The sequence below is a fragment of the Lolium rigidum genome, chromosome 3, assembly GCF_022539505.1.
Source record: "Lolium rigidum isolate FL_2022 chromosome 3, APGP_CSIRO_Lrig_0.1, whole genome shotgun sequence".
NCBI classification, from domain to species: domain Eukaryota; kingdom Viridiplantae; phylum Streptophyta; class Magnoliopsida; order Poales; family Poaceae; genus Lolium; species Lolium rigidum.
Genome location: NC_061510.1, coordinates 390,877,098 through 390,949,186, shown reverse-complemented (window position 1 = coordinate 390,949,186; position 72,089 = coordinate 390,877,098). Strand labels below are relative to the sequence as shown.

Sequence of the window (72,089 nt, the reverse complement as noted above, 5' to 3'; positions counted from 1 at the left end):
AACTATGCGGCCAGCCGAGAGCGTTCTGAGATTAAGCATACTCAGGCGGTTATTCTGCACAAGCTCGGTGGTGAGCAAGGACCCCCTCCTCAGCCTCCAGTTCACCCAGGTTACAGTGGGTGGCATTCTGCACAGATTCCGTGGAGTGATCTCGATGATTGCATTCAAAGGTCCAGCCTCACTCGCCGCTCTCCGGATGCCCCTGACACTGATGAAGAAGAAGAAGAAGCGGCGTACGAGTCCGATGATGAAGATGCCTCCGAGTGATTCCCATGGGGCGAGTAGCATCGCGCTTGTCCCCTTTTTGGCGTCTCGATGCCAAAGGGGGAGAAGTGTTCTATTAGGAACTCTCTCGGGGATTTGCATGGTTTGGGCACAAGCATATGCGTTTATCATTCCTTTATTGCTTGTGTTCCCTCTTATTTGAACTATTTGCTTTGGTTGTGTTCCGTTTAATGTGGTGTGAGACATTGTTATGGTTTTCGGATTTCTATATGTTGAGATCAAGGCCGGCTATTATATTATGTGTGATGCTATATCTCCGTATCATATATCTACACGTGGGTATGATTTCTAGCATCCTATCTCAACTTCATATATGTATATGTCTCTTGTTAGAGCTCATGATGGATACCTCTTGTGTTGAGGCACCTTGCTCCTATGTGTTGTGTATTTGTATTCAAATGCAAATTACTTATATGCACACATGTAGGGGGAGTGCCTCTATATTTTGCCATCATGCTTGTCTCTATAGTGATTCTCTTGCAAATCTGTATATTGTCATCAAACACCAAAAAGGGGGAGATTGAAAGAACATCTCTCATATTATGTTTTGAGTGTTTGATGTCAATGTATGTGATACACTAATGTTTGTTTAAGTGGTACAGGAATTATATAGATACATTTGTATGTGTGTTGGCTGTGATCAGTTCTGTCAAAAAGAAACAGCAAAAAGATCATCAGGCCGGATAATCCGAGCCGGATATTTCCAAAATATCCGGGCCCCAGATTTTCGGCTAAGGACTTGAGGAATTGCAGCTCAGTATGCTTCTGGATAGGGGCCGGACATTTGCCCGGATATTGTCCCGGTTTTGTCCCAGGGCCGGATTATCCGGGCCGGACATTTCGGAAATATCCGGCCCCCTCGAAAATGGCTAAGGACCTGAAGAAAAGCAAGTCTGGATAGTGGCCGGATATTTGCCCGGACATTGTCCCGGTTTTGTACCTGCGGCCGGATTATCCGGGGGGGGGGGCGGATTATCCGGCCCCTCGAAAGGCCCAACGGCTGGATTTTGGGGAGGGGTATTTATACCCCTCTTCTTCTTCCTTCCCCCTTTGCTCAATCATTGCAAGAAAAATCTGCCAAGCTTCACCACCATTAGAGCCACCTCAAGAACACAAGATTTGCAAGATCTCCTTCCTCCCCCAACCAAAGCTCTTGATCTTTGGAGATTCGAAGGAGAAGACACCGATCTACATCCTCACCGAAGCGTTTTTCATTTCCCCCTCATTTGTTTGAGGGATCTCATGCTAGTGTTCCTATTTGGTTCCCTAGTTGATTTGTGTTGATGTGTTGTTGTTGATTATTGTATTGTCACATATTTGGGAGCCTCCAATTCGGTTGTGGATGTGTGCCCCAAGAACCTTGTAAAGGCCCGGTTTCCGCCTCGAGGAAATCCCTTAGTGGAAGTGGGCTAGGCCTTTGTGGCGTTGCTCACAGGAGATCTGAGTGAAGCCTTCGTGGCTGTTGGTTTGGCTTTCGTAGCAACCACACTCCTCCAAACGTAGACGTACCTTCTTGCAAAGGAAGGGAACTACGGGAATCATCTCCGTGTCATCGCGTGCTCCACTCTCGGTTACCTCTATCCTATTCTATCTCTTATATTGTGTAGCTATATCTTGCTTAGTCGCTTATCTTGTCATATAGGTAAATTCACTTAGTTGCATATCTAGAGAATTTACCTTTGTATCAAGCCTAAATTGAAAAAGAACTAAAAATTGGTTAGCACCTATTTACCCCCCCCCCCTCTAGGTGCGGCATACGATCCTTTCACCCATTAAGTAGAGGCTTGGAAGGGTTCCTTGACTTGCAGCACTTGCTCCAGAGGTAATTTCAATCATTAATTTCCGCGCTATATCTTTCGTGAGATATCAATTAATTATACACTCATTCAATCATTCTTTTGCCTGAGTTTTCAAGAAGCACAATACGGGTGACTTCGCATAGAAGCTAACATTTACTCCTGTACCGTGCGCCCAACAGCCACGGGAGACCAATCTATGTGGATACTACGTTTGCGAGTACATTCGCATGTTAACCATTGAGAAGAACGATAATAGATTCAACATAAGCAATAACATTCACAAATTTAATTTATTATCGTCAATATTTCGTTGTCAAGATTGATATAGTCATATTCATCTCATTTTCCTATATAGGTCGAGTTCATGCGGGAGAAGCTCCAACCACACGAACACCTACTGGGAATTGCGGAGGAAGTGGCGGGACTTATGATGAGAGAAATGATAGATGACAAAGGCTTGTTTAGTCAATGTAGGAAATGGTCACGATCCCCGTGTAATAGTTCGAATAGACGACAGGCTATAGTCCCGGTAGTCGTGAACTCCATGTATATGTAAGGAGAATCTACGAATAGACTTTTGCTTCGAATATTTGTTTGCTCAATCTATATATAATGAATGAACGTGTACAACTTTTAGTAGCGTACAAATGTATGAAATTTTATTTTGAAATGAAAAAATGAAATAAAAGGGGACGGTGGCGGGGGTAGCTGCACCCCTCAAACCCTAAAAGAGCAGCGTCCTGCGCGCGACACATAGAGGGCCTTTTGTCGCGGACTGTGTTACCACCCGCGACAAAAGGGAGTGTCCCCTGCGCGCCCCGCGGCTGCCACGTGGTGTACCTTAAGTCGCGGGTGGTAAGCGGACCGGGACAATAGGTTTGGCCTTTTGTCGCGCCCCCGTTGTCCCGGCTGGCCGCTCGCAACAAAAGGCCCTTACGGCCCGCGACATTAGACGTGTTTTCTACTAGTGGATAGTTTACCCGCTGAATTTTATCAAACTTTTTGGGATACAATCAAAGGAAACCTTATAGAAATGTTCAATGTTTTACACGCTGGACAGCTAGAATTATTCCGTCTAAATTTCGTGAGGTTATCTTGTTACCCAAAGTTAAAGAGGCAGAAAGGATCCAACAATATAGACCCATTTCAAGATATTCACGAAAGTGGTCACCGTTAGACTGAATACAGTGGCTGATCATGAGGTAAGACCGTCGCAAACCGCTTTCATGCAAGGACACAATATCCTAGATGGGGTTGTGGTTCTACATGAGGCGGTTCATGAACTGCATACCAAAAAAATGAATGGGGTAATCTTTAAACTTGATTTCGAGAAAGCTTATGATAAAGTCAATTGGTCTTTTCTCCATCAGACACTCAAGATGAAAGGTTTTTCACCGGAGTGGAGAGCGTTGATCGATAATTTTGTGTATGGAGGAAGTGTAGAGATTCATGTCAATGATGATACGGGATGCTTCTTCCAGACACGAAAAGGTTTACGCCAAGACGACTGACATAGGCATGCCGAAAGGGCCTGGCGAATAAAGTACCCGAGGTTATCTGGAGGCCCACGTCCCAAAGAATCGAAGGCCCAGAAGCCCATAGATCCTCGATACGAAAAATAGAGTTGTATTAGAAATCGTACAGCAAGATAGGAAAAGCTCAACGTGCCTATCGACAGTTTGTAACTTGTACGACACGGAAAGCCTCGGCTCCACCTCCTATATAAAGGGGAGCCGAGGGTGAAAGAAAGGATCGAATCTATTGCCAACACACACCATATTTTCTGAGTCGAGGACCTTTTCGGGTGAACCTTCGAGATCTACTTGCCCTCTACTTTCTATGAAACCCTAAGTCTACAATCCGTAGGCATTGACAAGTTAATCCCTTGTCAATTGGCGCCGTTTGTGGGGATTGGAGGCCACAAGGAGGTGATCTCGATGGTATCATCAACATCATCAACAGCAAGCAACGCGATGGAAGGAGGTAAACAGGTCCAACTTGATCTCGTCGATTTTGTTCCTCACCCTCCCATCCGTTTGCATGCATATACCGATCTGGAGGAGTCGACGGAGATGACGTTCGGAAGCTTCCACTTCCTCGTCGGGAAAGAAGGATCACATCGTCTTGCGGCACTGATTTTTTCGGGACCGTTAGCGGCCGATTCCGATTTCTCGGGATCATCAGCATCATCCATCGAGCCAGGCGACGAGGATTTTTCATCGCCAAGCTTCACCAAGCCCGCTGCCGACGGAGAACTAGCCGATCGATTCAGCGACATGACTTTCGGGTCGTTCATAGATTCCGATCTGGGTAGTAACTCGGAAAGCATCGACTACATCGGCTTCACCAACTTTAACTTCATCGACAGATCCACGTCTATTAGGGAGGTCTTCGCCGATCCATACAACGGTGTCACCGACCCTGCAGATGATTAAAACACAACTACAATATCTGCGCAATCGGGGAAGCAAGCCGCCAAGAAGATGAAGCGTCGGAAGTTTTCGATGATTTGGGCAACCCATACATCGATCTCACGCGTGGAACAGGAAATAAATACATCGTGTCTACGGCGCGAGAAAAAGTACGGCTGCCGCAAGAAGCTTGGGATAGAGCTCAGAGAGCTATGAATGGCACATAGCCGATGACTACCGCGGCTACGCCGGAAGCGCTGCAAGAATATCAATATAAATTCGCTCGTGTTGGACGAAAGTTAGAAAAACAAAGGGCGATACTGAACGAAAGAAGAGCTGCAGATAGTCATAGAGAAATTCGGGAGATAGTCACAGAGACACCCGCGCAAGAGCAAGATCTCGACTGGCAAATGTGCCTGAGCATGAACGAGAAAACTTGATCCAAAACCTCGACATGTCCTTTATGTGGATAGACACGAGAGGGCACATAATCCCAAAAACTCCAGAGCCAGGGTATATGGCGACACATTCCTTCATAATGGCATCCAAACCACCTCAGGGAGATCCTAGGGAAGCACTATACCAGATGGCTATGGCAGGAGTTGGTGTTATGGGGGCAGCAATTGCAGGCTCGAGCGCACCACAACCCGAAGGTGCTCCACGAAGATACAATCCAAGACAAAATAGTCCCCGACCCACTACGGTGGCGGCGCGAGATCCTTCACGAGAAGGTGATGTAAGAAACACGGTGACACAAGTTTGAGTCGACAGAGCACGTGAAGAGAAAAGTCGAGAAAATAGAACAAGAGAACGGCGACACTCGCCAGAAGTTAACGATGAAGACATGTGCGGACTCCCTTGCTTTACCCGACGGGTTCGCAAAACTCGGGTTCCCTCTAGCTTTAAGTTACCTGATAACTATAAAAAGTTCGATGGATTGCAAGATCCAGAGGATTGGTTAGTCGACTAACTGGAAACAATGAAGCTGATGGGCGGAACTAGGGCAACGGCCATGCAAAGCATTCATTTTCACCTTAGCGGAGCCGATCTTGGCTGAAGAAGTTGTTCATCGATAGCTGGGAGAATTTCGAGAACTTCTTCGTGAGGAACTTCCGTTCCACGTGCAAGAAATCTGCATCAATAGAGCAGCTAAGGACTTGCAAGCAGAAGTCGGATGAATCAATGAGGATGTACATCTAGCGATGGAGCATCATAAAAAAACTCGGCAGGGAATGTGTCCGATGAAAGAGCAATTGACACATTTGTTGCAGGGATCCGAAGAAGAGATCTAATCGAAGAATTGGGTAGATCCAACCCAAGAAAAACAACGGACCTAATGGAAATAGCGAATCGCTAGGCTGATGGGGAAGATGTTGTTCAAAACAAACGACAGAGGTCACCCGAGGAGGTTCGCAATAGAAAAAACAATCAAAATAGGCGACGATTTCGCCACTTTTCAGATTACGACGGTCACAGCTAAGTGGCGGCTGGCTTCTGAGGAAATATTGGAGGAAATCATCGGGATGATTACCAGAGGAGCAACGACCAGCGCAACGATCATAGAGATGCGCCAAGCTCTAGCAGACAAAATAATCGGCCTAGGTTTCCAAGGCCATACAACATGTCACCCAAAGATCTTTTGAACGGGCCATGTCAGATGCACTTTTACCTCGACAGTGAAGGAAAAAGACAGTCGGGTCATCTTCAGAATGACTGCCGAACTTTCCAAGCTTTGCGAAAGTATGCGGAGAACACCAACACGCAAGCGGAAAACAGGGGGTATTTGCAGGGGCCAAGGAGTGAACTCCACCTGCCACTACCCGCAATTACCAACGCAAATCAACATCAGCTGCAACTTGCGGCACCTCCGGGAAATAACGGCGAATTCATAGACACAACGGGAGCAGTGTCGATGATACAGAAAGGTAGACCCTCGAATAGGGCTCAGAAGATAATCTCGCAATAGGTGTACATGGCAGAAAAGTTGCCTCCACCAACCATTGCGTATCTCAATTGGTTGGGACAAGCAATAGGCCGGGTTCACCCAGGAGAATCATCCACCTCAAGTTCCTCGACCAAGGCAGTCAGCTATGATCTTACCAGCGGTGTTCGCGGGATTTGAGGTCTCCCGCATATTCATAGATGGAGGAAGCAGTTTAAACTTCATATATGCGGATACGCTGCGGAAAATGCATATCTCTTTGGCAAACCTGACACCAACAGACACGCGTTTTCATGGCATCACACCTGAGAAGCCAAGTTATCCTCTGGGATAGATTCTACTTGACGTACAATTCGGGACAAGGGAGAACTTCAGGAAAGAGAGGCTGGAATTCGAAGTTATTGATTGGCCATCACAGTATCACGCATTATTGGGATGACCCGCATATGCCAGATTTATGGTTGTGCTGCACTACACATATTTACTATGGAGAATCCCCGAACCCAATGGCCCAATAACAGTCAAAGGAAGTTTCGCCATGGCGGATAAGTGCAACAAGGATTTCCACAACCTGTCTGAAACCTTCGGGATGCAAGCAGAATATGATGCGTCTAGGCTAACAACTAACTATGATGTTTTACCTGACGGAGGAAGGCCTCTGCGGGAGCAAGCTTTTGACACCTCAAAGAACTCCAAGGAAGTGCAGATCCACCCGACAGATCCAAAAAAGACGACATCCATCGCAACAAACTTGGATAGCGCACATATAGGAAAGCGCGCTCGTCGAGTTCCTCCATGAGCGCTGGGAAATCTTCGCATGGTGTCCAACAGACATGTCAGGAGTACCCAGGGAACTTGCCGAGCACCCCCTAAATCTAGATCCAAGAGCTAGACCGATTCGACAACCTTTGCGGCGCTTTTCCGAGCCAAACCGCAAAGCTATGCTATCTGAGATCCGTCGACTCAAAGAAGCGGGTTTCATCAAGGAACTACACACCAAGTCCACGTGGGTCACCAATCCAGTGCTGGTCCCGAAGAAAAACACTCAAGTCCTTCGCATGTGCGTCGATTTCACGTGTCTCAGTAAACATTGTCCAAAGGATCACTTTCCCCTCCCGAGGATCGATCAAATTATCGACTCCGCCACAGTGGGTTGTGAACGTCTTTCCTTCCTGGATGCGTATTCTGGTTACAATCAGATCCGCTTAAAAGAAGAAGATGAAGTCAAAACAGCTTTCATAACCCCTTATGGTGTGTTCTGCTACAGGACAATGCCCTTCGGGTTGAAAAACGCGGGAGCCACTTACCAGAGGATGATGCAGAAGTGTCTCGTCACGCAGATTGGCAAGAACATTCAAGTATATATCGATGATGTTGTCATCATAACAAAGACAGGGTCATCCCTCATCGATGACCTGCGTGAATCCTTCGACAACCTCGAAAAGTTTCGCCTCAAGTTGAACCCGACGAAATGTTCCTTTGGAATTCCTGCGGGAGAACTCCTCGGATACTTGGTGTCAGCTAGAGGGATCGAGGCCAACCCAGACAAGATACAAGCCATCTTGACGATAAGGAAACCAACCAAACTTAAGGAAATACAACAACTAACTGTGCGAGTCGCAACATTAAGTAGATTCGTCGCAATGTTGGGAGAAAAAGCGATGCCTTTCTACGCGCTCATCAAGCAAGGATAAAAGTTCGAGTGGAACGAGGAAGCAGAGAAAGCTTTTGAGCATCCGAAGCGCACAATTTTGACACCACCAGTATTGGTGGCTCCAAAAGAAAAAGAACCTCTCCTGTTATATATCGCGGCCACACCTCAGGTGGTCAGCACAGTCCTCGTGGTAGAGCGAGAAGAAGAAGGAAAGATCCATGGGGTTCAGCGACCAATATACTTCATCAGCGAGGTGCTGTCACCATCTAAGCAGCGTTACCCGCATTATCAGAAGCTAGCATATGGAGTATTCATGTCAGCAAGAAAGCTACGACACTATTTTTCGGCACACTTGATAATAGTGGTCAACGAGGCGCCTCTCTCAAATATCTTAAACAATCCAGAAGCCCCAGGACGTGTCTCCCTTTGAGGAATCGAGCTTTCCCCTCGAGACATCACATATGATAATATAAAAGCAATCAAGCCGCAAATCTTGCCAGACTTTGTCGCAGAATGGATGGAACTCCAAAACACGAGACCCCACATTTATCGAGTACCTGGCATATGAATGTTGACGGGTCTAAGAGGCTAGAAGGAGCTAGAGTAGGCGTGGTACTTATCTCACCACATGGCGAAAAAAGTACATATTGCGGATGACTTTCCCCAATGCATCAAACAACGAAGCAAAATATGAAGCACTCATCCATGGGGTGATGATGGCAAAAGCGTGCGGTGCTACCCGCTTAAAAATCGGTGACTCACAGTTGGTGGCTCAACAGGTAATGAACAAGTGCGATGCAGTCAATGACAGCATGATGGCATACAAGGATGTGTACAACGAACTCGAGAAAACTTTCGATGGCTGTGAAGTAAACCATATTAGCAGGCTAAGCAATCATGAAGCCGACATTTTAGCAAACATCGGCTCGCAATGCCTGCCAATCCCACCTGGTGTTTTTTGGGAGGAAATCAGTGAAAGGTCAACCAAGGCAAAGAAACACCGAAGCAGCCGAAGAAAATGGAAAAGGCCAAGAAAGACTCAGGGGCTCCAGCAGCTCAAGAAACACATATATCAGATGATGAGGAAGAACTAGAGGAAGTCATGATGATTGAAGTTCCATGGATGCAGGTGTACGTAGCATACATCACAAGAAAAGAAATACCCCAAGATCCAGTGGAGGCACGAAGAGTTATCAGACGATCCAAGGTGTTTACTATGGTTAAAGGAGAGCTATATAAACGAAGTATATCAGGAGTGCTGCAGACGTGTGTTACACCCGAAGAAGGGCAAGTCATACTAAAGGATATACACGACGGAATATGTGGCCACCACGCAAGCAGTCGAGAAATAGCAGCCAAAGCCTTTCGGGTAGGATTTTATTGGTTATCAGCAATAGAGGATGCAAAGGAAATCATGCGCACCTGTGAAGCTTGCCAGATGTTCGCATCCAAACCTCACTCTCCAGAAGCAGAGTTAATGCCCATACCATTGGCATGGCCTTTTGCACAATGGGGCCTAGACATGGTGGGAAAATTTCACAAGTCTTTGCCTGGAGGACACGTATATCTGCTGGTAGCTGTCGACAAATTTACAAAGTGGATTGAAGCAATACCAGTAACTTCGGCAGACGCATCATCAGCGGTAAACTTCATCAAGGGAATAGTTTTTCGATTTGGCGTCCCTAACAACATAGTTATGGACAATGGTAGCAAGTTCACTTCCCGAGAATTCAAGGATTATTGCGAAGGTGTAGGCATCAAATTATAGTTTGCATCGGTGGCGCACTCGCAAACCAATGGATAAGTCGAAAAAGCAAATGGCATCATCTGCAATGGCATCAAGAAGCGTATACTGACACCGCTGGAAAAAGCGTGACATACTTGGGTCGACAAGTTTCCCAACGTATTGTGGAGCATACGAACAACACCCAAAACAGCAACCCAAGAAACTTCGTTCTTCCTAGTTGATGGAGCTGAGGCGGTACTCCCGATAGAAATAGAGCATAATTCTCCCAGAGTCGTAGAATACGATGAAGAAACCTCGTGAAAGGCGCTCGAAGATGATGGCGACGCACTCGACGAAGCCAGAAATGAGGTACTATCGACAGTAACCACGTATCAGCAAAATCTCAAAAACTATCACAGACGACATCTGCGGCCCCAGGTCATTCGAAGTTGGCGATCTAGTACTTCGACTCAACAAAGATAGCCATGAAAAATTCGATTCCCCATGGGTGGGGCCATACATAGTTACTGAAGTGATTCCAGGAGGAGCTTACCGACTGAAGGACAAGAAGTCAGGCAAACACGAGCCAAACCTGTGGAACCTTGCGTAGCTGCGGCGTTTTTACGCCTAGAAGGAAGTAAATAGAGTACAATCCATGTAAACACACATTGTATCTGAAGAGCTCGCAAGTTTTCAAACGCACTCTTTTTCTTTCAGGGTACCGAGTGGAACTGGAAGGTTTTTAATGAGGCGGGCTTGCAATGCTGCAGTATAGCATGGTTGAAATAAAAAATAGTGATGAAAAATACTTCTCTTTTTCTCCGAGCAACGCTCGGGGGCTCGAACCCAATAAACTTACAATATATTCGAATCCAGTGCACTTGTCAATATACACGCCTTGGTTATATAGAAACCTCGCGAAAAATAAACATACTATGCCAAACAAAATACTCGGGGCTGAAGGAGAGATCGTTACACACTCACACTCAGAAGAACTTGCCTTGACTTTATACAGGTCTCGCAAGAAATTTACAATATACACAACAGATAAACATATACAACTTTGTGTTCTGGTCCAATCCAACACATTGTGAAAAAAAGAAACAAAAGAGTACTATATCAAGATGTCTATGTTTACGTTTTCTCCTGTAGCAGGGCCACTTTGAGTGGAAACATCGTATCGAACCTCCTTGAAGAAACCAGTATCTACCCGAAGAAGCTCATCAACCATTACTTCGGCGACAGGATACACATCCGCGTCATGTTTGTCGAATTTTATTTTCTTCTTCGACGCCTTGAGGTAAAAAGTTTTGATGACCGTGTTAAAGTCCAACTTCGAGTGACAAATATTCAACGAGATCAAAGCCAGTTTGGCACCAGCAATCATCCGAGCCTTCACGAAGCCATGGATACTGCGCACATCCCTGAATTTACCCATAAGTTCAGGAAGATTATCGGGCCGAGGATTCCGAGGAAACATGGCATTGTACACCATGGCCAAAGTGCTATTGCAGAAGTCGAGAAATCCCCGAGTTTGGGTAGCCCGATCTTGAAACTGAACAATACGGCGAGTGCGACCCTCATCTGCCCAAAAATTAACGCCATGGATCTTAGCAAGGAGAAGAATGGTCTCAACCCGCGCATTTACCCGATGTTCTTCAGCGGCAGCATCTACAAAGGCACCTATGAAAAGAAGAATAAAGAATTGAAGCACAAAGAAGGGTGCAGAAAAGATATCAAGGAAGCAATAAAACAACAACAACATACCAGCCATGTCGTGGCTCGCATCAGTCATCAAGTCAAGCATATAATTTTCGCATTGAGCAGATCGTGCAGCATCAGCAATCGCAATTTCTTTCAACTCAAGGGCTTTCTGTGCTTGCTGAAGGGCAGCTCGCTCCCGATCTGAAGATTTACGGGATTGTTCCATGACAATTACAGTTTGTCTTTTCATCGACTGCAATTGCTGTCGCAACTCAGCTATCTCATGACTCACCAAGTCAGAACCCGGCGAAACCTCCAAGGAAACGTCGACAGGCACTCTCGCAGAATGAGACGTAGCGGGAGAAGTATTGGAAGGACCAACCGCAGTAAAGTTGTCAAAAATCAACTGGAAAATAAAAAAATATTGACATCAATCATTTGGCAAGGGACACCTTTTCATTCATAGTCAAAATATATTACATCGATGTCTTTACAAAATGAGGCTTATAAGAAGCCCATACTAATGATCGGGAGGGGAAAAAGGTAGCACTAGCTATAAAAAAAGATAAACAAGGGAGGAGCAAGTTGGTCTACTTGACCTCCGTTTGAGCAGCGATAGCAGAAGCCGAAGATTTCGGGTCGAGGAAGGATATGAGCTTCTTCGAATAAATCTTGGCACCCGTGACAAACGTTCTCCACTTTTCAGCAGTCAAACCCTTAGAGCATGTCTAACGGACCCCTTATTTTTCTGCCCCTTAAAACGCGAGTAGAGGGCCCTGTATTCACTTTTCGCCGGCCGAAAACTCGTCTGAGCTAGCAGACCCTGTATCCCCACCCCGCAAAATAGAATCCTATGGAATATTCTGTTTTCAGCGGCGGCGCGCGGGTGGCTTTGGCGGCGGCGCGGGGAAAACGGTTAGGAATTCTGAAATGTCCGCGCGCCCTAGTGAAATGGGATGAAGGGTTGACCCTGTATTCAGCCTCCCGCCCCGTACAAGTAAGGGGCGAAGAGCCGCCCCGTAGCCAAAACTGTAAAAAATCGACGCGGGAGTCTATTTTACGGGGTCTGCTAGACGGCCGGATAGCGCCCAACCTCTTATTTCAGCGGTTATTATACGAGTTTGGCCCTTTTAAGGGGTTTGTTAGACATGCTCTTAGGAGTCGCAGCTTGTACCCAGGTGACCTTCTGGCCGCTAGCCGCCACTAGAGCAATGGTCCCTTCAACTCCTATCTTCAAGCTGGCTTGACGATAAGCCAAAGCTAGATCATCCCCCTCGAGGAAGCGATGGGCGAGCTGGGCGAAAACTTCGGGTTGAACATCCTTTGGGAAGAAGTGAGGGAAGACGTGCTTCAAAGCATTCCGCGCAGAAGCTATGCACTTTTGCGCCAAGTCACGCATTAGCTCAAGAATATCGAGAGTGTCTGTAAGACGATCCTCCGATTCTTGGCTCAAAGTGTATTACTCACCCATCTTCCCTGCTGGGGAAAATCAGGACTTCGTCAATAACAAAAGATAAGGTTTGCACAAGAAAAAGCGAAAGGACAAGGGAAAGATAGTTGTACTTGAAAATCTTCGAGACTGCGTCTCGAGGCGTTTGATTATAGCGCTCTCGCGCTCAACTTGCTTGGCCTCTTAATCTCTCAAGGCGTCTTCAGCAGCTTGAATTCTTCAGCGCAAGTCTTCGACACCGGAAGCATCTTTTTCAACCTTCTTGCGAGCTGTTTTGCTAGTTTTAAGTCTGGCTTCCAAATCGTCGACTTTGAGCTTGGCCTCCTTGATAGCTTTAAGCTTGGCCTCCTCACTGACCTTGAGTTTGGCCTCCAGGGCATCAGCGCGCTCTTCAGCGTGACGCAGCGCTTCTGCAATAAAAAAGGAAGAGAAGGTGTAAATGCAAAAAACAAGACAACATATAGGAGACAAAGTGATTCAAAGTTTTACCTTTTAAAGTTGCAGCCTCGTCACGGAACCCGATGAAGTGGGAGCCTATGTCGATCAACCTCTTCATCATGGGCTGTGTAAAAGCCGATAAGAAAAAAACATAAGTTACAAATACAAATATTTCGAGAGTAAAAAAACAAAGGGTGACAAGCAGGAAAAAGAAACTTACATCGTCAAGGGGAGGACCCGACATACTCCCAGTGGCAAGCTCATGTGTGCTACCAGCCCCGATTTTAGCTTTCTTTGGCTTCGACGCTCGGGGGCAGGGCACTGGAGTTGGCCTTTCTGAGTTATGTTGCGGGGAGGCGAGGCTCCTGACGCAACACGATGTTCCTCAGAAAGAACCAACGTGTTGGAGATGCTCGTAGGAGCTGGCACGTAAGCTTCGGGATCTTCTTCCTCTTCCTCGTCAGCTCTGTCAACATAGCAGTAAAATAAGTAATAAGGCAACCGAAAGAAAGAGAGATAGGAAAAGGCAAAAGAACGTCGCCGGTCATGGCAAAGGGATCGAAGGCCTCTTGGTCGTCAGGAGAAGATTCTTCGGCAGCTGGTTTGGCGAGTTTGGACGCGCCAGAAACTTTGTCATCGTTCCTCTTCCTCTTGCGACCATATCTGGAGACGCAGCAGGAGGAGGAGAAACGGAGTGAGTAGAGTCAGAGTATTGCTCCGATTCCGCCTCTTCATCAGAGGAACCCACAGTTTTTTGAGATTCTACGGGTTCGCTCTCCAGCATGGAGGATTCTTGCGATTCATCACGGACAACAGCTCGCTGATCCACTTCACCACTTTCAGGTAGTGGAGGAAGAGAGAAAAGGATTTGATGGTTCTAAGGACAGAAAGCACGAGAAGGAAAAATAAAATTATCAAACAATGAAAGCAAAAAAGAGTCAACAAAATAGTTACATAACTCGAAGACAAGTTACTTACTTCGGGAAGGGCGTGGCTGCCACTGAAGGGCTCCACGCGACAGGAAGAAGGAACTTCGTTACTCTTGCTCAACGAAGTAAAGTGGCGGACAAGTTTCTCCAAGTCCTTCAAAGGAAGCTCGGCACAGACTCTGTCGGAATCTTCGGCACCTGAATACATCCACATAGGATTTCTTCGGGCCTGAAGAGGTTGGATGCGGATGCGCATGAAGTGTGCAATAATTTGCACACCTAAAAGTTCTGCCCCATTGGTGTTTTGAAGCTCGTGGATACGGGCAATCAGAGCATCAGTAGCTGCCTTTTCTTCGGCTATTACCTCGGCATCCCAGGATCTGCGTCTCTGAATTTCTTCGGCAGCGTCAAAGGGCACAATGCCGTATTCTTGGGTGTCAGATGACTCATCCTTGATTTAAAGCCACTTCCTGCGGCATCCTTGGACGGAGTCGGCGAATTTGACATCAAAATAATCGACATCCGGACGAACGCAAATAACAACGCCACCTACATTGTAGGTGACGCTCTTCGAGTTATTGCGCCGAAGATAGAAGATGTGTTTCCAAAGGCCCTAGTGAGGGTGGATGCCCATGAAGCACTCGCAAAGTGTGATAAATATAGAAATGTGAAGAAGAGAGTTAGGGGTCAGCCGGTGTAGCTGAATCCCATAGACAAAAGCAAGCCACGAAGAAATTCATGGACAGGGACAGAGAGGCCGCGAATGAGGAAATCAATGAATGTTACCCAAAAATTGATCGGAGGATGAGGGGAAATCTCATCTCCAGTCATCTGCATGGTCTCCTTGTTGAACAAGCCCATCTTCTTCATCATCTTATGATCCTGGGCGGATAGCTTCGACCTCTCCCACCTAGAGATCCTGGCCTGCTCCATAGGCTCGTCGGCGCCTGAGGCACGGGACATGCAGCGCTTGGTGCGTGGCGGCATGGTGCAAAGCGTGGAGAAGGACGGCGAGAATGAGAGAGTGTGCGCAAGATGCTCAAGGAAGAAGATGAACATGGGAGAAGATGTGCGGTGCAATGAAAGGGGAAAAGGAGGAGTAGGTTTGGTTTTATAGAGGAAGACGATGACGCTACGCCGTTGGATGGAGAAAGGAGGAGATCCTGAGCTTCCACGTCGTCGAGGGGTAAAAGGTCTTTTCACACTAAATTTACTGGAGGGAAGTTACTGCGCGCGTGCCGGGAACTCCGGAGGATGTGTGCGGCCCACTTGCACGACGTGTCGAAGGTGCAGAGTTTTGGACCCACGCAACAGTGGATTGCCAGGAGTCGTGGCTTACCAAGGTGGGTGTTCGTGCCTGTCGTCAGCAACGACGTCATTTGAGAAAAATTCAAATGGTGAAACAAAATATAGCGACAACAAAACTTCGGGATCTAAAGAAGTGCACCGTTAGAAAGAAACTTCGAGAGCCTATGCTCAGATGCAAGCATATGTTCATATGCTCGGGGGCTACTCTTATCAGAAGTGTTGTTTATACTTCTGATAAGATGATGTGGCGAAAGAAAAACACAGAGTCGATCAAAATAACAAAATATGAGCCTACAACCAAGCGCAAACACACGGCGGTTGCCTCGGGGGCTACTCCCATCGGGAGCACTGGTCGCGCACCCGATGAAATATGAGGAAGAAGAAAGGTGAGAATATCAGGACAATATATAGCTATAGACGAAGAATTTTCATCGTACATCTTCGAGTTATACATAACTCGTCATGTACTTCCATCGGGAGATCAAGACATTATGTCACGATACGACTCGAGTAAATACACAATTCCAGCAGCCGATAAATGCACTCGACAATATATTCTCAGTGCGCGTCCGCCGCGATAAAAACTCTAAATGCCGTAACTTGAAATAGATTATGAAGGTAAGACCCCAGGATCTATCCTCTGTGGCGTGGTACCGCACCCGAACGCGTTCTTCCACTTTTATCCGTGTCAACAGACGCGAAGAAAAATCCTAGCGGACGCGTTAGGTACTCGATAAAATATAACTAGAATTCGGTTCACGATAAGTCCTTAAGCGGCGCGTGTCGAATTACGCCAGTATCTCGAGTTCGAGTCAAGGGACTCGAGCTTGAAGTAGGTTTTTGCGGGTTTGCCACGAGAGCAGTTAACTGGTACATGATCCATCAGATGAACCAGCCCCATCTACCATTATCCCTTTACAATATATATACATTGAGCAAAATATTATGGTAATCTGAAAGATCTATAAACCTGCGGTTTGGTTCTACGATGGAGATTTTAGTCGACTCTATGACTCAATCAATATCTCGGGGGCTACTGACATAGGCATGCCGAAAGGGCCTACCGAATAAAGTACCCGAGGTTATCTGGAGGCCCACGTCCCGAAGAATCGAAGGCCTAGAAGCCCATAGATCCTCGATAAGGAAAATAGAGTTGTATTAGGAATTGTGTAGCAAGATAGGAAAGGCCCAACATGCCTACGACAGTTTGTAACTTGTACGACACGGAAAGCCTCGGCTCCACCTCCTATATAAAGGGGAACCGAGGGTGAAAGAAATGATCGAATCTATTGTCAACACACACCATATTTTCTGAGTCGAGCACCTTTTAGGCTGAACCTTCGAGATCTACTTTCCCTATACTTTCTTCGAAACCCTAAGTTTACAACCCGTAGGCATTGACAAGTTAATCCCTTGTCAGTGACCCTCTATCACCACTTTTATTTAACATTGTGGCGGATATGCTCGCTATATTGATCGAACGAGCTAAATCTGATGTTCAAATTGAAGGAGTGACCCCACATCTTGTAGATGGTTGTTTATCAATCCTTCAATACGCCAACGATACAGTTTTATTTATGGAAGATGATCTCGACAAAGCTCGAAATTTAAAGCTGATTTTGGCTGCTTTTGAGCATTTATCGGGACTCAAAATAAACTTCCGTAAAAGTGAATTGTTCTATTTTGGCGACGCTCAGGGCTCACTCGCCGAATATTTGGAACTGTTTGGCTATTAGCAAGGCCAGTTCCCTATCAACTATCTGGGCATCCCGATTCATTATCGGAGATTAACGCTGGCTAAGTGGAAACTAGTCGAGGAAAGACTTCAGAAGAGACTTAGTAGTCGGAAAGGTAAAATGCTATCCCTTGGAGGAAGATTGGTTCTCATTAATTCAATACACACCAATATGGTGTTGTATATGATATCCTTCTTCATTTTGCCAAAAGGTGTATTACACAAGCTCGATTATTATAGATCGAGATTTTTTTGGCAAGGGGATAGTGAAAAAAAGAAATATTGACTGGTCAAGTGGTCTGTTGTATGCCGACCTAAAAATATGGGTGGGCTAGGAGTTCATGACCTTGAGGTCAAGAACTCAGCATTATTAGGTAAGTGGCTTCTTAAGCTACTAACCAAAGAAGGCGTATGGCAGACCATGGTTAGAAGAAAGTACATCGGTGACAAAGCGTTATCCTAGATCCTTTGGAAACCGGGAGACTCGTATTTTCGGGATGGTCTAATGGCAACGAAGAAATTTTTCTTCAGATATGGTACTTTCATTATAAAAGATGGATTGTAGATACGGTTCTGAGAGGATACATGGCTAAGGAATAGGCCTCTCTCTGAACAATATCCAGCGTTATACAACATTGTTCATTGCAAAAGTGATACGATTACATTAGTAATGGCAACCTCATCTCCGACAGCGACATTTAGACGAGATTTAATCGGTCCGAGACTTGTTGCATAGAATGCCTTACTGTTGCGTTTGGAATCCATCCAGTTGTCTGAAGGGCAAGATGAATTTCGTTAGAACTTACAATCCAATGAAAAAAACTCTAAGTTCATTGTACCATTATCCAACCGGAAATACCAGTTGACAAAAACAAGAAGATTTGGAAAATGAAGATACCACTCAAAATTAAGATTTTTGGCTGGTATTTGCGTCGAGGAGTAATCCTAACCAAAGATAATCTTGTGGAACGCAATTGGCATGGGAGTACGCAGCACAATGAGACAATTAAACACTTGTTCTTCCAATATCGCTTTGCCAGATCTACATGATCATGCATCCAAATAGCTTTTGATCTGTATCCTCCGACTAGTGTGGCCAACATCTTCGGTAATTGGCTTCATAGGATCGATCACAGATTTAGAACGTTTATTAGGGTGGAGGCGCTTGCCATTATATGGTCGCTATGGCTGTGTAGAAATGACAAAGTTTTTATTGACAAGAATTGTTCTCTCTTGCAGGTTATCTACAGATGTACCGCTACTCTCCGTTTGTGGACTGCGCTGCAGAAGGTGGAGAACCGCGACCTGTTTACGGAGGTCTGTACACGGTTGGAGGACACGGCGAGGGTTACTTTTTTCGTACATGGGTAGCAGCATAATCTACGGATTGGGCCTCCGTCTTCACCTTAGGCGTTTTACATTTGCTCATGTCTGATATGTAATTCGTCTTTTTAGCACTCCAGACTTTTAAGACTTTTTGAACGGCTGTGTGCATCTTAGCTATGCAAAGGTCAGGTGTAATTACTTTTTACGAGTAATAAAGCGTCCATTATAAAAAAAAATGCATTCTCACACAACCATCAGTCCTTTGTTGTTTGTATAAGCTCAAGATTTCAGAGTAGAAATTTCAGAAAGGTGTGTGCGGTGCCTCTTCCGTTCCATACCAGGAATGGAGGGGCATTCTTTGATTTCCTGCTCCCCTTGGCTTTAACCAAAGCAGAGAGGAAACTGAACGGTCCCTAGCGCAAGTAGAAGTACCTAAAGGAGAGAACCAACGAATCCAAGAAAAAGAAAGGAAAAGCAAAACAAGAAAAAGAAGTGAGTGGCGCCATGTTCATCATGCTGGGTAACAGTAGCATAGTAGGTGTTGAAAGGGGGTTCGTATGGATGAGGTACTCGGATCACTTTTGAAAAGGTTCATTTGGAGGGTAATAGCATCATCTTTCCGACACTGTTAAGGACGTTTACCGTGCAATAATGGCGCCATGTCCTAACAACAACGGCTACTTGTGCCGTGCTCCTCCTCCTGCTAGGGCTTGCTTATTAGCCAAAGTTAGCAGAGGAAAAGTTTATGAGTGGATTCATTAACAATTCCAAGCATGCGTGGAGAATTAGCGGCACCATTATCAAAATAAAAGCCTGCCACACCCATTTCTTATTTCCTCTTAAGCAGCAAAGCTCCATGAAAACAACAGTTGGGACATAAAGCAACACAGTATTTTATCTAGGTATACCTGTGTGGAACAGGCACAGACCAAAATCTAATCCCAAGAAAGCAGACAAGTATCATACCTGATTACTACAGTAGTATTTCTTAGTAGTATTTCTTTTGGCAGTGCTACTATAAAGAGAGTGTAGAGTGTGAGTGAGAGGAAAAAGAGAGCACCGCTGCACCGGGCCGGAGTGATGCTTGCTGTCGTCCTTTGCCTGCTCCGGCCACCACCAGGCATCCAGCTCAGCCTCCGGAGACACCACCCGTCCGTTGCTCCGCGCTCTCGGTTCAGTTCCCTCGGACCTCTGCCACAACCCCCGTGATCATACTAACCTACAACTACAACTTGCACCAGTACCAGGACTCTCACACAGTCACACTAGGCACCAAAGTGCGCCGTGAGTGTGTGACAACCATAAAACTTAGCAAGACACAGGGAGTTCATCGTCCTGTTCATCACTGACCTGCAGGAAAAGGCTTTCTTCTCCACTTCCATGGCTGCTGCTTGAGTGACTCCAAGGTGAGGTTCAGTTTATCCTTTTTCTTGACTGGTAGTTTCGGCGCCAAGTGGTAGCTTAATAACATGCTAGTTCACGGTGTTGTTCTTGCCAGTTGCTGAAGAAAGTGAGCAAGTATTGTAAGGTTCTTTGTTTGTTAGGGATGGGAGGAATTAGTAGTCTATGGCCGCTAAGATCTTTGGAAGGGATTTTAATTTCTGCATCTGCACATTGCTGTCTGGTCACCCGTGCCTGTCCTTCCGGCTGCTTTGCACCTTTACATCCAGGCCTCTGAATTTTGAGTACCCGTAAACCCACAATCAAAAGCTTGATTCTGCAGCTGCTGGTACTGGTACTGCTGTCCTTGATCACAAAAAGGGAGAAAGAATCATCAAAGAATAGCTTGTGCAGTACACCTCGATTCTTAACTGATCATCTTTTTGCTCTGATAGTTCTTGCTGATCAAGCCGTAACAGTGAAGAGATCGTCTTCCCCAACAATGGCGGCCAGTGTGCACCATTTGCTCGTGTTCATCTTCTTCTTCTTGGCGTTGCTCCCGGGAACCACGCCGCTGCAGGCCTCCCAGACGTGGACTCTCCTCAAGGTCCAGCAGCTGCTCAACCGCCCCCCGGTGCTCAGCCACTGGCGCCGCACCACAGACTTCTGCGGCGGCGCCGGCAGCGTTGCCCCGTCTGCCTCCGTCGTCTGCTATGGCGACACCGTCACGCAGCTCCACATCGCCGGCGCCGCCCAGGGCGCCCCGCCGCTCCCGCTCAACTTCTCCATCGGCGCCCTGGTCACCACGCTGTCCAGGCTCCCGGACCTCAAGGTGCTCACGCTCTCCGGCCTCGGCCTCTGGGGACCCCTGCCGGGGAAGCTCGAGCGGCTCGCCGGGCTGGAGATCGTCAACATGAGCGGCAACTACCTCTACGGCCCCATCCCGAGGGGCCTCTCGCGGCTCCGGAGCCTGCAGACGCTCATCCTCGACGACAACATGATCGGCGGCAAGGTGCCGGGCTGGATCGGCACCGCGCTGCCGTCGCTGGCCGTGCTCAGCCTGCGGAACAACTCGCTGGGCGGCACCGTTCCGGGCTCCCTCGGGAGCGCGCCGTCGCTGCGCTCGCTCGTGCTCGCCTCCAACAACATCTCCGGGAACCTCCCCGACCTGCGCGGCCTGGCGAACCTCCAGGTGCTCGACGTCGGTGGCAACGCGCTCGGCCCGGCGTTCCCGCGCCTCGGGAGGAAGGTGGCGTCGGTGGTGCTCAGCCGAAACAGGTTCGGCGGCGGCCTCCCCGCCGCAGAGCTCAGCTCATTCTACCTGCTCGAGCGGCTGGACGTGTCGCGGAACAGCTTCGTCGGGCCGTTCCCGCCGGCGCTGCTGTCCCTGCCGAACCTCCGGTACCTGAGCATCGCCGGGAACAGGTTCACCGGGACGCTGTCCGACAAGGTGCCCTGCGGTGACAGCCTGCAGCTCGTCGACCTGTCGTCGAACCTCTTGTCAGGGAGCGCGCCGGGCTGCTTAAAACCGGACGGCAAAACAGAGACGGTGGTGCTCTCGTCGGAGAACTGTCTGGACAAGGGCGACGGCTCGCAGCACCCGTCGCCGTTCTGTCAGAACCAAGCGTTGGCCGTGGGGATAGCAGTTCCTCACAAGGAGAGGAAGGAAATTGGCCGGCATGTAGGCTTCATCGCTGGCATTGTAATGGCGGTTCTCGTTGCTGTCTCGCTCGTCGGCGCCATGGCATTCCTTGCCGTCAGGAAGATGACCATGGAAGGCGCAAAGACGAGGCCATCGGCGCCATTGGTGGACGAACAATCTTCTTCTAGTGCCTACCCTTCCAAGTTGTTCGCCGATGCACGTATGATTGATCTCTGAACTTCGTCATATGCATTTAGTATAAGAGATTCTGAATTTCATTTCTTGAAATCAAACTTGATGAAAAGATCACTGACATTTGTTTTCCTTTTGGCATTTGGAACGACGAACAAAAAAGGTTACATATCACAGAGAGTGAAGCTAGGAGCATTGGGGGTCCCACCATATAGATCATTTTCTTTGGTCGAGCTCGAGGCAGCAACGAACAATTTCGCAAACTCATGCCTGCTAGGGCAAGATTCTTATGGAGAGGTATGGCATCATCAATCTTCTCCACTGATAAGTTTACAGTTTGTTCAGCACTTGGAAATTTGATGCCTGCAAATTTACAGTAACTTGTTATAACCATGCCGATGACCATGAGTTTATCAGTGATTTGCAACGTCTCTCACCTTTTCTTCTTGCCAGATGTATCTGGGGAAGCTAGGCAATGGTGCCCCTGTGACAATCAGGAGCCTCAAGGTTAAGAGGAACCAGAGTTCCCAAAGTTTCAACCGCCACATCGAAACAATATCTAGGCTCAGGCATCGGCACTTGGTCAGCGCTCTAGGACACTGCTTTGAGTATGATCTTGACGACTCCACCGTAACCCAATTGTACCTCGTGTTCGAGTACGTGAATAACGGGAACTTGAGAAGCAGGATTTCGCGTAAGTTGCCAGTTCATCTCTCCTTCATTTTTCATTTGCTCTGACAGTCCAATGACTGAAACTTATGTTGCTTGTTTGAACTGTTCTTGACCAGAAGGAACTGAAGGACGAAAGCTTAGCTGGGGGCAGAGAATATCGGCGGCCATCGGTGTCGCAAAGGGCATTCAGTTCTTGCATGGAGGGATTATACCCGGTCTATTCGGGAATAATCTCAGGATCAACAACATTCTTCTAGATCAGAATCATGTCGCGAAAATCGGCAGCTACAATATCCCAATCCTAGGAGAGGCCACGAAATCTGAGGTAGGTCAGAAGAAAGTGAAGATACGAAAGTTTAAACATCTAGCTACAATATCCCATTCCTTATTTTTCAAAAAAATAAAATATAGCTACTCTTAGCAAAGCTCTTATGGCCGTTGCTGACTAACAAACTCTGTTGTTTGCCAATCCAAGCAGGGAGGTGCCGGAAGCAAAAACCAAACTGATAGGTACCAACAAGGTTCAACCGTTTCATGCTACCAGTTTCAGTCGGTATGACTAATTTTTTTTTTCTGTATTAAGATATTTTCTGCAATGTTACTTTGCAGCACAAAGCTGGGCGACAAGGTCGATTTATTTGACTTTGGGGTGATCCTGCTTGAGCTTGTATCTGGGAAGCCAATCACATCCATATATGAAGTGGAGATAATGAAAGAACTGGTATGTATGATCACCTGTAGTTATGTATCTGACAATGTCAACTTTTGAACAATGCAACACAAACACCTGAACCTCACTTTGCTGCAGCTGCTATGGGCAATGGCCGAAGAGGACCGGGCCAGGAGGAGGAGCTTTGTAGACCCAGCGGTGAATAAGACCTGTTCGGAGGAATCACTGAGAACCGTCATGGAGATCTGCCTGAGGTGCCTTGCCAAGGAGGCGGTACACCGGCCATCAGTGGAGGACGTGCTCTGGAACCTCCAGTTCGCCACCCAGGTGCAGGACGATTGGGAGGGGGAGATCCGGAGCGGCGATGGGTCCCCGGTGTCGTCCCGGGCTACCAGGTCATCCAGATTTAGCAGATAGATAAACGAGTTGTTTCTCCCATCCAAATCATCCATCGTCTGATGCTGAAAGATGGAGCAGCCTAAGCCTTAGAGCAGCCAGTTATGAGTTATCCTCCAGGATGTGCAGAAAAAGGAGGTGTTGTTTTTGTTCCGTCAGTGTAGAGCTTTTTTTTCCCCATTTCCTCTGTTGTTTTGCTATCTGAAGCCTTGATCTCAGGAGCAGATTTTTCCCCTAAGCGTGTAATAATGTCGTGCACTTGTGCTGTGCAAGCACCCTTCTGTCAAGAAAAGCAAAGCTTTGTTTCTACCGACGGCTCAAAAGTTATGTGGGTAGCATAGAAACTATTAACCTCCAGCTTTATAAAAAGCTTATATTTCGGAAGGGAGGTAGTACAACCTCCGTTCGGAAATCTACACACTAACATGCGTCTAATACATTCGTATCTAGACCGAGTCACTTTAACATTTGTATCTAGACCGAGTGACTTATTTTCAAGACCAAGTCGCTTAACATTCCTATCTAGACCAAATCACTTAACATTCGTATCTAGACCGAATCACTTATTTTCAAACGGAGAGAGTGGCACTAGTACTGTTTACCTCAGATCACAGGTTTCTACAAACATGCTCATGGTCATTTCATGACCGAGCTTTCGTAGACAGCAAAGCACCGATGGTTCAAGGCTGAGATGTCTGCAATCTAGCAAGCAGCAACCACTTCTTGGCTATGTATAGGATCTTTACATTAGCGTCACATGCCTTAATTCACCAAATAGGTGTCACACACTACAATAGGAAAACCAGCAGGAGAAGCAGGGGATCAAGCACAGGATCACAACAGCCACTGAGGATCTCAATGTTTCAGCGGGTAGTACAGACCAGCAAAGCCAGAAATAGAGATGTTTCGGCGTTGCTTATATTGCAGAACATAGCACCGCTAGTCCGCTGTCCAGCTCTGCTCCACGATCTCACGAACTTTGCGGTTGTACTCGCGCTTGTTCTCGCTGTACATCCTGGCTGCTTCAGAGTTCGCAGGAGAATTTGGATTCGGGTCGCACAGCAGGGACTGCAGAGCCAACCACAACAGGAATAAGTAACTCAGTTTAGTGTGCATTGGCCATCATACTTGAAGTAAATGGAGCCAAATAATCTTCACATCCATAACAAAACCGAAGAAAGACTGCAGTTGTTAACTAGGTATGCACGATCAGTTTAGACAGCTGTGTCACTGGTAACTATTTATTGGTGGCATGTTACCTTTGACAGGTGGCTTGTTGAACAATAGAAGTTGTCAATAAAATCTGAATCTGACGTCAGTTACAGTACTGTGCAACTGAGGTCAATTTATAGGTGAGCACTGAGCAACGTTCTTTTTTCCTCCGTGATATTGTGAAAATGGGACAGGATTTACTTCTAATGACAACAGGTATTTTGTGAACTTAAAAGTAGTTGGTCGGTACTAAGTATCAATGGTTGTGAAATGTAATCGAGTGAACAGCAACCAATAGAAAGTAGTAGAACAAAATAAAGCGAACAAATGGATCTAAGCACAACAAGAGAGATGGCATAAATACCTGGACAGAGGTCAATATTGCTGCAACATCATATATAGGGCTCCACTGGTTCTGTAAGATATCCAAGCAGATGCTTCCATCTGCATAAACTGAATAGACAACAGAAACATTAAAATCAATTTCCGGCAGACCTTCAAGGCTTCAATTTCCATGAACAGTTTAGCACTTCAGTCATTGAAAAGGTAATCAAGTTTACTGAAAAAAAAAGTGATGAAGAGAACATACTATTAGGGTGAAACATCCTTGAGACAAACCGAACAGTTGGTGGCTTGTTGGGATAATCTTCTGTGAATTGCATGGTCAGCTTGAACGTACCTAATAAATGTAACATAATAAAGTTCAGAAAACTTATGATCACTTCACACCACTAGTTTGTTGTGCAGAGTACAACAAAAGACAGGAGTGTAAACCATATTTTACTGGTATCATGCACCATGACTTTCATTACTTTGCATCATGAGCATAAGTTCACCGAGAATGATTAAACTAACTTCTTGGATAAGTACTTACAAAAGAAGATTCTGTAAGGATAATTGTATCATCCCATTCCGTTGACCACAGTATGCATACCAAATGCAGTATGTTTGAGTGCATACGACCATTTGGTTTGAAACAATCAACAAATTGCTACAGCGCAATTGCAGTGATGTGTGAGCATGGCAGGGTAGATAGTGCGTACGAGACGCATGTTTTACAAAGAACCCACGACAAAATTGTATTGAGCTTTGATAACTATAAGATAGCTGAGTCTACTATGCAACCTGTGGTCAAGGGAATGGGATGAAACAATTATCCTTACGGAATCTTCTGTTGTAAGTACTTATCCAAGAACTTAGCTCACGGATTTTTGTATGTTGTTATTCTTTACCTATGATTAGGTAAACTAATCTAGTAGGCTGCGATCTTACAAACATACACAAAGGAATACAATCCAATGAAAATTGATCTAAATATTTTTGTTATCAATTACCATAATCCAAGGGTGATGGTTATGCAGCCAAACGAAATTAGGTAGAAAGTACTTTCCCGCGTCACACAATGATGTTTTCTAAGCTTCTAGCACATTTTTATACCAAACAATAGCCCAGCAAACAGAGTTGCTACATAATTGCTGCAGCCCAATCACAGTACCTCACAAAAGACCAAACTGATCTATCCTCTACAGATGACGAGACATCCCCAACCAAAAGACACTGTATCCAATAAGTGATGACAATTGTGCTACAACACCAATGGTTAATCAATCATACTTCAACATCCACAATCCGTAGCCTCCACATTCATCCATCCATGGGGGGTCAGGCAAAAAAAAAACGGATTCTCGTGTTGGACAAAAGTAGCAAGCATACAATCGCTACTGCTCCCAAATAAGATCATTTGTTTTGCCATCTTAACATAACGGGGTGGTGGCGCAGTTGGCTGGTGCGTAGGTCTCATAGCTAAAAGTGAGTAATCCTGAGGTCGATAGTTCGAGTCTCTCTCACCCCAAAGTATTGACCTTGTAATGACGAATCGCTCATGTGACACTTGGGTTGTCACTTCTCCACCTGAATCATCAGGTGATAACAGCAAATCTGAACCTTGGTCTTATTTTTTCTTCCATGTGCTTTTGTGCCGCTAGTGTGCACTTTTTTTATGGAACCTTGCCTAGTTGTTTCCGATACTGGAATGGAGGCGATTAGTCTAAAAGATTTCGCCGATCGGGTAGTCTAGCCTTTTTACTTGATTGGCTTACAAAAGAAGTCCCTGTAAACCAGCCGCCTAAAGCGCGAAATAAGCAAAAATAGTATTTCTACGCAAAAACGCCCATAAAGGGTTCCAATGGTCGTTGGACATGATTCGATCCAGCGTTGAATAATCTATTATTTTCCTATCTTTTTTAGGAAAAGTATCCAACAGTCTATTTCTTACTTGATCATTAGCCATTGAGAGGTCAAAGATATATCTTCTATCAACAGATGATTCGCAGGACTTGAAAAACGCATGATTGCAGTGCCATGCCCACTCAAATTCTACAGGGTTGAATTTACTATATTTGTGTTACCGTTAAAATTTTCCTTGTTTGATATTGCAATGTCATGTCCGCTTGGATCCTACAGAATTGAATTTAAAGTATATTTGTGTTACTAGTAAATTTACAGTATATTAAAGAATCCTTAAGGAAATTTACTATAGGATTCAATCTTACAAATCAAATGACGCACATAGGGGGAAAATCCTAAGGATTAGAATCCTCCAAAATTCCTACGAAAATTACTTTGAACCAAAGAGGGCCTTGCATGATGATTACACACAAACACGACATATCAGTCAAGGCTATGACTAAGGCAAAACTAGTACACTACATAGTAATGCCCAGCTGCCATGCATTAACACAGATAAACGAACACACAGAGACACACACGCACCTCATTTTATTACTTTCAAGAGCCACAAGCATGTTCATTTTTGGAATGTCTGCTTATTACTGATAATTTTGGGTGCGCCAGTTAGTATATGCACTTTCAAAACAGAAACTACCTTTTTTAGACTATAACAATATGCAATTTAGTTGCTGGACTGTGTACATTAGTAGACCAAAGGTAACATCTATAATTGCCTAAACAATTAAAATCATGCCAATCAAGTGCGTTTGTTGCTAACTTGTGACAAGATTACAACATTTAGCGTTAATAGCGTGATTCAAACGCAGAAGCTAATTGTGTTACCGTTAAACATAAGATATCACAGATGCAAGTGCTGTCTGTTTCCTAGTGTAGCAGTGACAAAAAATGGCCAGTAAACGACAGGCTTAGTTAGGCAGACTGCTATGGGGGTGCAAAAATTTAAAAACAGATAACGACTTTATAGACTACAAAGTACACATTTACTTGCTGGGCTGTGCACATTAGTAGAACAACTGTAACATCTGCAATTGCCTAAACAATACAGATCATGCCAATCAAGCGTGTTTCATGCTACCTTTGATAGGATGGAACCTTTTTAACATTAATAGCATCAACCAAATGAAGAAGCTCTTTGCGATACAGTTACACATCAGGCCAAACAGATGATACTGCTGTCGGTTTCCCATTATACCAGTGGCACAAACTAGCCGGTAAACGACAAGCTTAGTTAGGCAGGTTGCTGTTTTGGGGCAGAAAGTTCTTGTACGTCCTAGTGCTTCACATTTACACCTTGGACATGAGAAATCAAACAAGCAAGACGACACTTTCTTGCACGATTACAGATTATAAATAGGTCCGGTTCAAATTAAATCAATCATACTCCAACATCCACAGCCAGGGATAGTAACAAGGGCTCCCGGCCTCTCAGAGGATTCCCAAAACGCTAAGTTGCAATATCATGCCCACTTAAACCCTACAGGACTGAATTTATGCCAAAGTTGGTTCGATTGCGCAGCAGGAAAAACAAAGGATTCCTTCCAAGAGGTTGTTGGAGTGAACAGAAATTTTCCTTTGAAATATACCGAGAAGGTACAAATTAATTGGCGCACATAGGAAAAAAAAATCCTTTGAATCAAAGAGGCCCTCACATATGGACATGTCTAAAGGCAGCATACTAGTAATGATGCCTAGCTGCCACTGCCATACATTAGCACATTCAGCGTACAGGCATGGTCATTTATGGGCTGTATGCTTATCACCAACAATTTCAGGCGTACCAGGCAGAATACCAAATTACACCCGTGCACTTCGTTCTTAGACTAATATGCAACTACTTGCTGGACTGCGCTCATAAGTAGACCAATCCTAGCATCTATAATTGATTGCCTAAACAATTCAAATCCTGCCAATAAAGCATGTTTCCTGCTAACTTGCGACGTGACGACAACTTGTAAAGTTAATAGGGCATGAATCAAACGCGGAAGCTATAAACGTTGTCATTAAACATCCAGCATTACAGATGCTATGGGAGTGACGTAAGCTAGCCGGTAGACGACAGGACTAAGTTAGGCAGGTTCCTAATTTGGCGCGAAAAGTTCTTGCGTTACCGTTACAAATCAAACGGGAGAAGTGAGTCCTTTTCTGTTACCGTTACACAACAGTCACCACAGATGCTACGGATGTTGGTTTCATCTTATACAGGTGACGTAAACTGGCCCTGTATACGACATTCTTAGTTAGGCCGGTTGCTTGTTTTGGGACAAATCGTGTTCTTGTGCTTGCCATTGCTTTGCATCCACACCTTGCGCACAAGGAATCGTCCGAGGGAGGCGACAATTTCTCGCACGGTTACATATTATAATCGGGCAAGATGTGAGGTGTTTGTGTTACCGTTACACAACAGACATGACAGATGCTATAGCTGTTGATTCCATGTTATACCAGCGACGTAAGCTAGCCTGTAAACGACAGGCTTATTTAGGCAGGTTGCTATTTCGGGGCGCTTGCCATTGCTTTACATCCACACCTTGGGCACGGGGAATCGTCCGAGGAAGACGACAATTTATCGCACGGTTCGTTACTGATTGTAAATAGGTCCAGCAGCTACACGGTTACCGATTCCTAAATCACAGAAGTGGCAACAAACAAGCAGACACAAGCTAGCCCGTAAACGACGGGCTTAGTTAGGCAGGTTGCTATTTTGTATCGCTTGCCATTGCTTTACATCCACACCTTGTGGACAAGAAATTGTCCGAGGAAGACGACAATTTAACGCACGCAAAGGCTACTTGCGCTGTCATTAAACATCCAACATCACAGATGCTATCGGAGTAGCGTAAACTAGCCGCAAACGACAGGACTAGTTAGGCAGGTTCCTAATTTGGTGCAAAAGGTTCTTGCGGTACCGTTAGAAATGAAACGTGATGTCTTTGCGTTACTGTTAAACATCATGCATGACAGATGGTATTGCTGTTGGTTTCATGTTGTATCAGTGGCATAAACTAGCCTGTAAATGACAGGCTTAGTTAGGCAGGCTGCTATTTGGGGACAAAATAGCATTATGCTGCTTGCCATTGCGTTTACATCCACACCTTGGGCACAACGGGAATCGTCCGAGGAAGACGACAATTTATGGCACGGTTCGTTATCGATTATAGATAGGTCCAGCTACACGGGTTACCGATTCCTAATTCACAGAAGTGGCAACAAACAAGCAGACACTAGCAATAATCAACCGATAAGATAAGATGATGTACAAACTGAACCCTAATAAATCCGCCGGCTCACCTCCATCCCACGGCGTGTCATCCGGCCTGCAGAATTCGCACCAAACGACATACATCAGCACCATAATATTAACGGAAACTGTACGACGATGAGATCCCCAAGGTCCGAAAAAACCTAGGGACGCGAAAAGGGCGGCGGCGGCGCGGCTGGTTACCCGAATATGACGGCGTTCCAGAGCGTGATGTTGTTGTCGTGCGGCGCGCCGCTGATGCCTGCTGGCGGGTCCGTCTGCAGCCGCTTGAAGTCCCGCATCAGGCGCTTCCGCGCCGGCGTCGACATCTCCGCCGCCGCCGCCGCCGCCGCCGCCCGAACCCCTAGCGCCCGGCCCTGATCCCTCCCTCCCGGCACGCACGCGCCCCTACTCCCTTCCGATCCCCGGCGTGTGGTGGTGTAGGAGAGAAGCTTCGGAGCGGGATGGGGGAGGAGGAGACGGGCTTTTCAGGCAGGGCGGATGCGAAAAGCGAATGGTATAGGCGAGCTCGAGCGCCAGCGGCGTGACGTGCCTCCCCCCGTGAGCTAGCGTAGCCGCCACGCGCGGGTCGCGTCCTGCGTCACTGACGAGGTGGGTCCGTCGTGCTGGCCCTAGCTGGCGGTGAGGAGGCGTGAGGCAGGATGAGATGACTGATGCGGTGGTGCAAGTGGGGCGAGTGGGTTCCGTGGGGCTCACCTGTCGGTGGCGTGATGGTGGGCCGGGCGGTGGCTGGCTGAGATTCCAAGATTTGGACAGGATCGCATAGGCGGTGCGAAAGGCGGGCCGGGCGAAAGTGGCGGCTGACAGAGGCCTCCCAGCTGTGTCCAACTTGTCGTCAATTCGACATCGGCCGAACGTCAGCCGTCCTTTTTTGATTCTTATTAAATCTTGGCCGTTTAGGTAGGTTTTGGAATGGTTCCCTCACAGCTTCTTTTGATGTAGACAATGTTCATTTGCAAATTTCATTTTTCTATTTGTTTATTTTTTAGAAGACATCGTGTCTACTCTGTGTTTGATGCTACTGATGTACCAAAATCGATAATATAAATGTTCGCCTTTTCCGTGCAAGTTGGAGAAACCAACGTTGATAAATCGCCGGGTGGTGTGGAAGTGGAAGCCTGGAAGGCTCATGCCTAGCAAAAATACATATTTTTTCCTTGGTTGCTTGTCCCGCAACCTATTGTCATCTCAAATCGTTTGATCCTTCTCTCACTCAAATTTCAATACATACACTACACCCCTCGATTGATCATATATCACTTTTTTGTACTTTTACAACTAAGTTTGTAAATATTTTTTCTAGTACGTCCTAATGGATGGGCCTTATTTCGGCAAGGAATCAACGCTCACCTAAAAACGATCACGCCGGTCATGTTGTTAGCCAAATTACCGCCAGTCTTTGGATAGCTTGTGCCATATATTCATAAACTCTCTTTCAAAAAATGTATATATGCTCATACACTAGTAGGAAAATCCTTATAGGCGAAGCTTAGTTCTGTGGCGCATCATTAAAAATGCGCCACCGAAATTTATTTTGTGGCGCACCTGACAAGGTCCGCCACAGAAATAGCTTAATTTTGTGGCGCACCAAGGAACACTGCGCCACAAAAACTTTGTGGGGCCCACACCCTGTCACGCCCAATCATTGGTTTCACTTTTTCTACGGCGCACTGCTCTTGGTGCGCCACAAAAATAACGTATTCTGTGGCGCACTGACGTGTTCTGTGGCGCACTGGCCTCGGTGCGCCACAAAAATAGCGTGTCCTATATCATGGACGTACCCCTCCCTCGCCCGTATACCACTCTCTCCCCCTCTCCCCTCTCCCCGCGCCGCCGCCTTCCATGGCGAGCGCTGTCGTCGCCGTCGCCGCCGCCTTCCTCCGCGAGGGCCGCATGCCGCCACGCTCCACCCATCCCCGCCACCAGCAGCACAAGCCGCCGCGGCGTGGAGGAGGAGGGGCCGGCGCGGCGTCAAGGTGGAGGAGCCACCGCCGGGTCAAGGTGGAGGAGCCGCCGCGACCTCCACCCCTGCCGTCGTCGTCGGTGAGCTCCTCCACAACTGCCGTCGTGTCGTCGGTGAGCTCCCTCCCCTCCCTCTTCCTCTCCCGCGCGAGCACAAAGTGCTCGATGAAATGCTGATGTGATTTTGTGCTGCTGTTGTGCTCGATGAAATGCTTCGCTGTGCTCCCTTTTCTTATTCCGTATAACTTGGCTAATTACATGGATTGAATTATGATCCCATTGATGCCATCTATCCGGTATGTGCACATGGATTGAATTATGATCCCATTGCTTGCGAGTTGTTGCCTGTCAAGCACTCGCATGAAAGCCTTGATTAAGTGCTTTACTCGAAGCTTTGGCTTTAGTGAAGTGTCATGTGCAGTCATGTCTGTTATTGCTTGATTAATTGGTGCTATGCTTGTTACTTGATGGAGCTATAGTTGATTAATTGGTGCTATGCTTGTTACTCGATGCTTGCTATATTGCTTGATTAATTGGTGATATGCTTGTTACTGATGCTTGCTATATTGCTTGATTAATTGGTGCTATGCTTGGTACTAAATTGGTGCTATGCTTGGTACTAAATGGACATGCTATATGAACACCAGCTACTAGCGGTGACATGCTATATTGGCTCTATATATATCTGCTCCAAAGGTTCCATTTGGAGCCTGGATTGCTCACTTGGTATTGCTTGCTAGTTGGACATTTGGTTGGTTTTGATGCTACTGGTTCATTTAAATGCATGAAATGCTACTATGGTATGCTACTGTGGTATCCTTGTGAAGAAAATGATGGATTCTTGTGAGCTTATGGTATGCTACTATGCTACTGTGGTATCCTTGTGAAGATTTACTTGATGGATTCTTGTGAGCTTATGGTATGCTACTATGCTTATAATTCTCTGATTAGTGGGAATGCTTACTGGATCATGTGCATATAGTTCATATAGTTCCCTAAAAAGAAAGAATGCTCCCTGGACAGATGCTTGATGTCTTGCCTCAGCCAATGATGCAAAGGCTGAGGCAAAAACTTGGATAAGAACAGATACTAAAATGTGTGATTTAAATGGAATGCTTATGGTGGTATACTAAAATAGAGATATTCACATTAGGGAATCATGTAAATGAATGCCACTTGTGGTATCCTTTTCTTGTTGGCTTTGATGAAAATAGAGATATCCACAGTAGGGGATCATGTAAATGAATGCCACTGTGGTATCCTTTGAAGAAAAAGGACTCGTTTCGATGGTTTTAAAAGGCTAGGTGGTGCTAGGTGATTCGGTTGGCTACCAAGACTTGTCTCATCCGGTTAGCCGGGATATGCTATGTGTTGTTGTTTGTTTAGGCATATCTATCACTTACTTGGATTCTATTGGTTCTTGATTGGCCTCTCTTTTGCCGAGCATCACTTGGTCTATATACCAAGTGATGAATAATCCCTTTGGAGCATCTGCTCCATGCATGCTATGTGTGTTTGAGCATCTTGACTTATGTCACCATGGTTGCTGGTTTGATGGTGTTTTTGTACTTGCCGATGACTAGATGGTTGGTCGATCACTCGTACACTCGGGGGTGGAGCAAGTGAGCCTGGTGTGATGGCACAAATATCAATATCTTGTGCTGATGGCGTGTATTTCACACGTTCGTTGGGCAACCCCAAGAGGAAGGTATGATGCGCACAGCAGCAAGTTTTCCCTCAGAAAGAAACCAAGGTTTATCGAACCAGGAGGAGCCAAGAAGCACGTTGAAGGTTGATGGCGGCGGGATGTAGTGCGGCGCAACACCAGGGATTCCGGCGCCAACGTGGAACCTGCACAACACAACCAAAGTTCTTTGCCCCAACGAAACAGTGAGGTTGTCAATCTCACCGGCTTGCTGTAACAAAGGATTAACCGTATTGTGTGGAAGATGATTGTTTGCAGAGAAAACAGTAAAACAAGTATTGCAGCAGATTTGTATTTCAGTATTAAAGAATGGACCGGGGTCCACAGTTCACTAGAGGTGTCTCTCCCATAAGATAAAAGCATGTTGGGTGAACAAATTACAGTCGGGAAATTGACAAATAGAGAGGGCATAACAATGCACATACATGTCATGATAATTATAGTGATATTTAATTGGGCATTACGACAAAGTACATAGACCGCCATCCAACTGCATCTATGCCTAAAAAGTCCACCTTCAGGTTATCGTCCGAACCCCTTCCAAGTATTAAGTTGCAAAGCAACAGCACAATTGCATTAAGTATGGTGCGTATCGTAATCAACAACTACATCCTCGGACATAGCGCCAATGTTTTATCCCTAGTGGCAACAAGCACAACACAACCTTAGAACTTTCGTCACATCGTCCCGGTGTCAATGCGGGCATGAACCCACTATCGAGCATAAATACTCCCTCTTGGAGTTAAGAGCAAAAACTTTGCCGCAGCCTCTACTAATAACGGAGAGCATGCAAGATCATAAACAACACATATGTAATAACTTGATAATTAACATAACATGGTATTCTCTATCCATCGGATCCCGACAAACACAACATAGAGTATTACGGATAGATGATCTTGATCATGTTAGGCAGCTCACAAGATCCAACAATGAAGCACAATGAGGAGAAGACAACCATCTAGCTACCGCTATGGACCCATAGTCCAGGGGTGAACTACTCACTCATCACTCCGGAGGCGACCATGGCGGTGTAGAGTCCTCCGGAGATGAATCCCTCTCCCGGCAGGGTGCCGGAGGAGATCTCCGTAATCCCCCGAGATGGGAACGGCAGCGGCGGCGTCTCGGCAAGGTTTTCCGTATCGTGGTTTTTCGCATCGGGGTTTCGCGACGGAGGCTTTAAGTAGGCGGAAGGGCGAGTCGGGGCGGCGACGAGGGGCCCACACCACGGGCGGCGCGGGCCCCCTTGGCCGCGCCGCCATGTGGTCCGGCCACCTCGTGGCCCCACTTCGTATGCTCTTCGGTCTTCTGGAAGGTTCGTGGCGAAATAGGCCCCCGGGTCTTCGTTTCGTCCAATTCCGAGAATATTTTGTTACTAGGATTTCGAAACCAAAAACGAGCAGAAAACGAGCAAGCGGCACTTCGGCATCTTGTTAATAGGTTAGTTCCAGAAAATGCACGAATATGACATAAAGTGTGCATAAAACATGTAGGTATCATCAATAATATGGCATAGAACATAAGAAATTATCGATATGTCGGAGACGTATCAAGCATCCCCAAGCTTAGTTCTGCCCGTCCGGAGCAGGTAAAACGATAACAAAGATAATTTATGAAGTGACATGCCATCATAACCTTGATCATACTATTTGTAAACATATGTAGTGGATGCAGCGATCAAAACAATGGTAATGACATGAGTAAACAAGTGAATCATAAAGCAAAGACTTTTCATGAATAGTACTTTAAGACAAGCATCAATAAGTCTTGCATAAGAGTGAACTCATAAAGCAATAAATCAAAGTAAAGGTATTGAAGCAATACAAAGGAAGATTAAGTTTCAGCGGTTGCTTTCAACTTGTAACATGTATATCTCATGGATAATTGTCAACATAGAGTAATATAACAAGTACAATATGCAAGTATGTAGGAATCAATGCACAGTTCACACAAGTGTTTGCTTCTTGAGGTGGAGAGAGATAGGTGAACCGACTCAACATAAAAGTAAAGAGAATGGTCCTTCAAAGAGGAAAGCATCGATTGCTATATTTGTGCTAGAGCTTTTATTTTGAAAACATGAAATAATTTTGTCAACGGTAGTAATAAAGCATATGAGTTATGAAAGTTATATCTTACAAGTTGCAAGTCTCATGCATAGTATACTAATAGTGCCCGCACCTTGTCCTAATTAGCTTGGACTACCGGATCTTTGCAATGCACATGTTTTAACCAAGTGTCACAATGGGGTACCTCCATGCCGCCTTGTACAAAGGTCTAAGGAGAAAGCTCGCATTTTGGATTTCTCGCTTTTGATTATTCTCAACTTAGACATCCATACCGGGACAACATGGACAACGAGATAATGGACTCCTCTTTAATGCATAAGCATGTGGCAACAATTATTATTCTCATATGAGATTGAGGATATATGTCCAAGACTGAAACTTCCACCATGAATCATGGCTTTAGTTAGCGGCCCAAAGTTCTTCTCTAACAATATGCATGCTCCAACCATGAAGGTGGTAGATCTCTCTTACTTCGGACAAGACGGACATGCATAGCAACTCACATGATATTCAACAAAGTATAGTTGATGGCGTCCCCCAGAAAACATGGTTATCGCACAACAAGCAACTTAATAAGAGATAAAGTGCATAAGTACATATTCAATACCACAATAGTTTTTAAGCTATTTGTCCCATGAGCTATATATTGCAAAGGTGAATGATGGAATTTTCAAGGTAGCACTCAAGCAATTTACTTTGGAATGGCGGATAAATACCATGTAGTAGGTAGGTATGGTGGACACAAATGGCATAGTGATTGGCTCAAGGATTTTGGATGCATGAGAAGTATTCCCTCTCGATACAAGGTTTAGGCTAGCAAGGTTATTTGAAACAAACACAAGGATGAACGGTACAGCAAAACTCACATAAAAGACATATTGTAAACATTATAAGACTCTACACCGTCTTCCTTGTTGTTCAAAACTCGATACTAGATGTTATCTCGACTCTAGAGAAACCAAATATGCAAACCAAATTAGCAAGCTCTAAGTATTTCTTCATTAATGGGTGCAAAGTATATGATGCAAGAGCTTAAACATGAGCACAACAATTGCCAAGTATCAAATTATCCAAGACATTTTAGAGTTACTACATGTAGTATTTTCCAATTCCAACCATATAACAATTTAACGAAGAAGAAACTTCGCCATGAATACTATGAGTAGAGCCTAAGGACATACTTGTCCATATGCTACAGCGGAGCGTGTCTCTCTCCCACAAAGTGAATGCTAGGATTCATTTTATTCAAACAAAACAAAAAACAAAAACAAACCGATGCTCCAAGCAAAGTGCATAAGATGTGACGGAATAAAAATATAGTTTCGGGGAGGAATCCGATAATGTTGTCGATGAAGAAGGGGATGCCTTGGGCATCCCCAAGCTTAGACGCTTGAGTCTTCTTAGAATATGCAGGGGTGAACCACCGGGCATCCCCAAGCTTAGAGCTTTCACTCTCCTTGATCATATTGCATCATACTCCTCTCTTGATCCTTGAAAACTTCCTCCACACCAAACTCGAAACAACTCATTAGAGGGTTAGTGCACAATACAAATTAATATGTTCAGAGGTGACACAATCATTCTTAACACTTCTGGACATTGCATAAAGCTACTGGACATTAATGGATCAAAGAAATTCATCCAACATAGCGAAAGAGGCAATGCGAAATAAAAGGCAGAATCTGTCAAAACAGAACAGTCCGTAAAGATGGATTTTATTAGGCCACCAGACTTGCTCAAATGAAAATGCTAAAATTGAATGAAAGTTGCGTACATATCCGAGGATCATGCACGTAAATTGGCTTAATTTTCTGAGCTACCTACAGGGAGGTAGACCCAGATTCGTGACGAGCAAAGAAATCTGTAATCGCGCAGTAATCCAAATCTAGTACTTACTTTACTATCAAAGACTTTACTTGGCACAACAAAACTCAAAACTAAGATAAGGAGAGGTTGCTACAGTAGTAAACAACTTCCAAGACACAAATTTAAAACAAAAATACTGTAGTAAAAACATGGGTTGTCTCCCATAAGCGCTTTCTTTAACGCCTTTCAGCTAGGCGCAGAAAGTGTAACTCAAGTGTTATCAAAGGGTGGTGCACCTACAGCGGGGTTTGGAGTTTTCTCAACCATGCATAGTATATTGGATACATAAGTTTCAGCGTCTCCCTTTTCATTAGTCTTGGGCTTGCTACTCTCATCAAACAAATTTTCAGGAACAAGCCAAGCATAGTTATGTTCTAGTGCACCATTCATAGCTAGGAGTTTACATGGTATTGGTGCTTTGATCTCCCCACCATCATTAGCATTATTAGTGTACCTTATTCTATCCATGTCCATTTTTTTAAGGAGACTAACAAAATTAGTATGAGAACCAAGCATATTAAATTTAGCGAAGACCTTTCTAGCCTCTCTTGCTAGACCACCAAATTCTCTAAGAATGGTTTCTAAAACAAAATCTTTCTTTTCCCCCTCTTCCAAATCACCAAGTGTAAGAAACATGTGTTGGATTATAGGATTGAGATTAACAAATTTAGTTTCCAACAGGCGAACTAAAGCGAGCAAGCAGCAATTTCATAAGTAGGAGCAAGGTCTACCAAGTGTCTATCTTCAAAATCTTCAATGGTACTAACATGGGTGAAAAATTCTTCTATATTGTTCCTCCCAATTATAGACCCGCGTCCTACCGGTATGTTTTTTGTGGTAAAATTAAAAGGAAACATGATGAAATAAGTAAAGCAAATGCAAGTAACTAATTTTGTGTGTGTTTTTGATATAGCAAACAAGACAGTAAATAAAGTAAAGCTAGCAACTAATTTTTTTGTGTTTTGATATAAGTGCAGCAAACAAAGTAGTAAATAAAATAAAGCAAGACAAAAACAAAGTAAAGAGATTGAGAAGTGGAGACTCCCCTTGCAGCGTGTCTTGATCTCCCGGCAACGGCGCCGTAGAAAAAGAGCTTGATGGCGTGTATTTCACACGTTCGTTGGGCAACCCCAAGAGGAAGGTATGATGCGCACAGCGAGCAAGTTTTCCCTCGAGAAAGAAACCAAGGTTTATCGAACCGGGAGGAGCCAAGAAGCACGTTGAAGGTTGATGGCGGTGGGATGTAGTGCGGCGCAACACCAGGGATTCCGGCGCCAACGTGGAACCCGCACAACACAACCAAAGTACTTTGCCCCAACGAAACAGTGAGGTTGTCAATCTCACCGGCTTGCTGTAACAAAGGGTTAACCGTATTGTGTGGAAGATGATTGTTTGCAAGAAAACAGTAAAGAACAAGTATTGCAGCAGATTTGTATTTCAGTATAAAAGAATGGAGAGGGCATAAGATAAAAGCATGTTGGGTGAACAAATTACAGTCGGGCAATTGACAAATAGAGAGGGCATAACAATGCACATACATGTCATGATAAGTATAGTGAGATTTAATTGGGCATTACGACAAAGTACATAGACCGCCATCCAACCGCATCTATGCCTAAAAAGTCCACCTTCGGGTTATCGTCCGAACCCCTTCCGGTATTAAGTTGCAAAGCAACGGACAATTGCATTAAGTATGGTGCGTAATGTAATCAACAACTACATCCTCGGACATAGCGCCAATGTTTTATCCCTAGTGGCAACGAGCACAACACAACCTTAGAACTTTCGTCACTCGTCCCGTGTGTCAATGCGGGCATGAACCCACTATCGAGCATAAATACTCCCTCTTGGAGTTAAGAGCAAAAACTTGGCCAGAGCCTCTACTAATAATGGAGAGCATGCAAGATCATAAACAACACATATGTAATAACTTGATAATTAACATAACATGGTATTCTCTATCCATCGGATCCCGACAAACACAACATAGAGTATTACAGATAGATGATCTTGATCATGTTAGGCAGCTCACAAGATCCAACAATGAAGCACAATGAGGAGAAGACAACCATCTAGCTACCGCTATGGACCCATAGTCTAGGGGTGAACTACTCACTCATCACTCCGGAGGCGACCATGGCGGTGTAGAGTCCTCCGGGAGATGAATCCCCTCTCCGGCGGGGTGCCGGAGGAGATCTCCGGAATCCCCCGAGATGGGATCGGCGGCGGCGGCGTCTCGCAAGGTTTTCCGTATCGTGGTTTTTCGCATCGGGGGTTTCGCGACGGAGGCTTTAAGTAGGCGGAAGGGCGAGTCGGGGGCTGACGAGGGGCCCACACCACGGGCGGCGCGGGCCCCCCTTGGCCGCGCTGCCATGTGGTTTGGCCACCTCGTGGCCCCACTTCGTATGCTCTTCGGTATTCTGGAAGGTTCGTGGCGAAATAGGCCCCTAGGTCTTCGTTTCGTCCAATTCCGAGAATATTTTGTTACTAGGATTTCTGAAACCAAAAACAGCAGAAAACAACAGAATCGGCACTTCGGCATCTTGTTAATAGGTTAGTTCCAGAAAATGCACGAATATGACATAAAGTGTGCATAAAACATGTAGGTATCATCAATAATATGGCATAGAACATAAGAAATTATCGATACGTCGGAGACGTATCATGTGCATCCTACCTGGCCTCACTTACTCCATCCCTGGATGTTAATATTTGTTTCGACCAACAAAGTATGAGGCATTCCATTTAGTTCATACTATTCAGTTGTCTATTATTTGAGTTGGCACTTCTTAATTGCATTGGCCGATGATTAGAATGTTTGGTCACTTGTACACTCGGGGTGGAGCAAGCGAGCCTGGTGTGATGGCACAAATATCAATCTCTTGTGCATCCTACCCGGCCTCGCTTACTCCATCCCCGAATGTTAATATTTGTTTTGACCGACAAAGTATGAGGCATTCCATTTAGTTCATACTAGCTACTTCTTAATTGCATTGGCCTTTCTTCCATTTTAGTGCCGATGATTAAATTGTTTGGTCACTTGTACACTTCGGGGTGGGGCCGGTGAGCTCGGTGCGATGGCACAAATATCAATCTCTTGTGCATTCTACCCGGCCTCACCGACCCCATCCCGAATGTTAATATTTCTTTCGACCAACAAAGTATGAGGCATATGATATCTAGTTGAGATACCACTTGGCTCTTTCTTCCATTTTAGTGCCGATGATTAGAATGTTTGGTCACCTATACGCCGCAATATACTTTGTAGACGGGCCCCCCTTTCCCCGACCACCGTTCCGTGAACGAGTCTTTGACGAGACAACAACGCTGACCTGCCTCTCCGGTGCATCACCACTTTTCTTCTCTCGCCGTCCAGTACGTGAACGAGTCCTTAATGCAAAGACGGTGTCGGCCTCCCTAGCATCATGCCGACCCCGTTGCCGTGCTTCGGTGCCGTGTCTCGGGCGCCTCGCACTCTTCGCCTTTTTGCCCGGTGAACGAATAGACTAATCGTTGGAATAAGGAAGCCGATGACGGCCGATCGCAATTTAATCTTGCGACCGGCCGTCATCGGTTTCCTTATTCCAACGATCGACCTATTGGTTCACCGGCAAGAAGGCGAACAAGGCAGGCGCGGGACACACGGCCGAAGCGCGGCAACACGGCCCGGCATAATCGCCGGGCAGGTCGGCACGGTCTTTGCATCAAGGACTCGTTCACCGGACGGCGAGGGAATGCCGTGGTTCTCGCGCCGGAGAGGCGGATCGGCGTCGTTGTGTCGTCAAGCACCCGTTCACGGAACAGCGACCGGGAAAGGGGGCCCTTCTGCAAAGTATACTCGCGGTGTATACCGCAACTATGGTTTCCGACCATAGTATTTGTGTTGACCAACAATGTATGAGGCACTTATTCCATTTTGTCATTCCATTTGCTTTGAGATTTTCAAAATGCCGATGATTAAAATGTTTGGTCACCGTACACTCGGGGCGGCGTAAGTGAGCTCTGGTAAGATAGCACAAATATCAATCTCTTGTGCATCGGACTTGGTCTCACTTACACCGTCCCCGAATGTTAATATTTGTGTTGACCAACAATGTATGAGGCATTTATTCCATTTCTCTTGTGCATCGGACTTGTTGGTCTCACTTTCTTCCATTTTCATCATAGTAGGAACTGGATGAAGGACCCCGATGCAAGCGAGCCTGGTGGGTAGAGATGAGGGAGCAAAGGAGGAACCGGATGAAGACTACTTTGTATCTCGAAATTGTGAATTTTGTATGAATTAAGAGTTGTATGCAAAACATTTGACACTTGCCACTATATATGTATCTCGATCGGGCTCTAAGTAATGTGATGATGATGTCTATGTTATATCCGTGCAATGTACATGATATTTATATTATATCCGAGTGTTGCTCGTATATAACCTCGTATATCCGTATATTGCTGTCTATAAACCGCATGTGTATAGCAGACAGACACAAAATCGTGTATAATACAAGCAAATTCCGTGGCGCACCGAAAACCAATTCCGTGGCGCACCTAAGAACACGTGCGCCACGGAAACCTTAATTCCGTGGCGCATGGGCAGGTGCGCCACGTAAACCTTATTTTTGTGGCGACGTTTCTGTGGCGCACCTCCCATGCGCCACAAAATCCATTTTTGGTGCGCCACTGATGAGGCTTTTCCTACTAGTGATAGTAACTTGCCACTCGGTTAGCCTTGAAATTGATGATCCCTAAACAATGTTGTCTAACTTAAGTGTTGCAAACAATGATAATGGCTAGTCTTAGTGGCCAATTGTCCTACTAGACTTTATCGTTGTTACGTCGTAGGTATTGTTGTCCCCAAAAAGAAGATGATGAAGAGTGTGAGCATGTTCTTATCTACCTATTCTTGTGCAGTGAATACCCCACCCCACATAGTTTTCCAACAATATCTGACATGGGAGTACAAATTCCCACTTTTAAGCTTTAGTGTACTGGCATGTAAACCGGCATTGGACATTGTGTAGACCATGTTCATAAGTAGATAGTGCGAGAATTTGATATGGTAGCTAAAGTTTTGTACTTCTCCCCCATCATAACGACGGTTCATGTGAACTTGGATAGCTCTACTAGTCGCTGGCTACAAAAGAGGAGACCTTCACGCCTCATGCATGTACACACTTTCACATTACTCCATTTTGACTAACTCGGTAGCTTCTTGTCTTAACTTCCTTCAAGAACTGCAATTGTTTGTCAATTGTAGCTTAAGCATGTTTGCAATTGTTTGTCAATTGTAGCTTAAGCATGTTGTACCGCTTACCGGGTGCTCAAATACGGAGAATTCTAAGACATGAACATGCCCCGTAAGTACTTACCCACTGAGAATGGGAGGCATCAGGATGCGCCACTAAAGCTGATATGAACTTACATGCACGAATGGGTTGTGTTGTCCCATGCACAAATGGGTGTTCACACAATGTCTTCGTGTTGTGTTTCGCATCTTTTGGGGGTAACAACAGCTTGAGAAAAGGATGCACCACAAGACTGCTTTTATCATCCACGAACGATTGTTCAACAGATACCTAGATTCTTCCCTCCTGTGGTTGGAAATGTCTTCGGCACATCTGACAACTTGTGTTTTGTCTTGATTTATTCGGTCTACCATCTAAGCCCACACACATATCCTATAAAAAGCGCAAGCTTACAGTTATGACTTCACTAATGAGATGTGTGCTAGTTGCAATTTTTATAGCTTATGCGTACTCATCAACACACCATTCTCCTAAGAGAATGAACGTGTGGTTGGATGGTTACACTAGTAACAATTCGCTAGTCCATAACAATTTTAGTTCGTCTGCAAATGTGCAAAATCCGTCACGTAGACCTCATCTTGACGGTTTGCAGGACCGTGGCGAACCTCGCGTCACAGATGGACCGGATGACTTTGTGGCACCCCAAAACCGGTACTATGCGGATTCAAGCGTTCCCGCCAAAATTCACACAATATCGATTCTAGAAGACGCACCACCAAGCGCCTCGTACACGCCGAAGCATGCACGCGATGACCAAAGGAAAACATATAATCTAGTTCTGGCCACTAGACAAAGCTGTAGATTTCGGCAGTGGTCGAGGGGAGACCCAATAAACATACCCATGTGTGGTTAGAGCGCTCAGTCTCGGAACATATAACAGGAACTCGGGTCCTAAGCTTTAAAGAAACACAAGTGAGCCGTCACAAAACAAACAGCTGACACACCAATGCCTCCACTTAACAATTATTAACAACTAAGTAACCATGATACCTCCAACTTATATATCCATAAACCATGTGTCATGATCTCCAACAAATAACCCGATAACGATAGAGATAACGGTAACAAGATATAAGCGGTACTAAGCATGCACTACGACTCGCAAGGCAGACCCGATAACCAAACAACAACTGTAAGAGGATGGTGGAGGCAATATGGGCTACTTGAAGTAACAAGTGGATAGAACGCGTGACAAGAACGCAACTCAAGGCTAGCATAAGAGAGAAGACAAATTAAAATAGGTATGAGACTCCCGATAGGAGTGTGAAAATGCTTGCATGTTAAAGATTGCCGAGGAACATCCAGAGGACTTGTCGTAGCTCACCGTATCACTTCGCGATCCTATCCGGGAAGAAGCAAAGCGCTAGAACAACCAACGGATGCACATCTTACTACTACGGCAAAAGAATCGGCATGATCATGATATGATATGCATGGCATGGCAAACATGATGTGATGCAACTTATCCATATTAAGTGGTATCGGAACCCCGAACAAACAATTATTAGGTTCAAGTTGTTTTTCTACCCGCATATTAAATGTTGGTTAGCATGGCAAAGACATGGCATGAGTCAGCTATACAATATTAAATGGAACCAGGATAAGATAGCAATTCCGCACAATTCCATATTTAATTATTAGGTGTATCACTATACCAATGACGTAAGCTAGCCCATATGCAACAGGCTTTGTTAGGCAGGTTGCTATTTTGGGACAAAGCTTGTTACATGATGAGAACTTTTAAAGTTAATAGCATGACTCAAACGCAAAGGCTACTTGCGTTGTCATTAAACATCCAACATCACAGATGCTATTGGAGTAGCGTAAACTAGCCGCAAACGACAGGACTAGTTAGGCAGGTTCCTAATTTGGTGCAACAAGTTCTTGTGTTACCGTTACAGATCAAACGCGGGACTTGAGGTCTTTGTGCTACCACTAGGAAGTGTGCGGCGCGGCGCATGCCGCGCCCGTGTTGTGTACCGTGCGGGAGAAAGATTTTATTGTTGATAGATTTTCAAAGGAACGCTGATGGTGGTGTGAGAGACAAAGCATAGATAAGTTTAAGAAATAGGAGATTGCTGCTCATGGCAGATCTATTTATATCATAGAGGATCTGATTTATTTACATAAAGTTTCTATGCAAACTGAAGTTGCACATAGGAGCAAGTACGGTAAGTGGTGATACATGGGAGGAGATATATGGGTTACACTCTAGGGCAAAACGGTTGCAGTATTATTTTAGCGAAGATGGTTCTCTTGTTGTTGCATATTAAGCGACTTCTTGCTCAACTATCACGGAAACCTCAAACAATGGGCATTCGTGTTCGGTGCCGCCAGATATTTTTGTCTAATAAGTTAGATATGCTGGTAGTGTTTTGATGTTTAGTGCGACTTGGTATCCTCTCGGTAGGTATTGCACCATGTTGAGCGGCTTGTAGATGGTTGTCGTGTTTCCCATGCTTGAGGTGTCATCGTTTGGAATGGACCGGTGCTCGTCTACTAATGCAAATGGGCTTATGATGTATTCGATTATCCGGGGAGTGTTTAGGTTGCATGGTAGGCCCTTTATTTTTAGCTGAATTATCTGGGTGATGTTGCATTCCATTGTGGCGAAGCTGGGTGTCCGTTGGAAGAGCCTTGGTGTGGTATTTCTATCTTTATCAATTGGCTAAAGTGGAGGGCTAGTACGGTGTATAGTAAGGCTGATGGCTGAGGCTGATAAAAGTGGAGGAGGTATTGTCTTGGTTTCAGTAGATCTGCGCGCGCGGTGATATCGGCAAGGGTGGGGAAGTATTATTCACCGCCTACGATGAAAACGATGTCAGAAGAGTATTTTTCGAGAGTTGCGGTGTCAAATAGTTTGGGGTGGATGTAGCACTCGACGGAGGAAGCGAAGTAGAGAGAAAAGCAACCACTTATATCGTTCGGTGGTGGGATTTATCGGCACCGTTTAGCTTCCTTTGACCGTATCAGAGATGGAACCGGGAAACCGATGATTGAAAGGGAATATAGGAGAGAGAATGACGTGAAGAAGCTAGCGTAACCAAATTGCAACCGGAAAACTATCGGTTATTAGAGTTTTAGCATGCAAAACAAAATAGAATACGAAGCATGGCATCGCAGATCTACCGTGGCTGAGTGCTCATCTATAGTAAAATCTGGGAAAATAAACAGTGCCTAAAATATTGTGGTTTTAGCAAAGAGGTTTAGCTTTTGTATAAGTAAAATTTGTTACATTTTTTCCCAGGATGTGCCAAAGGGTTGGCAAAGGCTATTTTCATAATTTACACAATAAGCAAGCAGTACTTCACTTTTTTTCTTTTTTTGATCTGGAACCCAGTACTTCACATGTTGATGACACTAACTGGCGTAGGGTAGCACACACGAGCGTGAAAGGAGGAAAAAGCAGGATGGGTCGGTGTGAAAAAAAAAAATCGAAGCCAACACAACACAGCACACGCGTACGGGCTAGCTCCCCCCTCTCTCCCTCGTAGTATCGTTCATCCCGAAGTACCAATCCCCTTTCTCTTCCTTTCTCTGTCGAGCTTTGCGGTGGCGCTGCCCTCGATTTGATGATGTCGTAGGCTCGTAGCCAAATTGCTAGAGCTGGCCTGTAATTGGCTCTTTCCCTGGCCTGCTCCGCCGGCACCCCAGAGTTGCCTCCACAAAGCCTGCCGCGCCATCCCGTCGCCTAATCCGAGCAGGACGGGAAAGGTCCATGCTAGCTGGAGTGAAAGGCGCTAGAGAAGTCAGGGCAAGCCGACGGTTAGGATTCACGGCCTGCAGCCTTCGGTCGAAGCAAAGCGGCCACACAACCGGTGCCGGTGGGGCTGCGCAGCGCCAGAAGCTAAGGATCTGTTCCATCAGCGGCGGTCGGACGAAGGCGGCAGAGCACCTGGCGGTGCAGCGGAACACCGGATGCAGCTTGATCCAGCACAGTTGCATCCTTGCGGCGGTAACGGCGACTCCTTTCATCTTGCCGCCGATGGGCCGAATGTTGGAAGAGAGTCGGCGTGGCCAGGATTGCCACAGCACCACCAGTCGTATGGGGTGAGCAAGGGAAGATTTTATGGTACACGTCCCGTCCCTGTTTCACTTCCTTCTCCATCTTGTGCTTGATTTAGCTTCAGTGTTGGCCCAGAATGCATTGCATTGAAATATCTTTAGCAATTTCTGGATGCCAAGCTGCAGCTGCCGTTTGGTTGTGGGAATCCTTTTACCTTGCATGATTTGGTTACTTCTCAGTACCCACCGACTAACAAAGAAGGTAATGTTGGGTTGTCAGATTTGGCTATCTTTATTGTATTAGTACGATACCATAACCTGTTAAGGCTAAGGTCATGAGCTCGTGGCTGTCTGCTATCACAGAAAGATTTGATGGAGTTGATTTATGTTCGTATATTATTTATTTAGAAGCTGAGAAAGGAAGTTCGTAATAAAACGGAAATTCAATTCGGCTCCCGGGTGCGTATGCTCCCTCTACCAGCAAAACATATTTCGAAGTGTGGAAAAATTTTGACAAAAAATTCTACATGTACATCTCCATAATATATGTGTATGCGTCAAGTTTCACGAAAAAATAATATTTTTTGTGGCCTATGTAAAAAAGAGAAAACTTATACAGTGGAAAGCATTGTTTTCAGCACTGAATTTTGTCTTTTTTACGCACCCGAAAATCCACTTTTGATCCCGAGCACAGATACACACGGTATCCTGGCCCTTCAGTCACTCCAAGATTGGGACATGAGGTGCGTATTCTATTAGTACTCCGTGAGAACAGATGGACCTAACAGACATGGACTGGCGTCTTTGGCGTGGTGTACCGACTCCTTGTTCTTCCTCTTCCTCAGGTTGACCCTCGCACAATCCCATCAGCAGCCTTATCTTCCTCTGCATCGGAACATCTATCCTTCCACTTAACAGCACGCACGAACCCCACCAGATACCCGTTCCATCCTTCGTCACACAGTGTTGCGCGGCCCACACCGTTTTAGTTCTATAAGTTTAGCCAGGCGATGCATCAGATCTGTAAAGTATAGATCGACATGGATCTTCTGTCCCATGGGCGTAGCCCCAGCTGAACTCCGATACGAAAGAACAGTCTGTGCCACTAGAACTTCAACAATCGTTCCATCCTCCGTCGGCAGCCGGCTGCCGGCCACTGACCGCATCTCCATTAATTAGCGCACAACACACCCGCGCCGCCACGCCCTACTGCTTTTGTCAATAAAACATTGCAAGCTCACGCATATACCTAGGTACATGAAAAGTGGCCGTTATGTTCCAGTAATTCAGAAAACGCCGTAACAATCAGCCTACCTGGGCAGCAACGAGCGCCAGCTTCGGCCCCACGATAGCATCTGCGCTCGAGCACCAAAATGCCCCTCCCTTACGCACCTCACATGATAAGTTCATTTTTTATGAAACGACTTTGTGAGTGCATACATGAAGATATACGTGCGAATTTTTTGTTTCAATTTTTTTAAAATTTAAAATATGTGTAAGTTGCATTTCAAAATATAGGGAGCATATGCTCCCATGTTCCAAAACATCACTCCCGTAATAAAACCAAAATACAATCTAAAATGGTGCATGTTAATTATCTTATCTGGTTGATAAACTATTGTCCACAATTTTGCATTCTGGAGTATATGCATGCAGATGTGGACAGGTAGTTAAGTAATCATGTTCATATTCTAAATTCATAGTTATTACATCTATCATAGGTCAACTTTCTTTGCCTATCTGTTTTCTAAATTAATTGTAGCGGCTGTTGAAGTTATTTATATAAGTTAGGTACTATTTTATTTTGCGAAACATAGCTAACCCTGCCCCATAAGGGAATTTTCTTTTATTATCTTACCAATTTTGTTTACATGTTGTAGCTATGCAAGTGCAGTTGGCACACTGAGTTGCAGGTGTGCCTTCTGTGATTTAAGGCAGTAATTCAGAAGAATTCAGAAGAAAACTAAGAAGAAACTATAGGCCCTAAGATGAATTGGAAAAAAGCGAAAAATGGAAAATGAAGCTACAGGAGCACTCATGGACACAGGGAGGAGCACTGTTTAGTGGCAAATGAAAAGAAGGCAGCGTCAGCAGGCATAGATTGACTCGTCAGTGGCTGGTATGTTATCTTTTCCCCTAGTGTCCCAAGAGCTTTGCTTCTGTCATTATAATTACCGCTGACTGCTGAGCAAAGGCTAGAGAGACAGAACAGTAGTAATACCCTGAAGTATACAGTCATCTTGTTCACTCCGGTGAAACCACTTGTTAGTACTGTAGTTGGTAGGTGAAATTCGAAGAGATTGAAGTAGAATAAACAACACAAATGCAACAACGTGATGGGAACCTGTAAGTACCAGTTGCAAAAGCATCGAGTTAAAACAATGCATTATCCAGATGGAAGTGTTCCATTCGGTATTGCAACATAAAAACAGGAAAAAGTAAGGCAACTCTTGACACATCCATCCATTGCAAATTAAATATGCACAATTATATGCAGTACAAATAAATGATACAGCTAGGGAAGGCAGCCGCCAGGACGCTGCCTTACAATGTACATAAAACTAAGCAATGTCCATATGCCCTTCCCATGCAAACGAAATTTGTTAGGTCACTTTAGCTCTCGTAGATAGCCCGAGAACCGAGTAACCATAACCGTGAGCTGCCGATTTCTTGACTTGAGCCCTCCAACATGATCCTGGTCCTCCAATTAAATTTAAGCATTCAGACATCAGCCTGTGCAGCTTAATAGAAACAACCAAGCAAAGTAGGATCCGGGATACTAAAACGGGAAGAGGGCTATCTAGGATAGCATTAACATATATTAACAAATCGAGAAGTGTATGCTTCAGAATCAGCAAGATCATCCTAACAACCAGAACAATAAACTGAAATGTGAAATTACCAGTCAAAACGAAATACAATGGTTTGCATGTAAAAAGGGTTATAAATAACAGCATATATGACCATAACTGGCACGATAATCCTTGGCAATAAAGATATGTTCAAAAACCCCAAATTGTGTAAGTAAAGCAAAGTAAATGATACAGTCATTGTTGATCAGTTATACCAAATCCAGCTTTCATTGAATTACAATGGTGGGGTGCGGATAACACGCGAAAGAACCTATTAAGTGCCAACTACAAAAATAATATACATTTATGCATGGTAACTTATATATCCAAGGATGAAGACAATATGATGGGGTCCTTAAAAAAATATGACATACATGTAGGAGTCATACGTAGAAACCTGCAAAGCTGACATTAGTTAATTGTGGAGAAGACAATACGCTCGACGGAAGAAAACTCCATAAATTTGTAATAAGACCTGCAGGAAGTAAGTATTTTTCCAGCATCAAATGGATATAAACAGAAGAACATATGCAGGAAAAAAGTACACAATCCCATGTCACAAACGTATGATCAAAATTTCCAAGGATAAAATAACCTTTTGTCGATTAAGGAACCGCAAAAAACTCAAATCAAGCAGTTGCGATTTTTCAGTGGAAAATGAACTGAAAAATGAACAGGATGCATACATAAACATGAAAGAACAAAATGTCGTTTTAATGCTGACGGCCACAATCACTGCAGTTAGACTTCTAAACGCATGCCGTACAACTATTCAAACAAAAAGAAAGGTCAGCTCATGTTATAATATACGAAGGCAAAAGGCGGACTGGAAAGATACCTCTATGTATGTTGCCATTGCACTTTCACAGTTGAGGTAAAATATTTTTCCATAATTCTGCATCAGGACTTGAACTTTTGCTTACACACATAACCCATCAAATGAGTTGTATCCAGCTCGATACATTTTTCTGTATCTTCCAGAACTTCGAGAAGAGCCCCCGGGGAGATATGACATTGGACCTCTGTTTCTAGAAGTCTGGATTGTTAATCATAAAAACATCAAAGATAATGTGGTTTCCTTGAGATGGGCAGAACCAGTACCAAACTAAAAGACCCTTAGTGAACATCAACAGCTTGGCATAGTGGAGAAAAAATTGGAAATACTGCATTCTGAACATGTAATAAGCAATAAACACCATCTACAACATTGTCATGACTCACTCTTTTGTAGACAAATTTCCTTTCTCCATTTAGGCATAAACACAAACAGCTGCAAGGCACTGTGTGCAACTCCTACACAAAACACGATGGTAGAAAAAGAGAGATATGTAGGAACAAATAACTGTACCACCGGTTAGAACCTGTGCTCGCTTATCTCTTTGTGTTTTCCTAGGCGGTAATGTCGCTTGCTAGCTGCAAGGAGAAGATGCATTGGGCAACAAACTCAATGGACATGAGCCAGAAGCACATTAACGACCCAAGAAAATTAGGTTCCTGACCAGCCAAATAAATCGACCATCCAGCCAGCTCACAGCAGCAAGGCACCCTCGGATAACCACCTCTCCGTCCTCGCGGCCAGCCGGTGCTGCTGGTTGGCTTGTCTGCGGAGTGGCCAGCGCGCCCTCCATCCTCTTCCTGGACACCGTTACGCAACGTCGGTGTTGCCCACAAAGTGGCTCGCTCCTCCATCGTCGCCAATCAATGCTGATGAAAGAAAGAGAATAAGAAGCAACAAAAGAAATAAAAGGAAGGAAAAACAGGGAAGAAGAATGGTGTACACAGGGGAAACCCCCTCACCTAGGGTGACAGATTCAATCGGGCGGACGGCAAATCGTGCGCCTTGTTCTTTTCGCTGCACGGATGATCCAACATAATGGATTTGCCCCCAGAGCGCACCATACCGCGACCAGCAACCTCCCACGCCGCATCTAAATCATGTAGGTAATTAGCGCGTCTGCATGCCGCATCCATCAAGATAAAAGGATGTTGCACATCAGAGAAATTAAATTAAGAAGAGGGAGGGGAAGATGTAGGCGAGGTCATGTGTACCCTAGGAAACGGCAGATGGGGAGCTTCAGATCGATCTCGTCCTGGTCGTACCGCCTGTCTCGAGAAGGGAACCGTGGGGATGGGCGTCAGGGTCTCACTTCTGGAGGAGAAAGTGGTCGGCCCGTGGAGGTGTCATGCTCCGGAGAGGAATGGAGGAGGAGGAGGATGGCGGGCGGCTTCGATTTCTCAGCAGGCTGCGCAGGCCACTCGGGGCTAGGATGCGGGAGGTGAGTCGTAAGGTGTGGACGTGGAGAAAGTAGAGATTTAACCAGGATACGCCTAGAAATATCTTTTAAGCGGTGGCCTATCTAGAAACTGCCACGTTTCTCAAAACAAATCCACGTTACCCAAACAGGACCGAACTTCAAGCAAAGACTGGGAGATTAACAAAACCGGAGATCCAAGGTAAACAGCAGGAAAGAAATAAAATGTAACCGGCCCATAAATGGTGGATCCACCGGCTGGCTCCCAGTAAATAGGAATTGCATGAACAAAAAGAAAGGAAAGAAACCCAAACAAACTCCTGCATGTACAGGAACCACCCAGCGTGAACAGTGAAAAATCCTATCGTGTGTAAATCTGATTGGATGAAACGAAGGGAGTAACAGTACCCAAAGTCCTATCCTTGCGGCAAAGGGGGTTAGCTTTTATATAGTTACTAGATTTAGACGTGCGCCTTGGCGCACGACCCCGTGGAGCTCATATCAATGTACATTTTGTATAACGACAACAAAAATCTGCTTACATGAATAGCCAAGGAGTGGAGCAAACAAATCACCTTCTTTCTAAGCACCTGGATCGCTCCATTATAGAAAAAAGAATAGTAAACAGAAGCTTAGACTGATCTGCGGGAAAAGATAAAGTGGTGCACCTGAATACTCCACTTCCAATAAAAGGTTTCATAACATCATCTTCAACCATTGCATGACCTAGTTGACAGATGACACATCAACTTAGTGTTTTGTTTAATCGAGATTCCCTCCATCAAACAGATGAGATGGAGGGGATTAATCTCGATTAAACAAAACAGTAAGTTTATGTGTCATTTATTTCACCGAGCTGTAGTTACATGGGTAGTTAAAACAACAGTTTAATATAACTGTTCGAACTACTCGCAATTATTCAAAATACATCAGTCCGAGAAGACGATGCTGCTAACAAACTTAGTAATACTTCTTAATTTTTGTGTGCTAGCCTAAAATGAAAAACGTACGCAAAATAATACTCTGATTCTGGCCATTACTCCCAAAATATCTGATCATCTTCAGCTTAGATAAGAAAAAAATTATAGTCTTATTCTGACCAGCACTCCCAACAATTCTGAAAAAAAAAATGTATGGTGAGTCGAAAATGGAAATGTGCATAGAGGAAGAGCAAGGCATCATATATATAATGGAAGAACTACCTAAGCAAATGGGGATAACTACAAAGAAGTCTAATCGACAGCTAAAATTATGTTATAATGGTAGAACTAACCAAGCAAATGGAGATAAAATCTAAAGGAAGACCACGTTCTAGGACAGGACATGCAAAATATTTAGAGTAAAACCAGAGAATATCCTTGACTACATACACCTATTTATTTGTTTAACACCAAGCAGGAAGTACCTAAAAGAAGGCTCAGATAGAGCTAGCTAACACCGCATTAAGATGAAAAGCACAAACAGGTACTAACCGGACAATAAAGGCATGCCATTTCCAAGGATACATTGATAAAACTACAAATATAGCTTCGAATCAGACCTCTTCACATGAGAAGAAAGTGGTGCAAGATACATGGAACCACTTGATGCCCCTTCCTCCAGCTAGGGAACAGTTACACACATTTTTTCCTGGTATGTGCTGACACTTCAAAAGAATCAAGGAGAAAAAATTTAAGAATATGCCAAGATACATGGTAGAGTTAGCTCTTCTTGCATACCACACTATTCAGAATAGAGCAGCTGAATTCCAAGTTCTGAACAGCCTATAGTTAAGTAAAAGTATAGCTGGACAATCAAAAGAAAAATGGTAGCTAATAGCCTAATAGGGTTGATTGGATATTTTCATAAATGAAGAAACAAGGTTCTGTTCCATAGTAAAAAACGTGGAAAAAGGTTCAGCTAGAAAGCAGACCCACTTCTGAAAATTGCAGTCCTGTAGCAGGGAAAGCATTAAGCAAGTACTATCCATGTGGAGGAGGTAGTTTCGAATGTTCGATTACTCTACTAATTTGAGCCAAGTTTACCTAAAAGGCTGAAAGGATAAAGCTTTCTACCTTCGTAAGTTATAGTGAATAGTGATTGCCTTTCTACAATAGGTCTCAGGTTAATTAGTAGATTAGACGCTCCAAAACATTAATTTTCAGTCTGATACTTATATAGGTACTGTAAACATCGAAGCTTCAGAAGGTAGTGTATAATCAAAATAACGAATCACGACAATAAATTCCGAAGTTGACTCGTGCAAAGTGAATAGAAGATAAAAGGGAAAAAATCCCACACCTAAACCAATGTCGTTATAGCCTAGACTCTGAAGCCTTGTTTTCAGAGTTTCTAGAATGCATCACATCTACTCTCCAAATGTGCTTGTAATTGCTCCCCACACCTTAACCAATAAAAAATGAGAAAATGACAACCTAGTACCAACTGATCAAAAATTAGAGAATGATAACCCGCACTATGACAAGAGATAGTCCATCATCTTAGCGAGCACAAAAAATATAAACCCATGTGCATTCATGCTGAAACTCTGTTTTCACATTTCATGTCACCCATAACTCAGAGCTACTTGTCCCAAAAAAATATAAACCCATGTTCTACTTAGTTTAAATGTAGCCGTACACAGAGTAGGATGCAATTAAGCAATGAAATAAATCCAAGCCCCACCCTCACAAAAAACCATTCTAGCACCCTCGCAAATGCAGAAATCAGTATGGTTAGGATCTCAAAGATCAGGATACTCACTTCTCATTATTTATGTTACTCGCAATCAAAGGAGCAAAGTTGCAATGTGATTTAGATGTTCTGGAGCTTCATCGCCGTTTAGTATTTATTTACTTGAAAAGAAACCATTTCTATAATTTCATATTTGATGTATACATTGCCCTATCTCATTTAGCATATGGCGCCCAAAGTGGCCAGATGCCCTATAAAGTAGTTTGTCACTATATATGAGTTTATGAGTAGAAACTGGCCCGTTTTTCTCTGCAAAATCTCGATAAAATCCATTTTCGCAAAACTACACAAAGATATCTGTTAATTGGTGATTAACAAATCAATGAAAGGTATGCACGCTATAAGTGTTGTGTTGTTTCAATACCTTCTGACACAAATCTAAAACAAGCTTCACCCAACACTGGCTTCTTCATGGTTATCTTTCACATCCATATTGACTATCAACATGTTCTTAACTAACCTCAGCTCGCTGCTAGTATCCATATCTGCATAAAAATAAATGCTAGCTAAAGTTAATGCCAAAAAACGATTTAATCCTGCAGATTTCCCGTAATTAGACAATGCATTACCTGCAACGACCAATCAAAGACCCTCTCCTCAAAGGTGAGCATCATATGCAACACCTACACCATTGCTGGCATTAGCCTTCCACTTCTGGGCTCGAGCTTCACAAAGATGGTAATCTTGAGCATTGGCAGCACAAAATGCTAGAAAAATATGTAGAGACCAGATTTCAGCACAAATCCTAGTTGTGCTATGAGTAATGGTCACAACCTTGCAACTAATAAAACTAAAGAAAAAATTTCAGGAGAGTTTGCTGACCCTACTCATGGAGGAGCAATGTTTTTTACCCAACAGAAGAGTGATCACAATGCCAAATTATGAACGAAGAATATCAGATCCTACTCCGTGCAAGAAAAAGAAGACCCATCTATTGGTTACTCCTCAAACCATGTCAAAAATTAAATGAACAATCATTGGTTGCTATCACTACAGTTATATAAAGCTCGAGCATTGCTGAACCAAACCCCCTGCTATATATGCATATACACAATTGTGGACATTATCTTTGCATGATATCACACACAGTACACCAGTCATTAAAGAAAGTAAACCAACCGTACACCAAGTATCTCCAAGCATACATACACACATCCAATGTGGAACATGACAGAGACTATACATTCTAGCTGGGAGCATTCTCGAAAGGAGCTGCAATAGAAAATGAACAGAAAAAGGACATGGAGGAAATGGAATTACCATGCTACATGAGTAACTGAAGCCGCAGTAGCTTGTTTCCCTCGCTAGAGAAGATGCACAGAGAACACTCCGCAAGCGGCGGTTCGCCAGGGGGATTGGATATGGCCGAATGGGAAATAAATAATTTCCCTCTCCAATACGAACACAAGCACTCTGCTCTCACAATCACATGGCATGCTAAATCAATCTGTGGGGTCCTTCTCTGCACCACCATGAACAAGCTTTGACAGTGTGGCACAACGACAATCTGCGCGATCTCTAATCTGCTAACACACATTCTTGTTCTGCCGAGTCGCATCCGCTACCTCAATCATATTGGCAACCTCGACAAATTCCTTTACGCTGCCCACCACACCACATCGACCATCCTGCAAATATATGATGGTTAGACAACAGTATAACCTGCAGATGGAATAATAGCAGAGACAAAAAAAATGGATTTATTTCTCATAACAAGAATCGAAGAAAAATAAGCAATAACCTGGTTACAAAGGAATGATAAATATATGGCTAGCAATGTACCAAATCTCATAATAATTAATTCTTCTAGCCATCATGGATATGGGAAGGACTACATAAATGGCTGCCTCTTTTAATAAATAACAGTAAGCAATTACCCTGTAAGTCAATAAACAAATTATGTGCAGCAACACAACTAAGCTAGTCTTTCACCAACTATCAATATAATGCAATTATCAAAATCCATCATTTCCTTACCATCATTCTGAGTAACATATTTGAACATGGAATATGGTAGTTAAAGATATTGAGCTGGTCCTGAAACATGTATGACCTACAAATAATCAAACACGTATTCTAACATCTGCCGATCTAAAAGTCTAAGAACATACTAATCTAGAGTAAGAATAGTTAGTCCTCAAGGACACATTGGCTGATCTAAAATGATGAGAGTAGGTAAAATATAACTCAAAGCCTAAAAATATTTAGAAAAACTTGCATTGATTCTTTCCACTAACGCTTCTGACCCGATAAGAGTATGTAGACAGAGATGGTCATTAAGATGAATAAAAATAGTTCTGGACAAAACTCAGTGGTATACGTAACTCTCGAATAGAGGCTCGAATGCACGATTTTCCATGTCGCTAATTTTCAGAGTGGGTTGAATACAAGTGCGAAATACCTGCAACTTCAAGGTTGTATTTCATCTATCTCAGTTTCAGCTCAATATGAGCAGAACAAATGGCATATCACAAAGAGATACATTGTACATAATTTCAATACAGTGAACACATATGTACACAAAGAAGTGACAATCTACACCAGTAGATCAATAGTTGTTAGAACGGACCAGATTTCACAACATAATCTTACCCCATATTGTTCATTCTTAGAACACCAAATTACAACTAATAGCCTGCTATTTTAGATCCACAGAGGAAACAAAAGAGAGCTACATGGAAAAGTTAGTGCCCTAACAAGGTTCCTAAAAGCGAGGCTCTTGATAGGAGATCTAAGAAAAAATCTCTCTCAAGCAGGTTCTTGCATACTGTGCATCAACTAATCAAGGAACAAAAGTACATCTGATCTACCATCAAAGGCTATCACGTACCAAACAAGAATTAGAGGAAGATGCCAACACTCTTGAAGATCCACCCGCTCGTCTCCATCTTCGTAAGTCTCTGCAAGCATAGATCAATGGTGGAGGCGGGGATGAGGTTGACTCATGCGGGGAGAGCCGAGGACAAAGGGGAGGAGAGCCACGCCGTACCCTACATGCTCCCCACGAGCGGTCCCGGAAAGGGAGACGAGGGAAACGAGAAGATGCCCTCCCCATCCCGTGCTCCATGGGGGCCGGAGCGGGAGAGAGAAGGGGATGCGGGAGGAGAGACGAGCGGAGGCGGCGCCATGGGGGCCGGAGCGGGAGAGAGAAGGGGATGCGGGAGGAGAGACGAGCGGAGGCGGCGCCATGGGGGCCGGGAGCCGGGAGAGAGAAGGGGATGCGGGAGGAGAGACGAACGGAGGCGGCGGCCGTGGGGATTGGTGGAGGGCTAGCGAGAGATCGGGCCGAGCGGGCTTTTCGTGACCCATGGATAAAAGTGGGTTTGTGGGAGGGCCTCGGCGCCCTGAACGGAACGACGGCTGAGATCGCGCCACGTCAGCTCGATCGGACGGCCGAAAATCCAAAGCGCTGTGAGAGCTCCATGGGGATGCAGCAATCATACCGTGAGATTAATTAATTACACAACAGGCAAACTTATAGTAGGTAAAGGTTGAACCACCTCTCCCCCCGCGTCGCCCTCCTCTGGCAACAAGGGGGGAACCCTAGCGCCGCCGCCTCTAGCCCCTCCACCCCTCTCCCTTGCTTCGCCGCCGCCGGAGGGGCCGGCAGGCGCGCGCGCGCCCCGGGAAGGTGGCGGCGGGCATTCTCTCCCCCTCCCGCGTCCCCTCGGCGAGAAGGAGCTCGCCCGGGCGCGGCGATGTGCGGCGGGCGCGGTGGGCCGGCGGCTAGGCGCCGGCGGGGCTGCGGGCGGCCGTGGTGGTGCGTGGCCAGGTCGAGGTCGGGGGTCGGAGGTGGTGCAGCGGGGCGCGACGGGGCTTGGCGGCGCGTGCACAGGGCCCATGGGCTCCTGCGGGCCTGCTCGGGCTTGCTTCGGGTCGCTGGCTCGGCCTGGTCGGCCGGCGGCCTGCCTCGGCGCCCCCATGACGCCCCCATCTGCACCCCCGGTGGTTCGAGCGGCGCGGCGGCGGCGCGAGCTCGGCTCCTCCCAGATGTGGCGGCGTCGACGGCGGCTCACGGCTGCTGTCCGGCGAGGGTGGGCGGGGTGGCGGCCCCTCTCCCCATGCTTCTTCCTCTGCGGGTGGTGATCGGCCGGTTGCTGTCGGTTACTCGTCGCGGCGGGTGTCGTCGTGGTGAACAGACAGATGCCATAGGATGGCTTAAGTTGGGGCCGAATGGACGCAAGAGGATTCGGGGGAGGGTTTGTGATTAGATGGGATGAACTTCCGGATGGTTTCCTCAAGAACTTAGCCAAGGCTAGAGGTTGAAGAAGAAAGACATAAGGAAGAACTCGCTCTAGATCATCTTCTTTATTGATCTCAACAAGTTACAGAGTTTCTCGAGTACATGCGTTCGTCTAAACCTAGCTCTCTTCGTCCGTGCCCGTGAAGAGGGCTGCCCCCTCTCCTTATATAGGGGAGAGGGTGGCTTACTGAGGCAAGAAACCCTAATGGCATCTTTGACTAGACAAACTACTTTACAAAGCTACTTTAATCATAGATGACACGGGGTCTTCTTTAATCGGGGATGCCGACGTCCTCCGGCTTCTTTCATCGTCATCCTCCTCTTTATCGTCGACCCTTCGTTTAAAGCTACTTTGTTGAGCTCATCTTTGTCTTCTAGCTCGGGAGAGAATCTTTGACCGACCCCGCCGACATGCTCTTCTTTCCGGTAGCTCGGCATCTTCTTTACCCGGCTCCGGCATACCCCTCTTGGGGATACCGGCTTAGCCTCACTTAGCTAATTTCTTATCTCCGTGCTCCGTACGAGCATTAAACCAGTATCTTGATGGCTCAAACCATCCGGTTTGGCATGCCTTTGGCATACCGGGGTCATCCCCCAACATTAGTCCCCGAAGCCGGTATAGTCCGGCGGATTCTATCCAACGAGTCCATGCCGAGGTTCTCACATCTTTGGATACTCGGTTTAATCTATCCGCGCCGAGCTTAGACCCGGCATCTTTGCCCCGACGCACGTTATCTCTCTTAGCAAGGCATTTTCCGGTATCATATCCTCCGCATCTCTAGTCATTAACTCTTTCCTCGGCGAAGTCGAGAATTTCTCGCATCGTGCCTCTGTCGGTGACATGCGCACCGTGCTCGACGCGCCGATGTCGTGGGTCACTTCCCTTCGGCCTCGCGCCGGCATTTGTGGCGCCACACCGGATCCTTGCGGCCGTTCCGGATCTGTGTGGCCTCCCTGTGTCATATTGTTTTCCGCGCGTGTATCTGCGCGCCACGTAGCGGCCCATGAGGCGAACCGCCGCGGCCCGACGGTTTTCGGCCCACTACCCCTTTTCTCTATATAAGGGCAGAGCAGTTCCTCTTCATCCTCTTCTCCGCACTCCCAACTTCCTTGCGCACTGTGCCTTTGCCCTCTGCGCCTCCGCCGCTCCGTTCGCCGCCCGAGCTCCGCCGCCCGACGAACTTTCGCTACTGCTCCGCCGGACGCCGTTGATCTTCACCGCGTGAAGAACCTCTGCGGCGCTGCTGTCGCAGTCGCGGCATTGGTGCTTCCTCGAGCTCTTCTCCACCTCACCGTCGGCGGACCTCCTCGTCCACCGCAAGCTCACCATATCTCCGGCGAACCACCTCTTCTGCGACTCCGCCGCCTCAGGTTAGGCCCGATACACTTTTACCTCTTCTCTCCTAGCTTTCCAGATCTTGGGCCGGTAGAGTATTTATCCCCTCTTTATTTTGCTTTTTCTCTTACTCGTAGATCTTCACGCGAGGGTGTGTTTGGGGAAAACTGTTTTTCGGTAGATTCCGGCGTCGCCCAGATCTATATGTCTAGCGAAGAGTCTCTTCCCACCTCCTCCTCTAGTAGTCAAGGCAGTAGTACTTCCGACGGGCTAACTGAAGATCTCGCCTGGATGGAAATGGAATCCAGCAAGGATCAAGAGGTCGGCACCTCCAGCCGGGCCCCCGGAAAGGATCTTTCCGTATCACACGCGAGCCTGGAGGGGTTCCGAGTGACTCAACACGAGATCGACTGGCTTTACCGGTCCAGGAGAATACCGGAAGGAGTCTCCTGCCGGCTTCCTCGTGACGAGATCGAACCGGTGCTTGAACCCGGTGAGGTCGTTGTTTTCCTTGCTCACTTTGAGCGTGGCTTCGGCCTTCATGCCTCCGATTTCTTCCGCCAATTCCTCGATTTCTATCGACTCCAGCCTCACCACCTTCCCGACAACGCCGTTTTTTATCTTTCTTGCTTTGTGGCCTTCATGGAAGGCTACATCGGCATCCGTCCCGCTCGCGAGACGTTTGCACGCTTCTTCTCTCTCCGGATCAACTCGGTCCAGGGCAAGGACATCCCCAAGCCCAAACCCCCCGTACAATGCGGGTCTTGTATCATCGGCTCCCGCCAAGGGAGCCCCTTTTTTAAGTTCAACTGCCTCGAGTCTTGCCGGTTGTGGCGGACAACGTTCTTCTACGTGAAGAACAAGAGCGCCACTGACCTCATCAACTTGCCGGCCTTCAACCCGGCGCCGCCCGCCAAGATCAACTGGAACTACAACCCTGGTACGGATCACATAGAGACGAACCGGGTGGTACGCTTCATGTTGAAGCTGATGAATGAAACCAATATTTGCTCCGACGATATCATCCGCACCTTCATCGGCCGCGGGTGCTTCCCCTCAAGCGTCGCGTTCACAAGATGAGCGAGATGTACGGCCCTGGCGATCCCACCAAGATCACCGGCCTGCCCTTGAGCAAGGCAGATGTAGTCCTGAAGGCTAGCAAAATATGCCAAACGGACATGCCGGTTGATTGGGAATGGGGCCTCCGGCCTCTCAGTTCCACAAATCCTCCGACCCAAGAAGTAAGAAATTACGCGACTCGGGTCGGTTTACCGGTAACTTTTATACTACGGCTAATTGTTTTTCTTGCTTGTTTCCAGGCCAAGGACCGCTTCCCCCGCATCGACTCAGACCGGCGAGGCCCTTGCCAGAAGCGTGCTCTGGACAAGTTCGACCCGGACCCTTTCATTCACGCGGGGACTCGAAGATGGGCGGACTCCGGCCTCGCGCCTCGGCAAATCTCCACCGGAGCCGGTCGGTTCGTCCGACGACCTGAGCTCAGTTGAGGTAGCTCTTCTTTTCGATCTCTCATATTCTTCTGTTACCTATCTCCTTCTGTAGACGTTCCCTCAGCTAGCCCCGAACCACAGGTCCACGAGCACGTTGCTCTCCTGGGGTCCGAGGCAGGCAACGAGTTTGTGGAGAAACTCATGGCCCAAGGCCAGAAGAACAAGGCTCCGGTCGCCGACGCCGGCCCTAGCCAAGCTCCTCCTGCCAAACGCCCTCGGACTGAAGTCCTTGGGGGAAAGCAGGTAGGCACGAAGCTCTACAAGCACAAGAAGATGCCGGTTTCTTCCGGGTAAGTTCTTTACTTCTCTTTTTGTTTGTTTTGTTCTTACCAAGTTCTTTTCCGGTTGCTTTTTTCCAACCCTTCCTTTTTTTCTCTTTCAGCCCTGCGCTCAAGCTTGGCTCCAAGCCGGAGGGCTCTGCCGGCTCCGCAACGACCTCAACTCCTCCTCCTCACTCAAGCCCGACACCATCTGGTGCCGGCAACACCTCTGCCTCCCCTCCGGGAGGCACTACAAGTTCGGGGCGCGCGGCCCCTACACCTCCTGATCACCGCGCGGAGGAGGATCTCACCTCCCCTCCTGAAACCCAAGACACCGGCGCCAGCAACACCGGCGCCGACGACGCAGCTGCCGGGCAGGCGGAACCCCTGGTTCCTCCTGGGCCGAAGAAGAAGAAGAAGAAGCAGCCAAGCTCTTCCCCCAGCAAGACCGCGCCGGATACTTCCGCGCGGGCCTCTTCTGCACCGCACCCGGAAGCTCTTACCCTCGAGCCTACCGGGACTACACCGACACCGCCGCCAAGCCAAGGACCTCCCGCGGCCAAGCCAAAGCCGCCGCCGACGACCCCCAAGATCACCCAGTTCCTCGAGCGGGGCGTCCCGCGGAAAGGCCGTGGATGGCAGCGCATCAACCGGCTCGCAGTCTCTAGTGCTGCATGTCGGGCCTGCCGCCGCTGCGGCCCCGGAAAAACCTTCCGGCCTCCTGGGCCGGATCGTTGAGCTGAAGCGTGAGGGCAAGGACCTGGGGCACCTTCTCCCCTATGCCAAAAAATGGAACGATGCGGACATCTCCGCATCCACCCGTGGCTTGGGGAAGGACCGCCTTCCAGTGCCAGATCCCGCTGGGCCCCGGTCCACTGAAGAACACTTCATGCGGCTCAAGCGTGCCGTGAAGGAGTTCGACAGTGCGTGGTACGACGCCACCAGCAACGTGGTGGTAAGTTTCACCAACTTTGCTGTAACTTTTGTTGATGCCGGTTTTTTCTTTCCGGATCTTGTCTATCCTCCCAGTCCCCGAGTTTCGTGTTGAGAGCATAGCTCTTAGCGTGAAGCTTAACTAGAAACGCGCGAAACCGGCATAGCTAGTCCCCGAGTTTCGGGTTAAGACCTTTGCTCTTAGCGTGAAACTTAACTAGAAAAGCGCGAAACCGGCATAGCTAGTCCCCGAGTTTCGGGTTAAGACCTTTGCTCTTAGCTCGAAACTTAACTAGAAACGCGTGAACCGGCATAGCTAGTCCCCGAGTTTCGGGTTAAGACCTTTGCTCTTAGCGCGAAACTTAACTAGAAACGCGCGAAACCGGCATAGCCAGTCCCCGAGTTTCGGGTTGATAATATGGTTTCTATCTTTCTCACAATTGTCTTCTTTGAATAGAGCACCGCGGATGCCCGGAAGCAGCTCTTCGAGGAGCTTCTGTGGGAGCATCGGGACCTTGCCGAGGCCCACGACCATTGCCAAGGTTTGTTTCCTTTCTTTTTCTCCCAGGCATCTTTTTACCGGAAAGTTTCCTTCTTTAACACTTATGCATCTTTTGTTCAACGACTGTCCGGAAGCAACCCTTGAGACCCTCAAGGCCCAAATCGCCACTCTCCAAGGTATCACTTTTTCTTTTCCGGTTAACCCGTTCTTTCCTCATTTATCAAGCTTGCCACTTTACTAACACTTTTCTTTCCGGTGCTTAGGCGAAAAGGAGCAGCTCATCCGGCGAGCATCGGGAGGCCACCGAGCACCCGGAAAACCGGCTACAAGGAGCTCAAGGAGCGAGGCTATGCGGGCCGGGCTCCAGGCATGATCAAGATCCGAATGACGCCAAGGCTGCGCGCCGAGGCCGAGCCGGCGGAGGTCGTGGAGGATTCCACGAACTCCAACACGGTGCCGATGACGGAGGCTGGAGGAGGAAAGGAAGGCGCGGAAGGCAGCGGAGCACCGTATTGAGGTCATGACCACTGATCATAAAGAATATGATCGGCTGGTTATGCAGATTGATGCGCTGGCTCTCCGTAAGTCTTTGCCTTGTCCCTTTTTTCGCTTATAAGCTTTCTCTTTTTGAGAATGCATCCGTGTTCCTTTTCCTTCCGGCAGATTGTTTTCCGGTATCTTATGCTTATGCTTTTCCCTTCTTCCTGTAGAACACTTCCCGGACTCCCGAGCACACGCGTGAAAAGGTGATGGAGGATCAGGTGGCGCGGGAATTTCCCAATATGGACGCGCACTGGGACGGGTACGACTATCTGTTCGCCCTCTCCGCTCGAGTCCAACACATGCGCTCAGTGGATCACACCCTTGTCGATCTACCGGATGCCGCCATCCAAATCTTCAAGGTGTTGTGGCCTGAAGAAGCCATGCCAGCCAACGTCACCCTCACCGCCAACCGGCTGAAGGAGGCAGGGCGCCGGATTCGTGAGTGGCGGTGCTCCGCGGCTCGTGCTTGGAGGCCGACACCGAGCTGCGCTCCGCGTGCTCTCGGTATCCGGACTTGGACCCGGACGCGCTCCAAGGCGTACGCCAAGATGCTCCCACCGACGTGGACCCGGTTCTTACCGCAAAGCGGCAGGATCGGGCCTACCGGCTCGCTGAGTATGCCGAGGTCCGCACCTTCATCCCTCCCCTCCCGATGTCAAGGACTACCTCGGCGATGAGGAAGAAGAAGAGGGAGATGAAGATGAGGGTGCAGAGGATGTGCCGCCGGAAGCTCCCGAGGCCGCCGCTGCTTCCCCGAAGCCCCGAGACCGTGTCTTGCTCCTCCCGACGCCCACGCTTCTTGAATGTTTGTTGTGACAACAAGTTTACTCGCTCCTGCTTGCTTCATAACGAACTTGTTAAATTCTACCCCGGTATGCCGGGGTTTATGATGTAAGCTAAAACTCATCCTTTTGGTTTGTGGTACAACAATTTATGCCGGTGTCTTGCACACCGGTAACTTATTAAGTTACGTTGGTTTGCTACTTAGCGCTTTGCTTATCGTTTCGATTTTTGTCTTGCACTGCAATGATTCCGAAATTGTTTCCGCATCCAATTTGATGCACACTTGGCTCTTTTGCTTTGGCTCTGCCTACCTTCTCTGGGCGTTTTTGGCGTATGAGCACAAAGTTCTTTCACCAAGCAAGCACTTTCTTGAACTTAGAAATAACTCGAAATTTTTGCAAAAAACCGGTATAACCGGGGTTAGTTAAATTTTTCCGGATTGTTCTTTCCCGCTCTCCCTCTTCGCAGTTCATGTGCTTATCCCCTACCGGTTTATCTTGCTTGCCATGAAGCCGGGTTGCGGACAGCAGCAGAGTCAAAGACTCCGGTAGGTTTTAGTACACTACTAAACCGGAAAGAAAAAACGTTCAATAAGCAACCGGTAAATGGAAAAAATAAACAAGTTACATGCAACCTTAGTGGGGTAGTCCCTGAGATTCATTCGAGGTTCCGACATCTTTTATTCATAGCAAATAAGGTACAAAAAGGAACCTCTTACACCACAACTTCAAGAGTAGAAAGGACGCAACAAAGCTACATTCCACGGACGCTTGGTTTCCTCTCCGGACCTGTCCGCCTTTCCTTTCTTCCATTCCTGTGCATCAATCAGGTAGTAGGCATCATTGTGGAGAGCCTTGCTCACAATGAAAGGCCCTTCCCACGAGAGGGAAAGCTTGTGCCGGCCTTCAGTGCGCTGCACCAGGCGTAGCACTAGGTCTCCCTCCCGGAACACCCTCGGGTTAACCTTCCGGCTGTGATAGCGTCTGAGGTTTTGCTGGTAAATGGCTGTTTGATACGTCTCCGACGTATCGATAATTTCTTATGTTCCATGCCACATTATTGATGATATCTACATGTTTTATGCACACTTTATGTCATATTCGTGCATTTTCTGGAACTAACCTATTAACAAGATGCCGAAGAGCCGATTCTTTGTTTTCTGCTCGTTTTTGGTTTCGAAATCCTAGTAACGAAATATTCTCGGAATTGGACGAAATCAACGCCCGGGGTCCTATTTTGCCATGAAGCTTCCGGAAGACCGAAGAGGAGTCGAAGTGGGGCCACGAGGCGCCGCCACACTAGGGTGGCGCGGCCCGGCCCCGGCCGCGCCGACTCGTGGTGTGGGGCCCTCGTGTGGCCCCACCGCGTTGCCCTTCCGCCTACTTAAAGCCTCCGTCGCGAAACCCCCGATGCGAGAGCCACGATACGGAAAACCTATGCGAGACGCCGCCGCCGCCAATCCCATCTCGGGGGATTCTGGAGATCTCCTCCGGCACCCTGCCGGAGAGGGGATTCATCTCCCGGAGGACTCTTCACCGCCATGGTCGCCTCCGGAGTGATGAGTGAGTAGTTCACCCCTGGACTATGGGTCCATAGCAGTAGCTAGATGGTTGTCTTCTCCTCATTGTGCTTCATTGTTGGATCTTGTGAGCTGCCTAACATGATCAAGATCATCTATCTGTAATACTATATGTTGTGTTTTGTCGGGATCCGATGGATAGAGAATACTATGTTATGTTAATTATCAAGTTATTACCTATGTGTTGTTTATGATCTTGCATGCTCTCCGTTATTAGTAGAGGCTCGGCCAAGTTTTTGCTCTTAACTCCAAGAGGGAGTATTTATGCTCGATAGTGGGTTCATGCCTCCATTGATATCCGGAACGAGTGACGGAAAGTTCTAAGGTTGTGGATGTGTCTGTTGCCACTAGGGATAAAACATTGATGCTATGTCTAAGGATGTAGTTGTTGATTACATTACGCACTCGTTATCACCAGAATTTGACCGAGTCGAGGGTGGGCCGCGATCAAGATGGACTCGAAGAATATATATAGTAGAAATACGTGGATCGGCCTTACATGCAAAGTTTGGGCTAGTTTGCCCTTGTATCATGTAACATATTAGATTACGTGTCGGTTAGGAGTTAGAGTTTTACCCGTGCACGGTTTGGTGCACGCCCACATTAGAAAGTCCGCTGGACTATAAATATGTATCTAGGGTTTATGGAATAAACAACAACCAACGTTCAACACAAACAAATCTCGGCGCATCGCCAACTCCTTCGTCTCGAGGGTTTCTCCGGTAAGCACCATGCTCGCCTAGATCGCATCTTGCGATCTAGGCAGCACAAGCCTGCCCACGTTGTTCATGCGTTGCTCGTGCTGAAGCCTTTTTGATGGCGAGCAACGTAACTATCTTAGATGTGTTAGGGTTAGCATTGTTCTTCGAATTACATGCTTTCGTTATGCAACCCTTGCACATCTAGCCGCCCTTACACCTATCTTAGGTGTAGGGGCGGCACCCCGCTTGATCATAGTTTAGTAGATCCGATCCGTTACGGTTGCTCCTTGTTCATCAAGGATTAGTTTAACATCCGCAATAGTTAGGCCCTACAAAGGGTTGGAGGATCCGGCGGCGTGTAGGGTGACGTTTGCTAGCCCTAGAAAGGATGTTCCGGGATCAACCTCGTGTTGGTTTTTAGGCCCTGTCTAGGATCGGCTTACGGTCACCGTGCGCGAGCGCGAGGCCCAATCGTGAGTGGGATGATCTGATTATGCGGTGAAAACCCTAAATCGTCGTAGATCTCATTAGCTTTATCTTGATCAAGCAGGACCACCATATATTCGGACACCTTGTACGAATCATGGGTGGATCGGCTCTTTGAGCCGATTCACGGGATAACTCGAGAGCCGATCGAGGCTCGTATTTAATGTTTACGTGTATGCCATGCGAGAAACTAAGCGAGGCATCATCCACACCTTCCCGACCGGGTATAGGTCGGGTGGCACGCCCTTGCGATAGCATCGGACGTGTGACCGGGAGGCTTTGCGGGCCGTCGCTCCGAGGGACCGGGGCCAGCCGCAGCCCTAGTTGTTCCCGGCTCTACTCGTGTTGCCCGTCTCGCGCCGCCGGGGGTTTCTGACGTCAACACATTCTGGCACGCCCGGTGGGACAATCTTCCACATCCACCACATCGCCATCTACATCCGAGATGGCGGAAGGCACTCCGGTCAAGTACGAGGATCTGCCTGATGAGCTCAAGAAGAAACACGACGAGATCAAGGCAACCCTCGAGGCCGAACTCATCGGCTCTTTCCACCGAACCCGCTCCCATGGCGTCAAGTGGAAGGGTTTCACACCTGAAGTCGCACTCGATGAAGTGGACCTGTCCACCCCGTCGGAAGAACGCACCAGGTCGCTGCGTCAGGAGATCAACTACATGGTGGCTCAGTCGCTGCACCGCCACTCTGAGAGCCTGGTGAACACTTTAGAGCGCGTCGCTCTGCGTGTGGTCCAGGAAATCATGAGCCACCGGTATTCTCCGTCGGGACCAGCTCTGGGGACTTTCAAAGGAGAGATGCCACTCCAGCCCCATCCGTTCGCATGGGCAGCACCGGAACTGCCGAACTCATCGGCATACGTCGTCTACAAGATTGGTGGTGATCCTAGTGACTACCAATTCCTACCTGAGGCACCCAAGGAGATCCCGCACGGATACGCGTGCGCATACGTACCAGACTGCAACACCTGGGCACTCTCGAACCAGGCTGCGACAGCAGGGGCCTCTGGAACGGCAGGAGGAACGTCGGGAGCCGATCCTGAAAAGCAAACATGGCTAGCTAAATACGCCACTCCGACAAACCTCCAGAGCCCAGCTCCTGCAGTTGGCTTAGAACCAGAAAAGCAAGCATGGCTGGTCAAGTATGCCACCCCGGCGAATCTTCAGGGTTCGACACCTTCAGCCATCACCGCGGATCAGATTTGTGCGATCCTGAAAGATCGGTTCGGCATGATGCCGAAAAGGAAGACGTTCGGCTACACCAAGCCGTACCCCAACGACTACGAACCGATCCCGCTACCACCCAAATATCGGCTCCCGGACTTCACAAAGTTTAGTGGATCGGATGGTTCCAGCTCCATCGAGCATGTGAGCCGATATTTGGCACAGCTGGGCACGATCTCAGCATCAGACGAGTTGCGTGTGAGGTTCTTCGCACAGTCCCTCACAGGATCGGCTTTCGGGTGGTACACATCGCCGCCACCGAACTCCATCCGGACTTGGAAGCGATTGGAAGAGCGGTTCCATGAACGATATCACTCGGAGGCTTCCGATGTTGGTATTGCCGACCTAGCGCAAGTACGACGAAGCGCGGGAAACGAGTGTCGGAATACGTCCGGTGCTTCGGGACCATTAGGAACCGATGCTTTTCGGCTCATGTAAGTGAAAAAGAAGCGGTCGAGTTGGCGGTGGTGGGTCTCTCATCATCGATTAAGGACGTGGCCTCCCAAGCATACTACCCTTCATTGGCGGACATGGTGCGAAGGTCGTCGGCATATGAGCGGCGCCACCCGGATGTTTACCGGGACAAATTCAAGCGTGCGGTGACCCCGGTTGAGGCGGACGAGGATGGAGGTGCTGCGGGAGATCGAGAGGTAGCGGTGGGCTGAATGGACTCGAGCGGCGGGCCCCGTGTCCTGCAAATGGGTGAAGCCACAAGGCCCTCCAAAAGGGTTCGACTTCGACGTGACCAAAGCGAGCGGATTTTTGATCTCTTACTCACGGAGAAGCATATAAAGGTACCGAAGGCCACAAGATCCCCACGGTGCAAGAGCTGAACGGAAAGCCATACCGCAAGTGGCATAACACGTTCACCCACACCACCAACGACCTGCAGGGTGTGGCAGCAGCAGATCCAAATGGCGATAGAAAATGGACGGTTGATTTTCAACCGATGACGCCATGAAGGTCGACACACACCCCTTCCCCGCCGTGAACATGGTGGAGTACACTTACCATGGAGGGTGCCGGCCAGATTTCTCGTGCAATATCAACATGGTAGGACCTGGACACCACTGCGGTAAGGACGGAGATGAGGGCAGCTGCTCTCATAGCCAAGATACGAGAGGAAGCCGCTCCACGCGATCGGCTCGCCAAGACGGCAAGCGCTACGTCACGAGAGGAGAGGTGAAAAACATAAGGTATCAACGACCTCTCTCTGATCACCTCCTCAACAAGTATGTGAGTCAGTATGACCAACGCCGGCGATACAACGACGATGATGAAGAAGATCGTCTGGCTAGGAACGACGGGAGACGTCGTCGGCATGATCGTGAGGAGGAGGAGCACGAGCGCCGTGCCAAGGAAAAGCCGGGGGAGCAAGTCGACGAGGATAGGCACTCGGGACCTGTCCTTTCTTCGGACTACTGCCGGGATTCAGGAATGAGCCGATTGCCCACAATCGGCAATTGCCCGAGATGCAACCGGAAGAAAAGGAGGCAGCCAACGTGTCTGTATTCAAACGCCTAGGGCCTCTCCCGCCACAAAGCAAACGCGCTGAGTCCCCTCGGTTGGAAGATCTCGAAGATTCAGAAGACGAGGGAGAAGAAGAAGACAGGTACCACCGGCCAAGGTGGTGCCCTGATGGGCTCAGCCGTTCCCAAAAGCGCAGGGTTCAACGATTGCGCGGCCTGGAGGAAGCCAAAAGGTTATACTTGCATACATTGAGGAAGGCAAGGCCTGATCTGGCTGCGAAAGTTCAGCGAACCCTGGATGAAGAGGGTCGTTCCCGGAAAATGGAGTGGCGCCCCAAGCAAAGGAAAGCCGATGATGAAACATCGGCTGGCACAAACATGGTGCTCGTTCTTCCGACGAAGCTTAGTGCTCCACAATTACACGATGCACACAAGGTGGACGACAGCAAGCACACCAACATGATAAAGTCGGAGATTGGGCTGGTTTTATCTACCGGCCTGAACAAGTAGCAAGAGCAAACTAATGAGCAAACATGGCGAGGCTGATCCTTGTGATCGGCCCCAAAAAAATTATGAAGGAACGTTACAAAATTCTTCATCGAGCAAGCAACATGGAGGCCGATTCCAGCAATCGGCCAAAATTATCCTCACCATCCATTCTGCCTGGGTTCAACATTTAATCTGACAGAGCCGATACCATCAAGTCCTTTGAAAGAATCGGCTCGGGGGGCACCTAGGTGGATGAAACACGAGGAGATGCGGTAGGAATGTCTTGCAAGTACCCAGCAGCCTAAAATATCCTTTGATGATGGGTATTGAAGTATACAGGCCGATACATAAATCGGCCGAAAAATTCAAATTTTTTTAAGCACAGCCGATGCAGCAGACATCGACTTAAGGATATAAAGCCGATGCATGGCCATCGACTCGAGAGGAATAACTGTTATAGTCAGAGGGTCAATGGAGCACGAAGAGAGACTCTAATGGAAGAACTCCTCAGTGGAGTGGTTTAAGGGCTCAGATACTCTCTTCAAGAACAATGTCAAGAGCAGCCTGGACGAGCAGATCAGGTCAGGGGTGGATTGCCTCAGATCCACCGAAGGAAAGGAGCCGATCTGACCAACAAGGCGCAAGGAGTAGACCGAAGAAGCTCGGGGGCAGCTCACCCCGAAGGTTCTGCTGCTCGGGAGCCGAATTTGTTAAATTCGGCTGGCTCTGCATTGTGACGTGAGGTCAATGACGACACGATTGGCTATTTTGCTACCTTTCTCGCCTTGACTGAGGCTCGGGGGGCAAATAACTTGGGAGGTGCTCTATTTTTCAGAGCCGGTTGGAGTTGCATCGGCTGACACTGCATCATGGTCTTCTCAGGGAGGAGCTGGGAAGAA

At 46.7% G+C, this 72,089-nt stretch overlaps 2 protein-coding genes across 3 annotated transcripts; one reads left to right on the top strand and one right to left on the bottom strand.

The window, feature by feature from the left end:
- The first annotated feature begins 20,583 nt into the window (after positions 1 to 20,583).
- LOC124704520 (probable inactive leucine-rich repeat receptor-like protein kinase At3g03770) lies at positions 20,584 to 23,968 on the top strand. Of its 2 annotated transcripts, none has more exons than XM_047236788.1 (7): positions 20,584 to 21,949; positions 22,085 to 22,218; positions 22,375 to 22,615; positions 22,710 to 22,918; positions 23,069 to 23,103; positions 23,203 to 23,314; positions 23,402 to 23,968. In XM_047236788.1, the coding sequence occupies exons 1-7, from the start codon at positions 20,590 to 20,592 to the stop codon at positions 23,678 to 23,680; spliced, it is 2,370 nt and encodes a 789-aa protein (XP_047092744.1). In that variant the 5' UTR covers positions 20,584 to 20,589; the 3' UTR covers positions 23,681 to 23,968. The 2 variants fall into 2 exon arrangements, with proteins under 2 accessions (XP_047092744.1, XP_047092745.1); XM_047236789.1 differs by having other exon boundaries at positions 20,871 to 21,949; positions 23,072 to 23,103.
- Positions 23,969 to 24,382: 414 nt separating this feature from the next.
- LOC124704522 (ubiquitin-conjugating enzyme E2 2) lies at positions 24,383 to 30,703 on the bottom strand. Its single transcript, XM_047236790.1, has 5 exons — positions 30,564 to 30,703; positions 30,410 to 30,435; positions 25,461 to 25,550; positions 25,236 to 25,324; positions 24,383 to 24,727 (listed from the first exon to the last, which is right to left on the bottom strand). The coding sequence occupies exons 1-5, from the start codon at positions 30,686 to 30,688 to the stop codon at positions 24,599 to 24,601; spliced, it is 459 nt and encodes a 152-aa protein (XP_047092746.1). The 5' UTR covers positions 30,689 to 30,703; the 3' UTR covers positions 24,383 to 24,598.
- Positions 30,704 to 72,089: the final 41,386 nt, after the last annotated feature.

Coding starts and splice junctions, on each gene's coding strand:
- LOC124704520 (XM_047236788.1), top strand. CDS start 20,590: ATGGCGGCCAGTGTGCACCATTTGCTCGTGTTCATCTTCTTCTTCTTG. Junction 22,219..22,374: donor GGCAAGATTCTTATGGAGAG/GTATGGCATCAT, acceptor TCTTCTTGCCAG/ATGTATCTGGGGAAGCTAGG. Junction 23,104..23,202: donor AGCAAAAACCAAACTGATAG/GTACCAACAAGG, acceptor GTTACTTTGCAG/CACAAAGCTGGGCGACAAGG.
- LOC124704522 (XM_047236790.1), bottom strand. CDS start 30,688: ATGTCGACGCCGGCGCGGAAGCGCCTGATGCGGGACTTCAAGCGGCTG. Junction 30,436..30,563: donor TGGAACGCCGTCATATTCGG/GTAACCAGCCGC, acceptor CGAATTCTGCAG/GCCGGATGACACGCCGTGGG. Junction 25,325..25,460: donor AAGGATGTTTCACCCTAATA/GTATGTTCTCTT, acceptor TTGTCTATTCAG/TTTATGCAGATGGAAGCATC.